Below are 72,089 nucleotides of genomic sequence, written 5' to 3' on the forward strand. Positions count from 1 at the left end.
CATCTAATACCCTACATTTTTTTCATAATTACCATCTGTACGGGGAGCGGCCAGAGTTCCCGACCTCTCTTTTCCTTGGGGATTTCTAAGAGGGATATTAATAATGGTTCAATATCGAGGATTAGAAAACATAAGATTTGGAGTTACCAACTAGGGTTAGGACCTAGGACCCATGGGTCGATAAGGAAAGGGCCAAAAAATTAGTCTAGTTTAGAGATGAAGATAAGTGTTAGGTTGTGGAGTTGGGAAGCTGTTAGGCACCCACTCCACCGGTTGAACCGGTCTTCTTTCTAAATGCTTAAGAATGAACATTCTCTCTTAATTCATCATACACCACATGCATGGATAAGTTATTGCTATGCTACTATGTACATTATCACATATGAAATAAAAGTCTAAATTTTGCCTACTGAATTGAGAGGTTATACCTGTGCTCGACACCTGTTTTGGGTCTAGAGGGGTGGGCCCCTGCTGTTGTAGGCTCAAAATTTTGCTGAGTGTCCCCCGACTCAGACAGAGGTAGATTTGACCATTTACTTTACTTCTTTGAAGGTTTCAGCCCTTCTACAACCCTTCACAACTTTTGGAGATCTTTAGGAATTTTGGTGGAGTTCTGAGATTCTACGATAATGTTGTTGGATATCTAAGAGAATCTAGAGAAGACGGGGTTGCTAGAAGATTTCTAAGACATTTCTAAAGTTAGGGGATTTTTTTGGATTTTTTGGGTATTTTAGATTTTATGGGTACACACAAATTGAGATAATGGGGCTACTGAATATTTCAGCATAACTTTGGCTAATAGAGGTTTGGATGAGAAAAGACAAAAAGTGAAGACTATAGGAATTTTCTCAAAACTTTGGGACACTTGGAAAAATAGGTAACTCATAAGGAGAGAGGTAGGTGAGAAGATAGACCCTTGTGTGTTTTGATATGGGTGAACAGTCCCCTTTTCATAGGGATTCGGACCCAAAGGGATAGATTTTTCCTAGGCCACAAAAATAGCAAAAATCGATACGGGGCCATACAAAAATTGGCGAATACATCTTCTGGAAATTTTGCGGGGCCACAAAATGTCACGGGATTAGATAGATGTCGACCCTTCCCTCTATGGGCTTCTGGCTTCAGGGTGTGATTCCAGGAGATCTTGTCGTCTGATTTTTATGCACCATATGTCATCATAATCATCTTTTTGAGTACTATACGTTGGTATAGGTGTTGAACCCCTTTTTGGCTCAAAATTGATTAGGATTCACAAGGGCTCTTACCTTATTGCACTATGAAAATTTTAGACAATCCTTTTTAGTGTTGTTCCCACACCATTGAAGAGTGCTCAAATTTGATTCTTCAATGTGTGATGTATTAATATCGGGAGTCACAAGATCGGGCATGATCAAGCTCTGTACAAATCCCAAATTGGATTAGGGTTTCAGGTCCGATTAGGGCTTTAGGTTGAATCAGGGTTTTAGGTCTGGATTTTTAAGTTGAATCCAATTTTTTTTTGAAAGGCCGAACTCTTCTCTGATTGAAAGTGTATATCTTATCCACATCCTGTAAATCTTCATTTCTCGGGCAGATGACAAAATTATGTGTCTACAGAATACCCCTCTCTGGCTAAGGCATGTGCCACAACCGAAGAGCACAGAAAAGAACTACCACATTTTTGCACCGAGTATGTATTACTGCCATCTTGCTCAAGGATGGCGGAGGTGCTATGCGAAAAATGCAGGCGTTAAAGTCAATCGAAAAAGAGAAATCTATCGGCAAATGAAAAGGATTGAAAGTTGAAATCAATAAACTCAAGGCAGTTAAACCTCATTAAATCAAGAAATTAATATGCCCCCATCTAGTGGAATTAACAGGTGGCTAAGAAAATTTTCTTACCTTAAACTGACGGTTGTTAGGGGAAGGTACCGAAAGGCTCTCAATGAAAAATTCCTATGAAAGTTAGTATACAATATTTTCTTGATATATCTGTCCAAATGTGGCCATACAGTGCTACTCATAAACTAAGAAAAGGATGTTTTGGTCAAATTGGCCACTTTGGGTAGCTAAAGACCGAATGAGGTTATTTTGGTCTTTTGGCCACCCTAGGAAACTATAAACCAAGTAAATGATATTAAAATTAAACTGGCCATCCTAGGCATCTATCGACATAAAAAAAGGTATTTGGTTAAATTGACCTATCATGATCCGATGCAATTAACTTTTTGAAATTTAGGTCATTTAGGGTATTTTGGTCATTTTGGACTTGCATCATGGGCTATATGCAATGAAATTTTTTAAATTTGGGTCATCAAAGGTATATTGGTCCCATACATCTTGGGTCGTGCACTAAAATTTTGAAATTTGAGCCAACCAAGGTATATAGATCATTTAAGACTTATACTCTATGTCGTGTAATAAATTTTTTAAATTTAGGCAAATTGGGGGTATATTTGGTCATTTTAAATATATACCTTGACTATGCAATAGATTTTTGAAATTTGGGTCAACCGGGGTATATTGGTCATTTTAGACTTATACCTTGGGCAGTGTAATAAATCTTTTAAATTTAGGCAAAGCAAGGGTATATTGATCATTTTAGATTCATACCTTGGGGCCATTTTATAATTTTTTAAAAAATTTGAGCCAAAGGTAATGGCCTGGTTTAACCAATCTTGACGATATAAGTACATATCTCGTGTATGCATGCAACATATATGCTAATTATGTCAAAATCATTATTCATTTTCATTTCTTATTATTTATATTTTTTTCCACTTTTTGTATTTTTTGCTTTAGGCATTTATTTATTTAAAATTAAATATTTACGAGGTTGCCAAATTTTGTGAGCTTCGGTGTCCAAAGGGAATGATGGCATCTCGACCAACAAGGTCCGGTTGAGGGTTTCCGTAAGTTTCTCTCCTAAGGTTTCAAGATAAAGCGGGCATAATGACATCTCGACCAACTAAACAAGAGCAGGTTGAAATGATACTAGAAAACTTGTCTCATCCGTACCACGATGTGCTGTACAAGCAACATATTGAAACATTTTCAGCTTTATTGGCAATTAGAAAGAGGGTTGAAAATCGTATTTTCAGAGAATCACAGCATGGTGATACTTCTCAAACTCATCTAGAACAAGGCACTGATTGAGAACCCTTATTAAATCAACCAAAGAAGGTCCAAGGTTCAGGCAAACATTTTAATTTGGGGGTTACTAGTAAATAGAATTCTATTTATGAAAGCAAGCCAAACTCGTAATTGCCGAATTAACATACAGGACATGTCATAAGTAATCTCCAGGACTCATGCTACTAGGCTACTGTAGGTAATTGTTGATGATAAGGGCATTGTTGGTGTATGATGTCCTGTATTCCGTCGCAGTTTAATCCAAGGAGTACTAGTGCAACACCTAGACAGCCAGGACGACGGTCCCGCTAGCCGGTTAGCGGGCCGTGGGGGTTGCAAGGGGGCAGGAGGCCCCCCTGCATAGCAGGGGGTGTAGGGGGCGCAGCCCTCCGCTCGAATTTTTTATTTGAGGGCAATTGTAGTTTAATCCGGATTAGGGTGGCAATTGTAGTTTAATCTGGATTAGGGTTTTTTTTTCGCTATATATTTATAGCGAGGGTTTCTTTCTCAGTAATGCAAGCAAGACTGAGAGGTGTGAGGATGAGCGCTGTAATCCTATTCTCCATTGATAGTGAAGCAGGATCTCATCTCACCGGGGACGTAGGCAACCTTGCCGAACCTTGTAAAATCCGTGTGCATTGTTTGTGTTTGTTTTTCCATTATCTTTTGCATCATTTTAGGGTTGCGTTTCTACAAATTGGTATCAGAGCTCTAGGTTTTCGTTTTCTAGGGTTTACTATCACGATGGCAGGGAAGGGATCGAATGTCAAGTATGACATCGAGAGGTTTAATGGGAAGAACAATTTCACCCTTTGGTGTCAAAGTATGAAGGATCTTCTGATACAGCAAGGTTTGGCGAAAACGTTGTTGGGGAAGTCGAAGAAACCTACAAAAATTACTGATGAAGATTGGGAAGAGATGGAGGAAAAGGCGGTAAGTGCTATTCGATTAAATCTTTCTGATAATGCCCTACAATATGTTGTGGGTATCGAATCTGCACTGCAGTTATGGGCGAAACTTGAAAGCATCTACATGACGAAGTCCTTAACGAACAAGTTGTTCGTGAAGAAGCAATTGTATTCTCTACAGATGGAGGAAGGTACGGATCTATTAGAGCATCTTAACATGTTCAATCAGATCGTAAGTAAACTTACAAACCTGGAGGTTAAGATCGAGGATGAAGACAAGGCGTTACTGTTGCTATCGTCGCTCCCAGAATCATATGATCACCTAGTAACGACTCTCTTGTACAAGGAAGAAGACCAGTAGTACGAAATCTCAAGGAGAAGGTCTTTTCGGAGGTGACAAGGAGATAGAAAGAGGGAGATCAAATCATAAGGGATTTGGGAAGAGTCGATCGAAATCAAAAGGGACAAAGACTAAGGTCTCTTGTTACTATTGCAAAAGGGAAGGTCATCTGAAGAGAGAGTGCTTGAAGAGGAAGGCAGACTTAAAGAAGAAAGGTGTAGATAAGGCATCTGAGGAAGCTAGCGTGGCTGACAGTTCAGATGGAGATGATGGAGATGTACTCTCTATATCATCAGGTAAGAATCAATCTTCTGATACTTGGATTTTAGATTCTGGATGTTCATATCACATGTGTCCACATAAGGATTGGTTTGATACATATCAACCATATAATGGTGGATCTGTCCTAATGGGGAATGATGCCGTATGCAAGACCATTGAGATAGGCACTATCAAAATCAAGATGTTTGATGGGATAGTAAGAACCTTAGCAGATGTGAGACATGTACCAGAATTAAGGAAAAACTTAATGTCTTTGGGGGCACTTGACTCAAATGGCTGCAAGTACATAGCAGAAGGTGGAGTTCTCAAAGCTATTAAGGGTGTAATGGTTGTCATGAAGGGACAGCTAGTAGGAAACCTATACAGACCCATAGGGAACACAGTTATAGGTGGAGCATCTATGACTACAGATGCAGTATTTGATACAGATGATACCTATCTGTGGCATATGCGGTTAGGGCATATGGGAGAAAGAGGATTGATGGAGCTTCATAAAAGGAAAATGTTGAAGGGAGTAAAATCTTGTAAACTGAACTTCTGCAAGTATTGTGTATTTGGAAAACATTGTAAGGTTAGTTTCAAAACTACAAAACATAAGAGTAAAGGGGTGCTTGATTATGTACACAGCGATGTATGGGGTCCTTCAACAAAAAAATCTAAAGGTGGGGCAGAATACTTCGTGACCTTTGTTGATGATTACTCAAGGAAAGTCTGGATCTACTTCATGAAGCATAAAAGTGAGGTGTTCACTAAATTTAAGGAATGGAAGGCTGAGGCAGAAAGGAAGATAGGAAAGAAAATTAAATACTTGAGAACAGATAATGGAGGAGAGTACACATACAAGCCGTTTCTAGAATTGTGCAAAGCTGAAGGGATTACACGTCACTTCACGGTTCCAAAGACACCACAGAAAAATGGTGTAGCTGAAAGGATGAATAGAACACTTCTAGAAAGAGCTCGGAGTATGAGGCTGAATGCAGGGTTGAGCAAGAGATTTTGGGCAGAAGTAGTGAGCATGGCATGTTTCCTCATCAATAGGTCTCCATCAAAGGCGATTGATTGTAAAATTCCTGAAGAGGTATGGATAGAAAAACCAGTAGATTATTCTATTCTAAAAATATTTGGTTTTCCAGCCTATGCACATGTTGAGAGTGAGCAACGTTCCAAGTTAGACTCAAAGTCTAAGCAGTGTATCTTTCTTGGTTTTAAGAAATGTGTAAAGGGATTCAAGTTGTGGGATCCAAGTTCACAGAAGGTTGTGGTTAGCAGAGACGTTGTGTTTGATGAGTCTCATGTAGTAAAGTCAAATTACAATTCACAAGCAGTTGGTGAAAATAAAGAAGGTTCTACTATGCAGGTGGAGTTAGGTGAGTTAGAAACAACAGGAGAGAATGAGTCATCAAGTAACTTATCAGGACAACATGAAGCAGTAGAAGTTCCTTATACTGTGGCAAAGGGTAAAGGAAAGCGTACTCACAAAACACCTATGAGATACGGGTTTGAGGATATGGTTGCCTATGCCCTCACTGTAGGTACAGGTGATCCATCTTCCTACCATGATGCTTTGAGTGATGCACAGCATGATAAATGGATGACAGCTATGATGGAGGAAATGGAATCTCTACAGAAGAACAAGACTTGGGAGATTGTGGAAAAACCCAAGGGAAGAAAAGTCATTGGGTGTAAATGGGTCTTTCGTAAGAAAGAGGCAGCATCTGAGAAGGAGCATGAAAGGTCTAAAGCCAGACTTGTAGCCAAAGGCTATGCACAGAAGGAGGGGATAGACTACAATGAAATATTCTCTCCAGTGGTGAAACACACTTCGATCAGGGTACTACTTGCTTTAGTGGCCATGTATGATTTAGAGCTTGAACAACTTGATGTGAAAACTACATTTCTTCATGGTGACTTGGAGGAACAGATTTACATGGAGCAACCTGAAAGTTTCAAGGTGCAGGGAAAGGAAGACCATGTTTGTCTGCTTAAGAGGTCGCTTTATGGCCTTAAGTAATCTCCTAGGCAGTGGTACAAGCGCTTTGATTCCCACATGATGAAGATTGGCTACACAAGAAGTGAGTATGATAGTTGTGTTTATTATAAAGTGTCAAGTGATAATTCCATTATTTTGTTGATGCTTTATGTTGATGACATGCTCATTGCTGCAAAGAACAAACATGATATAGCCTCTTTGAAGTCTTTATTGAGTGCTGAATTTGAGATGAAGGATCTTGGTGCCGCTAAGAAGATCCTTGGCATGGAAATCCTTAGAGATAGAAATGCATATAAACTTTGGGTAACTCAGAAGAGGTATATTGAAAAGGTGCTAGAACGTTTCAATATGGAAAAGGCCAAGCCGGTTAGCACTCCATTAGCTGGCCACTTCAAGTTATCTAAAAGGGAATGCCCTACAACACATGAGGAGGTGGAGCAGATGTCTCAAGTTCCTTATGCTAGCGCAGTTGGGAGTCTCATGTATGCTATGGTTTGTAGCAGGCCGGATTTGTCTCATGCAGTCAGTGTTGTTAGCAGATACATGAGTAATCCAGGGAAGGAGCATTGGAATACAATTAAGTGGATCTTCAGATATTTGAGCAAGACTAAAGATATAGGTGTTATGTTCAGTGGCAAGGGAAGTTCTACAGAATTGGCAGGTTATGTTGATTCTGACTATGCTGGTGATTTAAACAAGAGGAGGTCTACTACAAGGTATGTGTTTACATTAGCTGGTGGACCTATATCATGGAAGGCGATGCTTCAGTCTACAATTGCATTGTCCACTACAAAGGCAGAGTACATGACAGCAGTTGAGGCTGCCAAGGAAGAAGTCTGGTTGGTTGGACTGGTTCGTGAGTTGGGGTTGGAGCAAGGAGGTACAGTGTTACACTGTGACAGTCAGAGTGCCATACATATTGCAAAGAATCAGGTGTTTCATGCAAAGACAAAGCATATTGATGTGAGATTTCACAAGATCAGGGAGCTTGTGTCAGAAGGCAGTATTCACTAGAGAAAAATTCATATAGATCTCAATCCTGCAGATATGTTTACAAAGCCAGTTACTACAGAGAAGTTCGAGTCCTGTTTGGACTTGATTAATATTACTCATTGTTGAAGATGAGGGACGCACCAAACAGGTGCGGGTTTGTACCTCTAATAAGGTACAATGATGAAGACGTCTACAAGTTATCTTTACAAGAGGCTCGACAGAATTCAAGCCAAGGTGGAGATTGTTGGTGTATGATGTCCTGTATTCCGTCGCAGTTTAAGCCAAGGAGTACTGGTGCAGCACCTAGACAGCCAGGACGGCGGTCCCACTAGCCGGTTAGCGGGCCGTGGGGGTTGCAAGGGGGTAGGAGGCCCCCCTGCATAGCAGGGGGTGTAGGGGGGCACAGCCCTCCGCTCAAATTTTTTATTTGAGGGCAGTTGTAGTTTAATCCGGATTAGGGTGGCAATTGTAGTTTAATCCGAATTAGGGTTTTTTTTTCGCTATATATTTGTAGCAAGGGTTTCTTTCTCAGTAATGCAAGCAAGACTGAGAGGTGTGAGGACGAGCGCTGTAACCCTATTCTCCATTGATAGTGAAGCAGGATCTCATCTCACCGGGGACGTAGGCAACCTTGCCGAACCTCGTAAAATCCGTGTGCATTGTTTGTGTTTGTTTTTCCATTAACTTCTGCATCGTTTTAGGGTTGCGTTTCTACAGACATAACGGTGTGGTGAGCTGAAGAGCTTCTACGACATGCGACTGCATTGCACACGCCCCTCCACAAGGGCTGGGATAGACATCAAACAAAGCTTGCCTGGAAAAGCTGAACTTGGAGCAAGCAAGGATTTAGGCTCCGGCTTGTTCAAAGTAAAAGTAAGGAGGGACAATTGAAATTGGCTTAAGGGGAATTGATACACTGGTGAGATGTAATGGCATCTCCCACGTTGGCACCTTATTAACTCTGTCGGATGAAGAGGTTTGAATCTTTTTGTCATTCATTGCTGCTCCGCATTGCGTCACCCACAATCCACCACCACTCATCCGTCTACCCCTTGTCACTCCTGGCCCGCTGCATCCGCCACAGTGCTGCTGCATGGTGCTCCACCTCCTGTTGAAGCATGCTATGCCTCCACCGCTAAGTGCTGTTGCACCTTCCGCATCCTGCCGCCGCACGCTCAATTCTTCTTTGTACCTTGTTGTCCCTGTCTTATCCCTCATCTTGGTGCTCTTAATTCCTCCCTCTCTTTCTAGGCTTCAGAAGTATAAAGAAAGAAGCCCACAATCACCGATAAAAGAGAACAATTGAACAATTGTCATGTATTCAAGCCTTTCTATCCCTCTCCATCCTCCACTTGAACCACACCCATCTCAAATTTCCTTCCAATCTTCCAAGCCAGATCATTCAAAGCCGGTACTCCTTCCTCTCGGCTGCCAATGAAACAATACTCAACAGCTCTATAGAGTCGGAAAGACTTTGGGGTGGCATTACCGAAGAAGAGCAAGATGAAGAAGCCAAAGAAGGAAGAAGAAATTGGTGATGCCAATGCAGCAGCAGGACCTGATGCCAACATGATACATGTAAGGCTTTGCAGCCGCCTCTCCTGCTGCATTATTGCGAGGCCCCTCACTCCAAGAAACCCTGATGAATCAGTATTGGACAAGACACTTCGGCATCGAATTGTCCCCATCATTTGCGATGGATGTAGGAGATAGGATCCTTGCTCGTACGATCACCTGGTCGTACGAATCAACATCCAACATCTGTCTTTTTTTCTGCCATTACAAAAATAAAAAGGGGTATATTTGAAAACAAAAAAGACAGATGTTGGATGCTCACTCATACGACCAAGTGATCGTGCAAACAGCTAATGCATTTTCCTGATGTGGTGGGATTGAAAATCCTTTACCCTTATAAATAGGGGGGGGGGGGGCTATAGAAATAAACCACATGGATCCCTGAAAAAAAGCCATCCTCTCCCATTTTTCTGAATTAAATTTCACAAAATACAAACCCAGTATTTCCCAAGAATAGTGAAATGCTACGGTTCTAAAAGAGTCTAGAAAAGTGTAGAGACCCAGATTATTGTGGAAAACATACAAGATAGAGTCCTACACAACTGAGCCAATGAAGATCCCCTTGACCCATTCAGGTGTCTAGTTGAAGGTAATTTTATTCACCTCTATACGATTTTATTTTATTCATTTCATTATTTGTTTATTTTTTCTATCGACTGCAGATAAAGGGTCAGGCTATATTATTTCCATATTGAATCAGACTCTACCATGATGTTTGCCATTATTTAAAATATTACTATAATCCAAATGGGTGCGCTTGGTCCAACGATAGGGTACAAATGTTGCAACCTAAAAATTGGGTACATCAACGATAATTTACCTAAAAAAAGTAAATAAAGAACACCCCCCCCCAAAAAAATAAATAAATAAATAAATAAAAAACATATAAACAAAGGGGAACAAATTACAATACAAAGAAACCAACACAACATACGCCAGCACAGAACCCTGTTTCACTCTTGTGCAATAATGGATGAACAAGGATTCAATTATAAGTATGTTTCTCCTTTACTCTTTTACGGTGCACCATATGCACTAAATCATGGCTCAACTGTAAATAAATAGCAGATGTACAAGGCAAAAGACAAATAAAATGAAAAGGATGACGTCTTGCAAAAATAGTCTCTTCCCTATCTCACCAGAGCTACCAGTGTACTTACAACCCATTGATGCAATCAAGTCTCAAAAAGAATCTAGAATCATGGTTCCTGCCCCCAAAAGAATGCAGCTTTTATAACTTGTAATGCTGTAGTATCTCAGGCTAGTTAACTATGTTCAGGGAATCCGATGAAGAGAAGGGGGTGGGGAATGTATTTATACGTGTTCAAAAGACACGACAGTTTATTTCCCAAGACTAATAATCAAAAGTTCATCTACTTCTTAACCTGAACTGATTGAAACCCTCAATCTTGACATTACATTGCTAATTAGGCCCAACAAAACCATTATTATTTCTTTCCATTTGTGTGCAGATCTTTTCTATTTATTTTTTCTCTATTGGGAAAATGAAGTAGCAATATCCATTGCATTATTTTATCAGGGAGACTATATTTGTCGGGAGAAGAAAAAAATCTTACAAAAAATCTCACCAAAAGAAGTACGTTTTCATAACCATGATATGTTGATAACATATAAAAACTAAGCCAAGTTGAAAACCAGTAAAGATACAAGGGGATGGGGTCATGGCATCCCAGTAAATTGAAGGCATTGCCAAATCAAGCATCCTCCACATTAAGAGAGAAATAAGAAAGTAAAAAAGAAAAAGGGAGAACAGTATTTACATTTTTGCTAACAATAAAATACATGCATGTGAGGGAGAAGCAAAAGTCGTGAGAGCTGAATTTACAGAACAGTGTTGATATGAAGTGCTTTAAGCAGTGCTGTGGCCATCTGTTTCACCAAGACTTGGCCTCCAGAGTGTTCTCTGCGCTCCTCAGTGAGGTTTTGAAGCTTCTGATGCAGATCATTCTCAACAATGAGTTGCTTTGGCCGTGGGTGGTGCTCATAAACAGCCTGCAACAGTTATGGTGAGCACATTGTCAGAAATGGACCAGATAGAAGCTCGGAAGACCATATTAAAATGTCATGTCATCACAAGGTTCCAAAATCATAAACATGGTACCAGGAAATTTTTGCTGTAGAAAGGATTTTCAATATTACAAACACTACAAAAAGGAATAAAGCAAGGTATGAGTAAAATGACATTCTTACACCCATAGCTGTCAAGGTGACCCAAGGTGGTGAGAGAGGTGCCTAAGCACTTAGGCACATGCCTAGGAGACTGAAGCACATTGTGTTATTTATTTATTTCCCCTCTTTTCTAACATTATTCAATATGCTACAATATATATCTTATATCAAAACAATCAACATTAAGCCACATCAAGTCATAAAAAATAAACATTAAGCCACATCAAGTCATCAAAAAATCAACATGGAACTAGAAGACGGTAGAACTGAAGAACCAAACTATTGAAAATTTGAAACAATCAAAAGATACATTTGGTTTATACTTTTCTTGCAAATGATCGTTGTCTTGGTATACCTAGTCTCACATTTGGTTTATATTGTTCTTGGAAAAATATGATCTTATCTTTAAGTAATTAAAATGCTCTCAATTTAGAGAAATGTTCTCGCTCTCTAATAAGTTTGACTGGACAAATGTTTTATTTTTACATGAGATTTTTTTTTAGGCAGAGCACAAAACTAGCTTTCCGACAAAAACAAGGTTGCTTAAATCTGGACTATTTTATAGGAGTAATGTTCTGGTCAAACCTTATTTTATGTGTGCAAATGCTAATTAAAATCACCTTGAGTGGAAATAAATTTTTTAAATATTACTTTGTCGCTCTTTTTGGTTTTTAGTGATGTTCTATCACAACAAGATTTATGAAATTTTTATATTTGATAAAAAACCTAGTTTTTGAAAGTTGAAAATCGCCACTACAACTGAAAATTCAGTTTTTTATTTGTGAATTGGGGAGTTTACTTTTTATCCTTTTGGAAGTAGAATATTATTTTTATTAGATTCATCTAGGGGGTGTTTGCTATTAATGGATAATATCTCAAGAAAATGGAGAGAAAATTACAAAGTCATTTACTTTTTCCCTAAAGTGACAATCACCTAGACCCAAAAAAACTGCTTGGATGCAAAGCTGGCGTCTAGGCAACATCTTGACAACTATGCTTACACCTAATACCAAAACACGCTTCAATAATAAACTCAAATTAGTATAAACCAACCCTATTCACAGTTTAAATTAGTAGCATTGATCCTATTCGAAAGCAAAGAATTTCAGATCTTTTGGGGGGTCCCAGTCTGCTCTTTTCTATTCTCCATCTGTGCGTAGAGATTTTCAAACACAAGGTGAGAAAGGAGCTTGTAGTCCCCATGATGGGTAAGACAAAAGGTCATATGATGGGTTGGAAGGGAATGCTATTGTCTATGCCTAGTAGGGTTGAGCTCGTTAATCAATGAGTTCGAGTATTCCAATTCATAATTTTTCCATCTACTGATGGCTGGAGTCGCTGGTAAAAACATCAAGAAATGGATGAGGAATTTCATCTGGATGGGGGACGTGGAGAAAATTTAAGTAAAATGGGAGGACGTCTGTGGGCATATGTCTGAAGCTGGCCTGGGAATTAGAAAATTAAGGGACGTCAACAAAGCTTTGATTAGAAAACTGGTGTGACGGATAAAGCATAAGAAGATGGTAGGAGTAGTTCTTTTCATGCTAGGTTCGTTAATAAAGATGGGTCAGTAAATAAAGGTTATAAATCATCTTCGGTTTGGCCTGGCATGAAGCGGATGTGGAAGTTTGTTCCTAGTAGGGAAAGGTGGACAGTGGGTAATGGTGAAAAAAATTAATTTTGGAGGGATAGATGGCTGGGGGATTCATCCATTATTGAGATGTCTAACCTGGAAGCATCAGTTTTTACAGGTTTTGAGGCACTCCTCAGATTTCATTCATGTTTCCAGTGGAACTTTCTGTAGGTGGAGTCTCAGCTTCTGAATGCGGTTTTCACTTCAGCTTCACCGATTAGGGTTCCCTCTTATCCTATAGAAGATGTGTGCTCTTGGAGTTTAAATCCTTCAGGGGGTTTCTCAGTCAAATGACTCAAATCTGTCTGGGAGGTGATGCGTGCAATGAAGCCAAAGGTCTCTTGGTCGTCGATAGTGTGGGAAAATTTCTTCAGCCTCTCCAATCAATTTTTAGATGAAGCTACACCATCAACAGATGAAAAAGTTAGGGCCAAGGGTGTCCCCTTGCTCTCAAGGTGCAATCTCTATTCTGCAGCGGAGGATTCTCTTGGCACGATCTTCCAATCAAGTAATAACAAAGGATGTGGCACGATCTTAAAGAAATTCACAGCATCATCCACCCACAATAAGTAGCCCCCAGCAAAACAGAATCACACAGAAGGAAAATGTCATACCACGTCTATACATATCATACTACTAATATAAACCAAGTGAGACATGAAGTACATGGCATACTGGGGCAAGAAAACCACAAATAGTGCCTAGGGAAAGAAGTGGAAAAAACCATCACCTTTATTAACCTGAGTAGATTAAGACGAGCTATAGCATCTTGATGGTCAAGCCTTGCAATAAGCAATGGTGTCAAACCATTAACAGCCAATGCTGTATTTATCCGGGATGATTTACTGTATTCCAAAAATAAATTGGTTAGTCAAAACATTAAAAGAGAAACAGAAATCAGTTCATGGTTGTAGGAGTAGCCCCTTGGCCTTGGATGAGATACAACACCACCTAGGGCTCCAATGCCAAAATTTGACATGACTAGATGTCAAAAGTTGAAGAAAAATCAGGAAGAGTACAATGATAGGTCAGGCTATAATAGCAGACTGGGAGAATAATTCACTAACTTTTTGCAGCAAAACATCTCCTAATTGCCTCTTCTAGTAGTTGGTCCATTGCTTTCCACATAGCCATAACCATAGTTCTAAATCTCAGAAATTTCGACCAACATTTTGCACATTTCAAAGGTTTCGACCCAACCTGAGACGAAGCCAGGTATTTGGGAAATTTTGGAAATTTAGGACATTTCGGCCCAAATCTTGGAATTTAGAAATTTTAGCCCAAATTTCTAGCAATAGCCAAGAAAAAACTCTCAAGCACAGGTTTAGGTTCGGCCTCAATGGGAAAATTGAGCACCTAACAACGCGAAGTTCGTTCAGTTCCTCCGTGCATCTCTGTGATGGGTAAATCCCCATGAAAAAGGGGCAAGTTTCTCACATGCTGAAATATTCTCTTGACAAGCTTGACTTGCAAGCAGAGAATGACGTATATGATGTATACCTGGTTTTGACCAGGTTTCGGAAATTTCGACCTAAATTTCGTCGATCGGTTGAAACCCGAGATTTACACTGTTAGTAATATTGGTTTACAGTGTATTCAATAAGTATATTAGATATCTTCACAAATAAACAAACATCTTTCGGATAAAAATGGTATATAGACATTTCAATATTGAGCCGACAAAGCGTAGGTTCCCCAATCAACTTGCTGGCAGGCATATATTTGGATATCTTAAGAAGAACACAATCTGGAGAGAGAGAGTGAGAGAGAGAGGCATACGTGATCATTTTCAAGAAGGGTTCCAATATGTGCACAAAATATTGTTGTGGACAGCCTTGGAAGAACTTCACTAATTTGTGGACAGCTTCCTTTCTCAGTAAAGCCTGTTCTACTTTTCTGTGGTCATTGTCATGGGCCAAGCAGACTGCAAGAGAATCCAATGCTGTCACTGACCATAGCTCATTATCCAATAGACTCAGGTACACATCCAATCCACCATGGGCTCTTAATTGCTCCCTGGAATTACGGGAAGCATGGGCCATATCACACAGTAAAGGTAGAGCATATTGTTTCAATGGTGAATCTGACATGATGAAACGCATCAAGTGTGGAATAATCCCACTTTCAGCAGCTTGTTCCTGTCTCCTCTTGTTTATCTTGCAGAGATTGAACAATGCCTTAAGGACCTTCAATAATGGGATTATTAGTCAGAAAGAATCATCAATCGGTAATCAAAAGATACCTTGAACTACTACCAAAGAGCTCGATTGCAGAGGCAGATTTCCACCTTGCTTTCCTATACTCTGATTAAACTTTAACTAAATGGAACGTAAGTAGGGCTAGACATCCCATACAAATATAAAAGCAGTGAAAGGGAGAGAGCTTTAGTTTAAATGCTTTTACATAATTAGTCAATAGACTGCAGTAAACTCTCACCATGACAACGTGGACCACTTTGTAGTTTTTAAGAGACTGATTTGCAAGTCAAGCTTAAACTATAACTAAATTAAAGAACATCATAGGCTTAAAGGAATAATAAAAGAAAACAATCTATTACTGTTCAACACAGGCATACTGAGGCAGTAAACTTTCATTAAAGCTGAAACTACAATACGGGACCAACTTCCCTTATTTTCTATATTCTGTAATGGGTTTAATAGGTTGTGAAAAAAAAGAAAGACAGAAGCTATTGGTTCAAAAGTATTTCAGGCTTAAGCTGTCTCAATGTTTGGCACCTTCTTCCTAAATAAGAGAAGATTTCACTGTACAGGCCTTATGATAACCAAATGAACTTTAGTATAACTCAGAAAGCAATCATGGTCCAGACCCTAAGAAAGATCATATTCTCGTTCAGTGATAGAGCTAAAGACTTAGTCTGTTCAAAGATGTCTGCAATAACTAATTATTTCTCCAAGTCCAAATCTCAATGCTATTCATATCCCAGAGGTGATAAAATCATCTTTTAGTGTTTTTCGGTTGCTAAGTCATGCTTCAACAGAGTGCAATTAACACATTGGGTTAGAAAATTAGCTGGTGAGGGCAGTGGCTAAATTCTGCAATGCCATGGGATGAAATACTGCCTCAGCCTCAGTAAAGCGGGTTTTCTTTAGAGGAGAAAAAAAGAATACAACCAGCACACATGCATCACCCCTGCTTCATGTTTTATTACTAAAATGTTATAAAACAAAGTAGAGATCAAAGTTGGAAATCAGAATAAGTAAATAGAATTTTTTTAAAGAGGCTTCAACCGTATTTACTAGCTTATACAGGGGTTTACCCCCATCAATAATTTCAGTTTCTTTCCAAAAATTCAAATTTCAGCTCAACAACATTGAAAATGTTGCATGCGTCAATCCAGTAATAATTGGTAGTACTCACTTCATGCTGTATTTGAGAAATAAGAAGCCCTTCTTGGAGTTCAAGGTTTGGAATCAAATGTCTGATTGCATCTGCCCGCTGAAGATTCTCTAAACAGTTTGCATCGGTAGACAAATGATTTATACACTTCAATAACTACAGTGGGAAAAAGAAATAGAGCTGCAATTTATATGCTGGCATCTAAAATATTTAAATGAGCTGAAAGCAATATTATCGAGTTAGATTTTGAACTAACCTTCAAAAGAACAGGAGTCTCTATTCTATTAAACATCTGGAAAAGACGGCTGAGCAAGCTTTGGCCACACATGTAGGATTTGACAGTTGTGTCTGCTTGAGCAAACTCAAGAAGCAAGTCAGCAACCTTCTCAAGATATTCCTTAGTCACATCAGTATTCAATGTTGATACCATATGAGAAAGTAAACCAGAAGATGTTGTGCTTCCTGGTCTAGCGTTTAAAACACCTGAGCCAGAGAGTATGCCTGACGCAGTCTGAGATGCAACCCCAGATATTGAGACAGCTCCCTCATTTGGTGTTGGTGGTCCTACCTTCTTAGTTACTGTTTTATGTGAAAGTTTTGGAGTACGGTCAATATTGCAACCTTCTTTTCCACGTCCAGAAACCTCTGCTAAACCACGAATGAATACTTTTACCAATATATAAAAGGTCCCCAAACTCCTTGCCTAATAAAGGAATGGCAAACAAATACTTGATTACAAAGATAAATAAGGGCATAACCAGTGCACGAGGCTCCCGCCACTGCAGGGTCTGGGGAGGGTCATAAAGTATGCAGCCTTAACCCCCACTTCTAGGAGAGGCTGTTTCCTGACTTGAACCGGTGACCACTGGGTCGCGATGGAGCAACCTTACCATTGCGCCAAGGTCCACCCTTCCTCAATTATGAATATATTTTAGTTAAACCATGAATAACAAGAAGTTCTATAAATTACTTTAAAAAATCTACTGCAATATAGGAAGCGTAAAACAAATTACCTGCAAATTCTGCCATCAGGAAATCTAGCTCACCATTTGGTTTCCTTTCGGTAGATGCATGTAGCAGAGGCAGTATACTTTCATGCCGGCCCAACCCAGAGAAGTGGCGCACATACTCAAGCTGACCAGATAAATGTTTAGATGGAGGTTCCTTCTCTAACAGGCTAAGAAGAGGTCGAACCTGGTCTCGCTGATCAGCTGATGTGGTGGGGGCCCTATTTGATGCATTTTCCAATTGTTTTAGAGGCTTATCAATAGATATTCTATTGATAGCACTATTGATTCGCTGTTGTCTAAGAAGGTCAGCTTCTGTCCAAGATTGATCAGATTTTTGTAGGTCCAAGTGTTCAAAGTCTTTCAAAGTGGAGTCCTTGATTGGTCGATTCCCAACATTCTCTATACCTGTTGGCTCCGGAGACTGAACTGAAGCTTCCATTATAACATTGATAGACTGGGGTTTATCAGTGTCCCCAGGAAAATATCCGGCATCAGATCGGTTGATATCTGATCTTTGAGACTGGGAAGTAGAAGCAAGTAATGGCTCTAATGTTCCAGATAGGGAAGAAGGATGATCAGTGATTCCATTCCGGAACTTCAGCATATCAGGTAGATCAGCACCAGAAGGTGGCATTTCACAGTGTGCAGAAACAGGATGATTAAAATCCAATGGAACAGAACGAGGTCGTTGAGCTGAACCATTGGCAGGAATAGACCCACTGGCACTAGAAACAAAAGCTAGCCGAGCTGCCTCATTCAAGCTGTGAAGGGTGTTAATAAGCCTAAAAAGTATACCATTCTTCGCAGCTATGCGACAGAAATCATTTCTGGGTGTTGAATGCTGGAGCATGAAGACCTGCCACATGCAATCAATAGCTAGATGAACCATTTCCCTGGATACGTAGAAGAAACTAATTAATACGGTTAGATAAAACAAATAATGAGGCAAAATTTCCAAATTCAACAACTGAAGAGTAATCTTACACTCTTACAAACATTAAGAGAAAACAAAAGAAACGCACAGCAGTTTAACCATCATATCATTGAAATTATTGTTGTTGTATAATTGAAATTGTTAAATACTGACAGTAAAGCAGTCCAGAACAAGTTAATAAATTAGAGCTAGTCCATAGGGTCCTATGCATTTTTCCTTTCCAGTTTGACAAGCAGCCAGCAGTCAGTCGTTGGTGGTTAGGAAGTGATGATGAGTTTCAGCCCGGTAAGTGATAAGAACCTCCAAAGACTTTCCAGCTTAACACATGCACCAAGGATAACCCCATAGTTGTCATCATGGCAAGGTGATCGAGTTGGAAGAAATTCAAGGTGGTACCAACAAGGTGCCAGACCAGGCGGAGCCACCTGGACACCTAGGCAACGCATGCAATTCCCATACGACCCACAGAAGGGCCAAATTGAAGGCCAGTCATTTGAGCATCTAGACCTTGAATGAGAAGAACATCCAACACATGATACGAATAAGTACAAACCTGTATTTTGCATAATCAGCTTCCAGAAAGCTCACCAAAACAGGAATTCCACGGCAAGCAATGAACATCTGCAGTGTCAATGAGCTGTACAACAAAATCTAGCAAGATTAATTCTAGATGACTAATCCAATAAAAACTGATGCACTGGAATGAGGGTAGACAAGAAGGAATGTAAGAGAAGATCCAAACCTAGACTGACAAAGCTGCTGCAAGAAATACGCAGCGTGCATACGAACTTCCCGAGGACGATCAGAAGCCGCAAAACTCATCACAACGGGTATCTGCAAATTTCACAATCACTATGGCATTGGCTACTCACACTAGAAGAATGTCTCAGTTCTTGAAGCAGAAAAAATTGTCAAGTGGAAGAGAAAGAGTAGATAGATAATGGCATTTGTCCTTCTCGTAGCCCAACAGTTTCAGGGTGCCCATGATGAGGTTAAGTCAAACCATTCACTGAGTTCCACAAGAAGGACATGAGTCCCAAACTGACGTATGATCCTGCCATCCTGTCTTTCAACACAAAATTCTATAAATCAAATGGCTAAAATCATACTCCACCAATATTTTCTTAGAAACCAATCCAACTTTTAGATTATTGACATGTCACAATTACAACACTAATGGGTCTCAATGAAGGTCCAACAGGAGATACTTACCAGGCCAATAAGACAAGCATTCTCTAGATAATCAGTATTGTCTTTGATTATATGATTTATCATTTGAAGCACAGAACATATAATCTGCAATTTCACAGAACATTCATAACCTCACACTTGGGCTCGTTACTGATTTAAATTGCAAAGTTCGATACTATTGCCAATGATTGAAAATAGGAGATAGAGCCCTCAGAAAGCATACTAACACGAGTTTTAGGAATTTCAAGCAGTTCCATCAGAGGAAGCAAACCATGTTGTGTAACATAAACAATTTTTTGCTCTGGGCGCACATGAAAAAAAGCAGTAAGCTTCTGACAGGCAGACACAATCACATCGTCGGGTTCTTCTGGCTTCAGTGAACCAACTAATCTGCTAAATTCGACAGCCTAAAATTAACAATGAAAACATAAGTTAACTTTGCTAGTGTTAGTAAATGCAGTTTGCGCTATCGAACTGTAGCAGAAGCTTTGAGAATTATCACAGTGATAGAAAATAGTCCAAGTAAATATGATTTCTGTTTAGATTTTCACAATATAGCATGAAAGAGGAAGATTTATAATGGGATGTGAGAGAAAGAGTAACATAGGTCAGCCCGTGAGCCACCATATTAATATGATAAGTATTACAAAGATCATGTTAGAGAATGTATACCAAATTTAAAAAATAAAACCCAAATAAAGATATACCACAAAATTCACATGTCATGTTTTTACTACACTTGCGCATTGGCTCCAAAACATTTGCATGAAATAACATTTGTTTTTCTAAACTTTCTCATGCAAATTGAGTTGTAATAATAGTTGTCACGGCACCAAGGTGAACCAAGGCGTTAGAGGGCTACCTAAGCATTTAGGCGCCTAAGGAGACCAAGTGTTATTTTTTATTTTCCCTCTTTTCTAACGTATGCTACATATACCTTGTATCATCAACATATCAACATTAAACCACATCTAGTCATCAAAACTCAACATTAAGCCACACAAATCATTAAAAATTAACATTAAGTCGTAAAAAATCAACATTTAAAGAAATGTGCTTATTCAATAATAAATTTGACTGGTCAAATAATTTTATTTTTACATGAAACATTTTGTATTAGGTAGAGTATAAAACCAATTTTCCAACAAGTCTAAGATTTACTTAAATCTGATTTTCAATGACAAAGTTATATTCTGGCCGAACTTATTTTAAAGTGCGTGAACACTGTTAAAATTACTTAAATGGAAATAATTTTATGGATATCAAAAAAATTATTATTTTAATGGACTATTAGTTTTTAGCAATGTTTACCATAATAAGATTAATGCAATTTTCAGAATTAAGAAAAACCTTAGGATTTGAAAGTTGAAATTTGCACATACAACCAAAAATTCAGTTATATTTCTTAGACCGGGTGTTGGACTAGGAGGTTGACTTTCTATCCTTTTAGAATTTGATCTTCAAACTATTTTTATTGGATTCAAATAGGGCTATTTTCTTATTTACGAATAATATCTTATGTAATTTAAATGATATGTGACATAAATAAGTATTGTGCCTTGCAGTAAGAAGCCAGTGCAATAAGGCGACAGTCACTCAGACTCCAACTAGGCTGCCCGGACGCCTAGGCGACGCCTTGACAACTATGGTTGTAATAGCTACATTTGGTGACTTTTTAAAAATGCATCAATTAGGAGCTACATGGACCTTCTTCTCACAAGGAGGGTCGCGTGAGAGCTGCATGCAACAACAGCTTCAAGTCTTTATAGTTTATACTACAACAAAGAGGGAAAAAATGTGAACTAGCATTCCATGCATTATGTACTGTAAAAGGCAAAAATTAAGTATCATTTAGAGTTTTTCAGAAAATCTAGAGGAGATAACCTATTGTTTAAAGAAACATAATGGTGGAATCATGAATTCCAATAGGCAGCAGAGGTTATAGCTTTAGTTAAATGGCATGTGAATAGGTAAGAAAAAAGAAGAATCTAGAAGAAGTTACCGAAAGTTAAAAGGAAACAGTTATCAGTTAACATCACTAGCACATTGATGTGCTTTTGTCACAAGTGAGGGTATCATGGATGGTAAGAAGATGCAAGAAAAAAATTACAGAAATAATATAAACTCAAAAGACAAATGGTTTGCTAAATGTGTTAAAGAATTAAGAGTGATGATGAAAGAGTTCTTCTGAAGGTAAGACCATCATGGAGAGATGAAAATCATCTTCAACAAGTATTAAATGAGAACCACAAAGGGGATGCTGGCTTAGGAGGAGTGAACAGCGCTAAGAAGATGGTAAATAAGGATACTTCCAATGAACTATGATCTCTACTCATATAAGGTTTAAGATACATTGAGAAAATTGAAATAGGGACAGCATTAGAACCAGATGGCATCCCGATTGAACTGTGGAAATGTATAACATGTTTGGATTACCTTGGCTTATCATTATTGTTAAAGCAAACCTAGCATACTTAATAACCAATGTTTTTCTTGGACCAACGTTTTAAGCATCTTATCAAATCTTTATGGAACAATACGATACAGTACTAATATAATACCTAAAAAAATTGGTATAATACATGTAATAAACCTCATCCTTCATACAAAATCAAATGAATGCACTTATTTCATCGTACTTTGCTCTCATTTTTATACATAATATAATATAGTGTTTTATGTTTCAAAACTGTATTTTGCATATATCCTGAACGTTTTCATACAAATCTTTAGAGTATCTTATATCTCTCTGATACGATATGATACATCTCTTAAAATCACCTTCCGATACGATAGCCGACACCGATACTTTAAACCTTGTGTGGCACCAATTTTGAATGAAACTCAATATTTATTTAACAATTGTTTAATCTAAAGAGATCTTTCAGTTGTATAGATATGTTTTGGATATGAAAACCATTGTTGATGTGATTGGATGTTCTAACATGTGTGTAAGGCATGTGCAGAGCAGTGGCAACTAATCTTTAGTTTTGAGTGTTCTAACATGTGTGTGAGACATGTGAAGAGCAGAGCAACCAATTCAATGAGGATATTCCCTGGAGTAAAGTGTTAAAGATATTAGTTATGTTACTCTAAGGGTAGTTTAATAATTTATCACGTTATGTTTTATTTTTTCCTTTTCCTCCTTAGGGAGATGTGTGTAATTCCCTCCTTAGGGAAGTACATGTAATATCTTGTAAAAATGTTAGTGAAGTAATATATTGGTGTTAGTGAGATTTTACTCACAACACACATTCTACCATCTTCCTTCTTCATCTTCTTCCTCTCCAACCCCTTCTTCTTCACTCACTCTTTCTCTCTTTCTCCCTTGGTTAATCACAAACCTTACATTCTAACTTGATATCAGAGCATAACATCTTGGTTTGAGAGTCAGATTACAAGTTCCCTCCTATTTTCTCTCTTTGGAACCCTAGGTTACAAAGGGGTTCCAAGGAAGAGATCACTATGTGAAAAGGCTTGAAGTATTTATGAGATGAGCTTGAAAGAAGGTCAAAGCAAACTCTTGAGGAGTTTTTTAGAAGGATTGAGGCAGTTGAGGAGCTGTTAGAACCAATTTCTGGGCAACCCATGGTTACTGCCCTCTCTTTTTTGTGAACCTTCTTTCTCTCTCATCTTGCCACCACTGGGGGTGGTGCATGCCCCATTTGAATCGCCCAAGGCCTCTTTACTAGGCCCCTAAGCTCTCGGTTCTAAAGGGAGGGAGTTGTGAGCTCACAACCTCTTTTTCTACTATGTTCAAGTATCGCCTCCCCTGTTTTTTTTTCCCTGCTGACTTCCAAATGTGTTTTATGACGGATTTCGGCTGTGTTGGAGCTGTATTTGTTAGGTCGTGTCGAGTGTTATGACATATCTTGCTTCTCTTAAAGTATGCCTTGATTTGTTTTTCCTTTAGCATAGTGTTTCTTCCCTTTGTGGGATTTATCTCTTTATAGTATCTGGGAAGGAATTTTTGGGTAGAGTTTGTACTCCCCATTGTGTTTGTGATTCCTTATCCACAACATGTCTGAAGAGAGTGGACATGGAGCTCTCTTTGGTGATGTTTCAGCCAGTGCATCGAGTAGTGCTCCTCCTACTCCTATGTTTTGTGATAACCCAATACTCAGATCTCTATTGTGAAGCTAGACAACACCAACTATTTGGATTGGGCTCAACTTGTGAAGCTTTCCTTGCGGAGTAGGGGAAAGCTAGGGTATGTTATAGGTACTATCAAGGCTTCTAACCCAGATGCCCTGACATATGCAAAGTGAGAGACTGAAAACTCCACTGTTATGACATGGCCATAGTTGTCAAGGCTAAGCGTCCAAGCGGTTTGCCTGGGGCCTAGGCGACAGTTGCCTTGTGTTTTGACACTTATTTATGCTAAATATCATTTTAGTAAATATTTTTTATATTTGTTATTTCATTTACTTAAGATATTATTCATAAATAAGCAAATACCCCCTATTTGAATCCAATAAAAATAGATTAAAAATCAAATTTCCAAAAAGATAAAAAGTCAACCACCCAGTCCAAGAACAAAAACTGGATTTTGGTTATAGGGGTGATTTTCAACTTTTAAATGCTGGGGTTTTTTTTAATTATGAAAATTTTATAAATTCTATCATGTTAAAACATTGTTAAAAACCAAAAGTCCGGTAAAATAATATTTTGTTTTGATATCCATAAAATTATTTTCATTCAGGCAATTTTAACAGTATTCGTGCCCTTAAAATTAAGTTTGACCAGAGCATAACTTTGTCATTACAACTCAAATTTAAGTAATGGTTTTATGTTTTAACTAACACAAAAAATCTCATGTAAAAATAAAATCATTTGACCAATCAAACTTATTATAGAACAAGAGCATTTCTCTACATGTTGATTTTTTATAACTTAATATGACTTAATGTTAATTTTTTATAATTTAATATAGCTAAATGTTGATTTTTAATGACTTGATGTTGCTTAATCTTGATTTTTTATGATATAAAGTATATATAGCTTACTAAATAGTGTTAGAAAATAGGAAAAATAAAAAATAATACTTGGTTGCCTTGTTCTCCTTAAGGCGGGCGCCTTCTCGCTTAAACGCTTAGACAACCCTCCACTGCCATGGTTTGCCTTGGTGCCGTGACAACTATGGACATGGCTGATTTTTTCCATGAACCATGAGATTAGAAGAATGTTTATGAGGAAAGAAACTGCCAAGGATGTTTAGGACAGTGTTACTAAAACTTTTAACCGAGTAGGTGACTCAGCCATAGTTTGTCAACTACTTCAGAAAGTCATTGGCATGAAGTAAGGGGATATGACCATTTCTGAGTGCTACAACATTATCATTAGTCTCTAGGAAGAGTATGATCACTATAGGGACCTCCAACTATTCAATCTTGAGGATGAAGCTAAGGTTTACCGGACACTTAAAAAGGAACGGGTTCTTATTCTGCTTGGTGAGTTGAATCCCAAGTATGAGCCGATCCGGATACAAATATTGGGCCGGTATCCACTTCCATCCCTTGATGAAATGTGTAGCTATTTGCAGAGTGAGGAGACTAGGCGGGTGGCTATGGAACATACCCTCCTCTTAAGCGGTCAGCTCTTACTATTAGCTCCCAGAGAGATTGGCGGGTGGCGGCAGCGGCCAAGGCCCACCTGGTGGAGATGACAGATGATGTGATCATTGTGGGAAGTCTGAGCACACCAAAGAGAGATGCCGAGTTCTTCATGATCATCGTCCTAGCATGCGTGGTGGTTCTAGTGGTGCTTGTGGTGGACATAGTGGGGGAGCTAGACCCCACAATGTTCAGGTTGATTATGCTACTACATGGTCTAGTCCTAGCACATAGGCAGAGCACAGTTCCCTTACTAGCGAGGATATTGCACCATTCCGCAAGGTCCTGTCTCAACTGGGAGGCTCATCATCTTCTTCACTTATAGTGCTACATTCCTCAGCTTCCGCCTTGCAAGCTTCCTCGTCTACCCCTTCCACAACTCCATCTTGGGTCATTGATTCCAATGCTACAGATCATATGACTGGTACGTCCCGTTATTATGATACTTATTCTATTTGTTCTGGTAAAGATAAGGTCACGGTTGCCGATGGCTCCCTCTCTTCCATTTCTGATAAAGGTAGCATTCCTATTACATCTTCCATTTTCCTTGATTATGTTCTTCATGTCCCTAATATTGCCACTAATCTCTTATCTGTGAGTCACCTAACAAAATCCCTAAACTGTTGTGTCACTTTTTTTCCTTCTCATTGTCTCTTTCAGGAATTGGTGATGAAGAGGATTATTGGCAGTGGGGGTGAGGAGAAAGGACTCTACCTACTTGAACCTCAATCACCTTTTTTGGTTACAAAACAATCTTATGTGTGCCGACATACTGATAGCAGTTCTGTGGATTCTATGATGTTGTGGCACCAACGTTTAGGACATCCATCTTTTATTGTTATGAGGAAACAGTTACCTCATTTATTTACTTCTTTTCCTAGTTCCCAAGTTTTTCATTATAAACTGTGTATTTTTGTTAAACATTTTCGTTCTTCTTATCCTTATCATGGTAATAGATCTAGTATTCCTTTTCACATTGTGCACTCTGATGTTTTGGGGCCTTCTACTACTACTTCATTACTTGGTTTTTGTTACTTTGTTTCATTTGTTGATGATTTTTCCCATGCTACTTGGACTGTTCTAATGAAGCACAAGAGATGTGTACGATGCCTTTGAAAATTTTTATCATATGATACGTACACAGTTTGACACTAAAATTAAAATTGTTGGTTCTGACAAAGGGGGGGAGTATATATATGGTGGTCTTCAAGACTTTTTTACTGATCATGGCATGATCCATCAGCTAGCTTATGTTGGTACACCCCAACAAAATGGGGTAGCTAAGAGGAAAAACTGCCACTTGTTGGAGGTCAGTAGGAGCCTTCTCTTTGGCATGCATGTTCCAAAAACTTTTTGGTTTGATGCTCTCCTTACTGTTACTTTTTTGATAAACCATATGCCAACACAACTCCTTAGCTCCAAAACTCCCTTGGACACCGTGTCTCCTCAGTCTCCTTCTCTCTTCACCCCCAAAGTGTTTGGGTGTATCTGTTATATCCATGTTAATAAGTCTTCTCGGACTAAACTGGACCCCAAGGCTCTTAAATGTATCTTTCTTGGCTATTCCTCTACTACCAAGGGATATAAGTGCTATCATCTTTCTTCTAAACGAAGGCTTCTCTCTGAAGATGTGACCTTCCTTGAGTCTGCACCTTTTTTTTCCCTTCATCAGCATCCTTTTCAGGGGGAGCATAATGGAGGTGAAAAGGCTACTGATGAGATCCCTTTTCATTCCCCATTGCCTCTCTCCTTTTATGATTGACATTGGGAAACACAAAGAGGTGGATATTACTGATGTTGGTGATCATTTAAGGGGTGGTTCAGGTTCAGATAATGAAAAAATAACTATTGTATAAGCAAGGAGAAACAAGAAGACCAACAAAGAGTTTTTTTAATCTAAATCCTGAGATCCACCCTCCTCAGTTAGGTAATATCCTTCCTTCCCCATCAGAGTTAGATCTTCCTATTGCTATTAGGAAGGGAAAGAGAGCTTATACTAATCCTATAGACTAGTTTGTTTCCTATGACTCTCTCTTCCGTACAAGTGTTGCATTTACCATTGCTCTCTCATCTGCTTCTATTCCAATGAATGGTTATGAAGCTTTGTTTGACCTTAAGTGGAAGTAAGCCATGACTAAGGAAATGATGGCCCTTGAAAAAAATTGTACTTGGAAATTGGTTGACCTTCCAAGGAGGAGAACTCTAGTTGGATGTAGGTGGGTCTACACAATCAAGTACCAGTCAGATGGTAATATTGAGAGGTATAAAGCAAGGCTAGTTGCAAAAGGATACAGTCAAGTGTATGGGATTGACTATCAAGAGACATTTGCTCTTGTGGCTGAGCATAACACCATAAGGGTCCTTTTATCTCTGGCAGGGAATAAGGATTGGCCATTGTATCAATTGGATGTGAAGAATGTCTTTCTACATGGCGACTTAGAAGAGGAGGTGTATATGAAAACTCCTCCTGCCTTTAAGTTCCCTTCAGTTGCAGGAAAGGTGTGTCTTCTCAAGAAGGCTCTATATGGTCTTAACAATCTCCAAATGCCTGGTTTGAAAGGTTCAAACGAGCCATCCTGAAGAATGGTTATTCCCAAAGTCAGGCTGACCACACTCTGTTCACTAAGTGTAGTAATGGCACCATTACAGCTCTGATTGTCTATGTTGATGACATTGTGGTAACTGGAGATGACAGAGCTGAGATAACCAATTTGAAGAACTACTTAGCCCAACAGTTTGAGATTAAGGATCTACGACCTATAAAGTATTTCCTGGGGATTGAAGTGTCTAGATCCAAGAAGGGCATAAATATATGCCAAAGAAAGTTTATTCTAGACCTACTAAAAGAAACAAAATGTTAGCCTGCAAACCTGTAAGTTCTCCTATTGAGCAGAATCATAAGCTAGGGGAAGATGTTGGCCTTTCTCTTGTTGATGCAAAGAAGTATCAAAGGCTAGTTGGGAAGCTTATCTATTTATCTTCGGCACGTCTAGACATTACTTATGCAGTGGGGGTGGTGAGTCAATTTATGCATGCTCCCAATAGTGGGCACTTGGATACGGTTTACCGCATTCTCCAGTACTTGAAGTCCTCTCCAAGAAAAGGACTACTTTTTCCAAGCATGACTACATGAGGATAGAAGGCTTCACTGATGTAGATTGGGCTAGCTGAGTCTTTGATAGGAGATCTACATCAGACTATTACACATTTGTAGATGGAAACCTAGTTACTTGGCGGAGAAAGAAACAATCTATGGTGGCTCGGTCTAGTGCAAAGGCAAAATTTAGAGCCATGGCTCATAGAGTGTGTGAGCTTCTCTGGTTGAGAAGGCTGGTCCAAGAGTTGAGATTTGGTACTAAGGCATCTATGAGGCTTTATTGTGTCAACAAGGCTGCCATAAGTATAGCCCACAACCCTGTATAATATGACAGGACAAAGCACATAAAGGTGGACAGACACTTCATTAAAGAGAAGATTGACATTTACTACATATGCACACCTTTTGTGAGGACTGGAGATCAGCTGGCTAATAACTTCACAAAGGGTTTTCTTCATCATCAGTTCAGTTCTATGCTGTCCAAGTTGGGAATGCATAATATTTATTCTCCAGCTTGAGGGGGAGTGTTAGAGATATTAGTTCTGTTACTCTAAGGGTAGTTTAGTAATTTTTCAAGTTATGTTTTATTTTTTCCTTTTCCTCCTTAGGGAGGTGTGTGTAATTCCCGCCTCAGGGAGGTATGAGTAATATCTTCTAAATATGTTAGTGAAGTAATATATTGGTGTTAGTGAGACTTTACTCACAACACACATTCTACCATCTTCCTTCTTCTTCTTCTTCCTCTCCAACCCTTTCTTCTTCTTCTCTCACTCTTTCTCTCTTTCTACCTTGGTTAATCACAAACCTTACATCCTAACTTAAGAAGCAAAGCATGTTGAAGAAGATGAAGAGTTGTTGAGGTCAATCAATCGTGAGAAACTACGATCATTCGCAACAACCATGAAGTGACCAAGTGAAGCTTCCGAGTTTACATCAGCACTAGAGGTGGTGTCCTTCATGAAGATCAAGATTAGAAGAGATTAAATTCAAATATCTACTGTAATTTTGATTTATGGATCTGATAAAGATCAGGAAAAGCACTTAAGGTAGTGAGACCTAAATGAAAACCCAAGTAGCTAGTATCATCCGTGTGAAGCTGCAGTTGATAAAGCTGAATGAAAAATCTCTAAGTATAAACCTACGAATGATAGTGGCGGTCAATTGTGCGATCATCTGTCTAGACAGAAGCTTAATTAGTTTAGCTTTGTGTTTTGCAGTCAGCCGTGGTGGTGCGTGGCGGTAAGCCTTGAACAGTGGTTTGGTGATTCAAAAGTGGTTATTTGAATCATTAAAATGAAAGGGCTTAGTGTATAATCAAATTATAAGTTATCAAGGCAACTTCATTGATGTCCAAAGAGCCTAACAACTAGTTCACCTTGGAACTTAGGGAAGTCTTGGTTAATGACGAAGTTTAATTACTTCCCATTAAGTTCTTGTGCTTGAAAATCAACATGAATTAAGCTTAACTCTAACAACTAGCTAAACGGATGGTTGGGTACTTATATAAATGCTTGAGTCACAGCTACAAGGACTTAAGTTTTCCAAACTAGATGGTAACTTCTCACAAGACAAAAAGCTTTATGGAAATATCATGCTGAAGATGAAAGGCAAAGGATGCGGCTGAGCTAAAGAAGAGCAGTTATCATACTTGAAGAAATAAGTCATTTGTTGCACTTGGTGATGAGCTTGGAGCTAGCTCACAATTGTACATGGACTACGTGGAAGAAATCCTTCGTAGTGTGCATGGCTAAAAATCCTCGGTCAAACCCTGGGTGCACAACCCGAAGGACTATGGTTGTGTTGGAAGAAATCCTCGGTCATGGACCAGGTGCACAATCTGAAGGGCTGTAGTTGTGTTAGAAAAAATCTTTAGTCATGGTAGGTCTGGGTCCCAATCCAAAGGACTGGGATGGTTCGGTATAAGGGCATGATTCTTGTCTGGGAAAAGAATCAAATAGTGGAGAAAATCCATGGTTAGGTGGATATGGTAGTGGACGTAGGATTGAGGAGGATCAGAACCACAATAAATCGATTTTGTCTTTCAGTTGCTCTCTACCTCCTTTTTGTGTAAGTTACTTTACTACCTTTCAGTATTTTACTTGCTTTACTAACATTTAAATTTTTACCTTAACCGCAACTAGTAGCACTAGTTCTTTATGCATATAAGCGTTTGCTTTTGCTTGTAAGCATGACTGGTAAAGTACTATGCAAGGATATTTGAAGATATTCAATCTACGCCTAGAAGAGGTGTTGGTACTCTGATCTCCTTTGGTACTTGAGTTCGAACATGAAGGAGTTTAACCACTCAAGGTATTGTTCATAGGAATTGATGTGATCATTGAAGAAACGATCGCTCAAAGTTATGAGCTTGTTTCGAAGGAAGAGAAAAGTCTCACAGCCAATTAACCTCCCCTAGTGGACGCGCCTCACCGCAAGTGCCACTTGTGTTGATGCCCTTTCCTCCACATCTCTTCTCTTTGAGGCATGGCTACTACTGATGCTGCCAGCAGTGGTCTCTACTCCGGGATGCAAGGTGGTCGTCATCCAGTCAACCAGCTCTCTCTCCAGCCTGGACCAATCAAGCTTAATAGTCAAAGCTATCTCACGTGGTCTCATGCTTGCCTGCTAACCATCGTGGGAACTACTTCTCTAGCTTTCTCACTGGGGACACATGCAAACCCACGGATACTGTCGTTGCTAGCACCTAGTTAGCTAATGATGCCATTTTCATGTCTTTGTTCAACTAAATGAAGCCTACTATCAGTCCCATCTTTGTTTTGCTCAACTCTGCTAAGGAATTATGGGATGCAGTACATCAGACCAATTCTTCAAGAGAACTATGCTCATATTCATAAGATTCATTGTATGGTTTCCACTATCCAAAAGGAATTGTCCCTTACTGCTAATTATTACACCTTACACACACCCTATGGCAACAATTGGAATTCTATCATCCAGTCCCTATGGTTGGCCCTGTTGATGCTGGTACTTTCCAAGAGGAAAGAGAGATGGAAAGGGTTTATGAATTTTTGACGGGTCTAAACCCTATGTATGATCAGGTAAAGGTGCAGATACTAGGCTGTGACACTTTTCTGACTCTCCTACAGGCATATAACATGGTTCAGTTTGAGGATCATCATATTTCTGTTATGATGCCCTCCCAAAGTTCATGTTCGTTTCGCATTACTGGCTACTCCAGCCAATAAGGACTCCTCTAAGGGCCAAGCCCTCCTCGTGAGACTGTTTAGTGTGATTATTGCAGTCACAACAGTGGTCGTAATAGAAAACCTACAAAACAAGGCTCCCATGCCCATCTATCCAAAACTGTTGACAGCATAGTTCGAAATCTCATCAATATCTCGGAATTCTCAGCTTTTCTTTTACCGAGTCAAAACAACCTACGAAATGCAAAAAGGGTTAAGTTTCGGTCAAAATTTCGGTATCTCGCCGAAATTTCATGTAACATTTCGGCGAGATATGTTACATCCATGTGTTATTTATACCCCATCTCGTGAGGAGTGGAAATTTTGACTCCAACTCAACTGTCTCAGCGAGATTTCAACTCCTCATTGCTGTAAGTTACAAAATCAGTGCATTGCCAAGTAGTTTGCCACATCATCACATCTATTCCATTAAAGATCACTCCAAGTGGAATATCTATACATTTCTAAGCCTTGAAAAGGTAAACCACTTTCTCCAAAACCATTTTTTTTTAAATAGTAACATATATACATGTTGGTTATGGATAGATTTTGATATGTTAGACACTAGAGGCTGATCTACGACCTCACAGAATCGATTTTTTTTTTTTTTTTTTGTTCATAAATATTTTTTATTTTTCTAGTTTAAAAAATACATATTCCATCAACATTAAATTGAAAAAATGGTGGTTAATATAGATTTGATGGAACTCAATTATATATATGTTACTCACCATTGGCTAATCACGACTCTATCGGATCGAAATTTTTTCCAACAGATATATATATATATTTATTTTAATTTTTGAAAAATAAGAATAAATAGATTAATCATTTTTTAAAATTATGAAAAAATAGGGAAAATATTCTGTTTTGATTTTAAAAATAATTGAAAAATATGAGACTAATTTTAAAGTGTTTTGAAGCGCAAATGATGCTTGTTATGTTATACCATATTTGATTTTGTTATATTATGTCATTAAAATATTTTCTAAAATTGATTAAACAATAACTTTATATAATAAAAAAACATAAGTAGCTACCATATACTCGTAAGTTAATAATGATATTCTTTTTTGTATGCATCAGTACTAGGGTGATATATAATGGCTAACAGAGGAGGCGATGAGAAGGGCGGGAGAAGAGGGAGAGAAGGTGGGAGACGTGATAGGAGTCGTGATAGTGGAGAGATTGCATGGAAACACGGAGTGCCGATTAATGGCGATAAGAAGAAAACAGAGTGCAACTAATATCATAAGAAGTTTATGGGTGATGAGGCCACAAGATTTAAGCAACATTTGGTTGAAAATTGCTCAGATATGGCTATATGCACTAAAGTGCCCGATCATATTGCTAAGGCCATAGCTGAAGACAAAAAGGGAGAAAATAAGAGGAAAGTTACGAAGGAAAAGGCAAGGATGGAATTTGAGGAGGCACTACATGCTCCTATGCAACGTTATGATGATGATAGTGATGATGATAGTCATGACCCTATCTATGTGTCTAATGATATACAGCTGAAGAATAGGGTAGAAATCGGTGGCGGGCCTAAGCATTGAGCTGACAAAGTCTTCATGAGGAGGAGGATAAAAGTAGACAAACTAGAGGAGTTGGACCATCTAGAGCAGGAGGTAGTCGATCTTCACAGCCTCCTTTTCCATTTAGAAGAACACAGAGTACAAGGGCTGCCCCACCTTCACCTCCACCTCTACCTCTAGTGATAACCACCTCGTGTGAACCCCGTTCTACAATAGGATCCCCATAGATACAAAAAAAAAAAAAGGGCATTAAGCAACGTAAAATAAAGGGATGTTGACTAATATGAAGGCTTATGTTAGGGAGGTTGTATCAAAGTGGATGTTATTTCATAGCATCCTAACAAATGCCAATGAAGGCTTATGTTAGGGAGGTTGTATCTGGGATAAAGGGGCCCACTACATACGAGGCGATGAATGTGTATTTGCCACAGGAGAAGAAAGAGTTGAAAGCATATATAGATGAATTAAAGGTTTTATGGGAGAGCTACGGGGTCACCATAATGTGTGATGGTTGGATAAGGCCCACGAGAAAGTCCATTTTCAACTTTATGGTTTATTGTGATGGCAGAATAATTTTTCTGAAATTTGTTGATGCATCCAAGGAAACAAAGGATGCAGAATACATCTATAAGCTTTGAAGGAGGTTGTGCAAGAAGTTGGGATAGAGAAAATTATTCAAATTGGGATGAACAATGGAAGCAACTAGAAGAAAGCCAGTCAGAAAATGATGAATAACAACATATTCCAACTCTTTTAGATTCTTTGTGCACCACACACTGCATTGATCTGATGTTGAAGGATATAGGGAAACTCAAAATTGTGAAGACTGTGGTTGAGAGGGCAAGGCAAGTGAGTACATTTGTATATAATCATAGGTTTTCATTGAACTTATTAAGAGAGCAGTGTGAGGGGGACTTGGTCAAGACCGGTCTCACAAGATTTGCTACCAACTATATTGCACTCAAGAGTTTTGAGTCAAAGAAAGTCAGTCTTCAATCCATGTTTACATCTGAGTGGTTTGGGTGGAGTGAAGTAGGATCACCTAGTGGTAGGGTGACGCAGGCAACAATTTCATCAGATGAGTTTTGGACACAACTGGGTAAATTGGTGAAAATCTTGTCACCAATTATTGGTGTGTTGAAGATGGTGGATTCTGTTTTCAAGCCCACCTTGTCAAGCCTGTGTGTGGCTATGGAAATAATGCAAGAATATGTCTATGCTGCCAATCCACACGGAAGTAAGAAATTTGTGAACATACTAGAAGAATGTTGGGAGCGCCAACTCAAGCATCCATTTCATAAGGCTGGCAAGCAAAGCTAAAGACATTCTTTTATATGATATATAAATGCATAAATGTTAACATTGAGTCATTGACAATAATATATATATATATATTTTTTTTTTTTGTCGAATTTCAACATACTGTTTAAACCCTAGGTATCAGTATAGCCATAGACTTGCATTGAATCCAGAGCTTCTCGAAGCAGTGAAGCAGGTGGTTGCCAAGTTGTAATGAAGGCCCGGTCTACAAGCCACAGCCAATTACTGAGGTGATTTTTGTAGTACTATAGGAATCTAAATTTCAGTACAATGGTTGTTAACTATTTCCTATTTGTAAATTTGTTATAGACGAAAGAATTGAGGGATGCATTCAGCAGTTTTGGAGCCCCCACACTCGCGGGTCGTACAAGTGCTGGTATGCAATCTAAATTTTAGTATGTTAATTATACAAGTGTTAAGTGTTTTGAAACAAAAATAATCTTTTGCAGTTGTTGTAACTTATAATGCAGCTGAATGGTGGGTGTTGTATGGGGGTTCGACATCGAATTCCGGAAGATTGCTATCAAAGTCTTCGCACAGACATCATCTGCATCTGGTTGTGAGAGAAATTGGAGTATATTTTCACTCATCCACTCGAAAAGGCGAAATGGATTAGGTTCAGAATGTCTCGATGACTTGGTGTATATGCACTACAATATGAGACTGAGGATACAGCACATACGTATGGTTATAGAGAATGATAGGCGCCAGATCGAGCTTGCTAATGTTTCTCAAATTGACTCAGATGAAGAGGATCCGCTAGTAGACTGGGTGAGGGACAAAGGCGAGCCGTTGATGGATCAGCCGCAAGGTAGGCCGGAGCCATATGTAGTGCAAAAGATGGCGGTCAATGTGGATGAGTATATGGCTACAGACGGAAGGATACATTCACAGACCCCTCAACCATTCAATCCCACACTTGGTAGGGATGATTCAGATGGGGATGATTGGTCCACTCCCTTGGGTGGTCGTACCCAGACTCATGCAGTAGGTAGTGATGAGGGTGGTGATGATAGTGATGGTGATGGTGGAAATGATAATGACAGCGATGATAGTAATGGGGGTGGGGGTGGTGATAGATTTAAAGGAGTTCAAGAGCAGTATGAATAGGTCGAGCTAGAGCTAGAGCTAGAGATAGAGCCAGAGCCAGAGCCGGTGCAATTCACTAGGGAGAGCCAGTTGAGTATGCCACACAAGATGTTGATCACGGTGCACGTCAACCAAGTGGCGAGAGGAGTTCAAGCTACACTAAAGGGCCTTGTCACCAATTCAGTGGAGATAGGTAATGAGATTGTATAGATGTTGATAGCCTATCTACATCTATTGGCGGAATGAGTTTGAGCAAAGGGGATAGTCATCTTCACAGTCATATAGTGGTTGCTTTGTGGACAGCTTATTCTTCTACCTAGCCCAGTTGTACATGCTATCGGAACCATCAGTTGATAATAGCTCAATGGCAGGTTCTTCATCCTATGGTGTTGACATATAACCTCGGACAGGTTACCTTCAGTATGTAGATGACTCAATTTTTTTGGCAGCTGTGGAGGGCTTCGTTCGATTCTTCTCTCACAATATGACGTGGCATGCATTTGTAGTGCAGTCAGAGAAAAATGCATATCAACTCCATCGTACTGGGCATGAAATCCAGCCAGGCCATCGTAGTTCTTTCCAGTAGACAGTCATTATGATTAGTGTTGTATATGTTTGGGACTTGGGATATTGCCATTTGGAGAATTCAGAGTAAGACAGGAGTGGAGGACTATAATTAGGACTTGGGAGCGAGGGAGTTGCATACTATATTACTCTAGTTCTCTAAATATTAGTTAATTAATGTTGAGGTATGTTTTAATCATGGTTTGGATGCATTATTTACTTGTTTTATTATAATATTATATCTTGTTCTAGCAATAGTTCATAAAATCTCTAGAACAGTTCTTCGGTTGCTGCCAAGCAAGGGTGCAACTCTAAAACACTAACATGTTCTAATATTTTTGCAAATTGAAGTTCTAAGCATGTTTATTAAGCTTAAAAAAAGCTCCCCACAAAGTTTCAAGTCATAATATAGCCGTTTGACCACCAAAACAGGCAATTGAGTAAAAACAATACACATAACTCGCCAAAATTTCGATAAACGAAACGAGATTTCCAACCTTGGTTGACAATACCCCTGCTACTGCACCATTCTCTCCATATCAAATGGCTGCTCTCAAGCTACTAATGACATAGTTAGGCACCACTCTTGTCCCCTCTCCTCTTTCCAATCTTACTCAATCAGGCATTATCAGGTAATACTTCTCCCATACTTGATATCATATCTGTGCTCCCTTAGAGTCTCAAATACTTGATATTGTATATGTTGCTCTGTTAGAGGACGTCCCATTGCTATTAGAAAGGGAGTTCATTCTTGTACCCAACACCCTATTTCCCATTTTGTTTCTTATGCATCAGCATCTCCCTCCTATAGGGCCCTTGTTTCTTCGTTGTCTTCTATGACTATTCCACGGGGTTGGAAAAAATCCATCAATGATCAAAAGTGGAAGGATGCTATAGTTGAGGAAATGTTGGCATTAGACAAAAATGGTACCTGGGAACTTGTCTCTCCTCCTCATGGGAAGAACTTAGTTGGGTGTAATGGGTCTTTACAGTAAAGCAAAGGCCAGATGGGACTGTTGAGAGGTACAAGGCACGCTTGGTGGCCAAAGGTTTCACCCGAACCTATGGCATTGATTACCAAGAGCCTTTTGCACCAGTTGTAAGGATGAATTCTATTAGGGCACCATTGTCCGTTGATGCCAATCTGGGGTGGAATCTTTAGCAATTGGATGTCAAGAATGCATTTCTCAATGGGGGTCTTGAAGAAAAAATCTATATAAATTTTCCCCCTGGATTTGCATTTCCATCTACTACTGGTCGTGTTTGTAAGTTGAAGAAGTCATTATATGGCAAAAAAAAAAATCCCTTAGCGCATGCTTTGGCGGGATCATGAGAGCTATGAAGAGCTTCGGATACAGATGGAGTCAAGCAGATCATACCCTATTTATTAAAGGAAAAGGTAACCAGATTACTGCTCTAATTGTTTATGTCGACAGTATAGCAATTAGTGGGATTTGGGAACAATGATGACAAGATTTCCAATCCCATGGCCTTATTAGTAGCAGAGTTTAAAACTAAACACTTAGGGTCTCTTTGGTATTTCCTTGGAATCGAAGTTTCCAGATCCAATAGAGGTATCTTCATCTCCCAACGTAAGTATATTTTAAATCTCCTTAGTAAGACTGCTATGCTTGAATGTAAGCCTACAGATGTTCCCATGGAGGTCAATCATCAACTCAACAATACAGTGGGTGAATCAGTTGATAAAGAACAGTGCCAAAGACTTGTTTGCCGACTGATCTATTTATCTCACACTAAGCCTGATATTACCTATGTTGTAGGGATTGTTAGCCGCCTTCGTTCATGATCCCTGGACATCTCATCTTAATGTTATGTACCAAATTTTGAGATATTAAAAGCCCACTCCTAGGAAAGGTATTCTCTTCTCTAATAATGGGCACCTGAAGAAAGAAGCTTTTACTCATACTGATGAGAAAGGATTTGTTGATAATTGGAGATCTATGTCTGGATATTGTTCCTTTTGGGGGGACAATCTAGTTACATGGCTAAGTAAAAAGTAACATGTTGTGTCTCATTCTAGTGCAGAAGCTGAGTATCGTGCAATTGACCTGAGGATTTGTGAACTGATGCAGCTTAAGAGTCTCTTGTGTGATCTAAGAGTTGTCTTTTAAGATCCTAGGAGGTTGTACAATGATAACAAGTTGCTTTCAGTATTACCAAAAATCTTGTCCAGCATGACAGAACGAAGCATATTGAGATTAATAGGCAGTTAATCAAAGAAAAGCTCAAACAAGGGGCGATCTACATACCCTTTATAAGTTTTGAAAGTCAGTTAGCTAATGTGTTTACCAAGGTTGTTCTCTGGAAGGTGTTTCATACTTTTGTCTCCAAGTTGGGCATGTACGATATATTTGCACCAACTTGAGGGGAATTGTAGATATTACCATAGTTAGTTTTACTATTTACCTTGGTTATTTACTAGTTACCATTGTAGTACTGTAGACATGGATGCTTAGTCAGCGATACCCTACTTTCCTTATTTGGTTGTAACCTCTTCTTATAAATAAGAATGAACTCTATCATTACTAACGAGTAAAACCATTCTCAAACCTCTGGTTCTCAACTGTTTCCTGCCATTCCAATCAATTGAATGCGATGTCCGTTGTTAACTTGTAAGAACACTTGGCTTCTCACCCTGCTGGGAGGCTCCCCTCCCCTGCCCCCCATCTGTCTGCCACCCTTTCTATCTCTCTTCCCTCGTCCCCCCTCTCCCCGCCAGAAAATGCCTAGAACTCCCCCTTCAAGCACTCATTTTCCCTCCCTGCTAGTGGATTGCATCTCCATTTTATCTCCTCTACCTCGGTGGGAGACTCGTTGATTGTCAGGTGTCTCGCCGATGCACTTGACTCTGAAGCTGCTTGCTGGTCTAAGTCCCTTATCGGCCAGTTCTTGGGGAAGAGACCTCCCTTCCACTTGGTTAAGATGTCCTTGTTGAAACAATGGAGGCCCGCTAGCACAGTCGAGACATTTCTAATGGACCATGGGTTCTTCTTGTTAACTTCTCTGATGAGAGTGATAAGGCTCGCTTCCTACAAGGTTGCCCTTAGTTAATTGGGAGAAAGCCCATTTTCCTCCGCCCTTCGAACTGCCGGCTCCTGCTTAATCGAGTAGATTACTCTACTATCCCTCTCTGCACATATTGCCCGGTCTCCCCCTCCATTTTTGGTGCTCTAAAGGCTTGTGCAGAATTGGCTTAGTCCTTGGTACTCCTCTTTGCACTGACGCTAAAACTAATCTGAAGGGCAGACTGGCATACACATGGATCTATGTGGAAGTTCCTGCCACTGCCGCTTTGCATTCCTTCATCGATGTTTAGCATAGGGACAATTATCTCTTCCAGCAGCCCATCGGTTACGATTGGAGTCCGCCCTAGTGCCTCTGCTGCTGTATTTTTGGGCATGATACTTCAATCTGTCGCCCTACTCCTTCGAGATAAGCTTCTGAGGATGAGAATCTAATGCAACCTCCTGGTCCCTCCTTTCTTTGGGAATGCTCCATCATGACCGATACCAATCGTCGACCACTCCAGCCTCCTCTAACAAGAGGCAAAAGACTCCAGGTGCCAGAACCGCTTTCGATCCTCTCAACCTGACGCTTCCCAGCATCCAACGGTCACTATTGACCCTTTTCCCATCGGACAGAACCATTTCTCAATCTTGGCTTTTGAAAGGGGAGATGATGTAGACCCTATCCCCTCGACTCCTGTTGTTGTCCCCTCGATCGAGTCGCTGGTTGATCCTGCAGCTGCCCACAGCTCCTCTGTAGTCTCTTCCTCTGATGAAGAGAACTCTTCATTGGATTTGTCCACTGATGAAGACTCCTCGCCCTTTGATGACTCTGGCGAGGAACCCCTATGTTCTGCTACTTCTGGTGACATCGCTCAACCTTTGGTAGAAAGTGAATCGAATAGAAAACCCCACCTTTTGTCATTACTTCTTCGACCAGGTGTCCCTTGGAGCTGGGGCTATGTGCCAGACGACTCCCAACTATCTCTGCTTGACCAACACCCTCTTTTGGGCCCATCCTCGACTGGTGACTCAGGCCTACACCACTTACCTATTGTTATCTCAGCCCACCCCACTCCTATTCAACCCATTTCTAAGCCCAACACCTTTGCCACTCAGAACCTCTCTTCTCCATCCTTACCCGACTCCGTGACCCTGACCCGCCAGCCTCTTTTGAACCCGTCTTCTTCACCTGCTCCTCCTGGTCACCTAAAGAAAGGCTTTGTTGCTTCCAAGAGACCCAAAAGGCCCCCTTCCTCCAAACCTTTTGACGTTCCAATCCCTTTAGCTGTTTCCTCCCCCCTAGATCCTACCAAAAGCGAAGTCTCGTCCCGTTGTTGCCCCTGTCAACTCCTCTATTGCGGAGCTTACGCTGCCCCCTCTCTGATTTCCTGATGTCTCATGGCCTAGTGTGGAATCTCATAGGCCCAAACTACCCTGCAAAGCAAGCCGTTATCTGCCTTCTCCTTAAAGAAATCAAGCCTGCCTTCTGTTGTATGTTGGAAACTCACCTTAAAGAGCTCTCTGTCTCTCATATTGTCTCATCCATTACCCCTGGTTGGTCTCACTTCTCTAACCATTCCCACCATCCAAATGGGCATATCTGCCTCCTTTAGGACCCTACAAAAGTTTCAATTTCCCTTATCTCTACAACCTCTCAGCTCCTGCACTTTTCCATTTCAGACCCATCTTGTAGTTTCTCCCTCTTGTTTTCTACCATTTATGCCTCCAACTGCTTGCTGGACAGAGACACTATTTGGAACGATCTTCACAACTTAACTGCCCAGGTTGGGTCCCATCCCTAAGGCATTTGCAGAGACTTCAATGTGGTCCGCTTCTCCCATAAAAAGCAGGGTGGTGGTCGTCTAAACCCTTCCAATATGGATGCTTTTAATGACTACATTGGGGATATTGGGGTTGATGATCTTCACTGGTCTGGCATAAAATTCACCTGGAACAGCAAAAGAACTGGATCCTCCAAAATTTCTTGTAAGTTGGGCAGAATACAAGTCAATGAAGCCTGGCTCTCCTCTTTCCCCACCTCCCATGCCACTTTTGAACCTCCATCCTCTTCTGATCATAGCCCCATTTCCATCATAATCCACCCCTACACCTCCTTTAGTCCTAAGCCTTTCAAATTTTTGACATGTGGTCTTCCCACCCTGACTTCCTATCAGTTGTCCAAACCACTTGGCTCAAGCCTGTCCAAACTCATTCTTCCCCTCTTATTGCTTTGTCCAGGAAGCTTAGAAATGTCAAAGCTGATCTTAAGCTTTGGAATGCTGACACCTTTGGGAACATCTCTTCTCTTGCTGCCGATTGCAGGAATAGGCTCTCTACCATCTAGGTTCAGCTTCAGGCCGACCACTAGAACCCCTTTTTGGCTGTGGAAGAAAAATTGGAATCTACAAAGCTTTTAAACCTTTTGTCCCAGGAAGAGAGCTTCTTAAGACAAAAGTCTAGAATCACTTGGTTGGAGCTTAGTGACTCTAACTCATCATACTTTCATCGCTCCTTGAAGGCTAGAAACAATTACAACTCCATCACCAGCTTATTTTCCCTAATGGTACCCAGGTCTCCACAGTGGATGAGAGTAAAGAGATGGTTGTGAACCACTTCAAGATTTGTTCAACCCTCCTCTTCCTTCGGCTTCCCCTATTTAAGAAGGTCATTTCAACAAATTTGTCCCCACCAACATGGGACAAATGCTTTGGTCAATCCCCTTGAACGAGGAAATCACATCTGCTATCCTCTCTCACAAAGCAAACAAAGCCCCTAGCCCTGATGGATTTAGTATGGGCTTCTTCAAAGCTACCTGGGATATCATCAAAGAGGATCTGATCAAGGTAGTCAAAAGCTTCTTCTTCAATCCAAGTTAGATCAAGGGAATCAGTCACACCTTTCTTTGCCTCATCCCCAAGCATGAAGGAGCCATCACTATGAATGACTTTAGGCCAATTTCTCTCTGCAACCTAATTTACAAGTTCATTACCAAAATCCTTTCCAGCAAACTCAAAAAAGTGATTGACTCCCTTGTCAATGACAATCAATCAGCATTCATCCCGAGAAGAAGCATAGGAGACAACATTCTCTTTTGTTATGAGATTGTCAGAGGTTTTGATAGGAAGGGCCACCCCCCAACTGCTCTCATAAAGATTGATATTCGCAAGGCTTTCAACTCTCTAAGATGGGACTTTATCATTTTTATCCTCAACAAGATGGGCTTTCCTCCCACATTCACAAACTGGATTTTCCATTACATTGCCTCCCCAAGATTCTTAATTTTGATCAATGGTACCTCGACTGGATTCTTCTCTCCTTCTGCAGGAATTAGACAGGGATGCCCTCTATCGCCTCATTTATTTTTCCTTGCTATGGAAGTCCTCTCTAGAAGTTTGCAAGCTACCTCGGATCAAAATTTTATTGCCCCCATCCATAAATGCAAAGCTTTAAGGCTCACCCACGTAGCTTTTGCTGATGATTTGATGATCTTCGCCAAAGTTGATGCCCCCTCTATTGATTTTATTATGCTTTGCCTAGACCTCTTTGCATCGATGTCTGGTCTTTGCATCAATCCAAGGAAATCTCTTATATTCCTCTCTGGGATTCTAGATGCTACAAAGGTCTACTTCCTTGAGAAAACTGGGTTCGATATAGGGTTTCTTCCAAGTATTTGGGGTTGCCTCTTATTCCATCAAAGCTCACAGCTCACCATTGTTCTCCCATATTGGATCTCATAAGAAAGTGCCTTCAATTATGGAAAGGCAAGCTTCTTTCTTTGTTGGGCGCCTTGAGCTCATTAGATCCGTTCTCCAAACCTCCTACATCTACTGGTACGGTATCTATGGGTTGCCCAAATCCATCTAACAAAATTGGAATCTATCTTTGCTGCCTTCCTTTGGAAAGGATAATGTAGGAGTAGATTACAAGAAACTAATCCCCACAATTTATAAAACACAAACAAGAGAACTAGGACCAGAAAACAAGGGAATAAGACCATCAAATGAACCCCCAAGGATACAATACCAATACAGGAGCAAAACCAGCCCAAAACCCAACCCGATAAAAGAGAGAAAGACCTGCCATAGAGCTGGAGAGAGAGAGAGAGGTGTGGCCAGTCTGTAGGGCTCCAATTGAGCTACAAATTTGGTCAATTGTAGGGCCTAGGGAGGGTACAAAAACCCCCAATTATGAAGAACTTCTGACGGCTGGTTTGAGAGTTATGCGCTTTCTTGATTTTCAGACCTAGGAGAGAGAAACTGAGAAATCTTCAAGAACTCTAATAGGGCTGCTTGGGCAGCAATGAGGAGAGGATCGAGTGCTCCTTAGATTGTCAGGAACAACCCCTGGAAAGGATGTAAGTCAAAGATCAGATGTGAGAATTATGGGGTTCGATTGGACCTCAAGTTTCCTCACTTTGACCTGGTCAATTCTGGTTTTAATGGCCTGAACAGATCTGAAAACTTCTTAAGGAATTCTCACAGCAACTAAAACAAGGAACAGAAAATAAAATAGAAAAGAAGAATGGAACAAATGGGGGGTTGAGAAGGGTGAAAGAGAATAAAGGAATGGGTATTTCACCCCCTCAGGTTTTGGGTATCGCACCCCTCAAAGGTTTAGGCATCTCACCACTCAATAACAGCTTTTAGCTAAACAGTAATCACTCAATAATTCATTCATCCAAATCTGAAATTATGAACACATAGGCTCCTCTATTTAAAGAAGGCAGAATAGCAATCCTATCATAACTAGGAGCTAGTTTCCAAATAGGACTAGACACTCCTAGCAGGACTTGGACTCATAATAGGACTCGAACTAGAACTCTAATCTGGAGTAGGACTAGAACTCCAACATGGAGTAGGTAATTAACTAGTCATTCACTAATAGGGAAACTTAAACTGACTAAAACTGAAATAACAAAGGAAATAGACTCAAAACAGGACTCTAACTAAGATAATGAATTAAATCACATTTTCCTACTTTCTACCCATATTCAAGGCTCAATAAAATGGCCCATTACAAAGAAAATCCATGGGATCAAAAGCCCAACACATACATAACCCAACATAAGGCTTATTTGCAATAAAATAAGCCCATTAAGTGACTTATCTGCATCAAAGGATGCGAATCTTCTAGATTTCTTCGTCCCCTAAGCTGGGCCGCGATTTGTCTTCTCAAAAAGGGGGATTGGGTTTAAGACGGATCATGGATGTTAACTGTGTTGGCATTCTAAAGTTGATCTGAAAAGTGGTTTCTAAGAAGAAAAGTATCTAGGTGGACTGGATTTACTTAAATATACTTAAGAATGACACCTTTTGATATGTGCACTCTCCCTCGATGCTTCATGGGTTTAGCATAAGATGATCTCTCTTCGAACCTTCGCCTCTAGAGCTATATCCTCTCAGATAGGAGATGGATCCTCCACTTATTTATGGCTTGACCCCTAGCACCCTATGGGGATCCTAGCTCATGTTCTCAGTGCCCGAAGCATTTATAGTTCAGGTCTTCCAAGACTCGCTAAGGTTGTTGATATAATTCCATTCAGATCTTGGTCCCCCCCCTTTTAGCTCCTCTCCGCAAATGGAAGATATTTAGAATGCTTTGTCTGTGTTTCCCTTTTCTGGCCACTTGAGGTGCAACACACTTCTTTGGACCCATTCTGCATCAGGGATTTTCGATGCAAAGGCTGCTTGGGATTACGTCTGATCTCGAAGCTCCTTCTCCCCTTGGCACAAGCTAATCTGGTTCAAGCGTTATATTCCTAAGCAAAGCTTCACAACCTAGAGAGTATTCACAAATTGCCTCCTCACTCAGGCCTTTCTCATTCATAGAAGGATCCCTGTCTCCCTGCTTTGTTATCTTTGTGGATCAAAGCCAGAGGACATAGAGTACCTCTTCTTTGCTTGCAATGTCTCCTCTTCCATTTGGAGTTTAGTCTTCTCTAAGTGCCTCTAAGTGCTGGCCTTCTTCGAGAAGAATTCTCCCTTTCCACAGGGAATGGATCTGGATGGACATGGTTATAGGGAAATACCATCTGTGACTTCGTGGGCAAGCGCGCCTTCTGTGCAACCATCAGTCAGATATGGATGGAGAGGAATCATATAAAATGGTCCTCCAACTCTCGGTCTCTTGGAAAGATTTGGAGCTCCATATTTTTTTACGTAAAAGCTAAAAATCTCAAAAGTCTCCTCTACTGCCCCCTAGAAATGACCATATGGTAACTTCCTAGCTCTGTGACTAGGCCCCTGGTTTCTCATTGAGATCCTCGTTTTGTCTCCTTTCTTCTCCCCCCCCCCTTTTCTAGGGGCTTGTATATTCTTTCTCTTTTGGTAACGAATTAAATTATTCACCCAAAAAAACACTTGGTGCTAATATATTTGAAGTATAATGTACCATAGTACAAAGAAACATGTTATAATTATTCATTTAAAGGAAAAGATTTATAACTTCATTTATAGTAGCAAGCAAGCAGAAAGGCTAAAAAGAAACAAAACCTCAACAATTGAACCTGCCTTTTCAACCCGAAGATTGAATTTCACCGCTAACCATAATCAAAGTTTTGATCTCCACTACCCAAAAGGAGATATTCTACGAGTCGCCAGCATTGAACCTTTAGATCGTCTACCCGAAACAGATACAGAAGTGGTTTCTGGCCTTGTTACCCATAACACTAGCTGTAATAAAGCACGCTACTCGATACCATTGATAGCTATTCACAGAAATTTCAAGAAACATCTTCAACGCAAAAAACTACACACATCTAGGGGGTGAAAGTATGGCCCTGTCAGCCCGAACCCTCCCTGAGCCAGAATAGGGCCTCGGTTAAGATTTCTGACCCTGAGGGCAGGTCAAGGTTGAAAAACTCTGACCCTGAGTCAGGGTTGGGCTGGGCCCAGTTTGAGCCTTAGGCTGAGCCCAGCCCAGCCCAGCCCAGCCCTGACTTTTTTTACCTTTGATTCATGTAAATATGCAACTTATTTTTTGAATAAAGCAAAATATAGTTAAGAAACCCTAAGGAACATAGGGAAGCTCTAATTTCATAATCTCCAATCTTTTCTCTGAAACCCCTTTGGCCACCGCACACTGCAACCTTCTCCATTTCTCCTATCTCCTTCTTCCCTGGTCCTCTACCTATGGCCGCCACTCCTATCTCCTTCTTCCTGGTCCAAGTACTGCAAAGAAAGGTGCAGCAACCTTGATTATTGATTTCCTGATGGGTGGAGTTTGCCACTTCAGTTCATCTCTTCCACCATCTCCTGCAAATGTTTCTGAATAATATGCAGCAATAATCACTCAGGCATCTCTGTCAAAGGTTTGGTGTTTCTGGTTTTACAAGTCCATCGAAGATCAAAACTCAGAACCGTTGGTGTGCCATGTAGATGAACGTCTTGGCCTTGGCATTGACAAATACGCATCTGATTTCGAGATTCCCAGGGCAGAAATTTGCGGGTTACCCCCTTTCCTATTGAGGGTGGTTCTCGTTGCCGGAGCAAACATATGATCCTTTGAGCGTGGCACGGTCTCTCACCTTCCCATTTTATTTTTCCCCTTTTTTTTTTCATTAACCGGTCTGTAATATACTTCCCCACTTCTTACTTTTGTTTCTCATTGTGTTGTTTCTCTAACAGTTGAAATTTTCTTTTTGGTTGATACATAGAAAAAAAATTCAGTAAAGAAGCCACAAAGAAATAAATTATAGGTGCGTAAAACGTGTTCGACATCTAAGTTAAGAATAATTATGGATTGGTAGTTGGAATCTCTATGTTTCTGTGGCTAGCTAGCTTTGATCAGCCACTATTTTCTTAAGTTTTCTTTATTAATTTAAGCTTCATTTATGTTCAGCTTTAAAGGAATTTTTCACCAAAGAGAATGAGATTCAGGCCCTGAGTCAGGGCCGGCCAGGCATGGGTTCAGCTATGGGGACTCAGGGTTGGTTTAGGGATTCAAAACACCCGGCCCTGTTTCACCCCCATGCTCATCCCACCTAGTAAACATGCTATTATTGTTGTTAACAAATTTTAACCTTTTATTCTCCCCTGGCACTATTAAAAACATGTATGTCATGGGGAACCAGTACCACTATTCCAATGATTTCTATTTCAGACTATATTCAAATAATATCAACCCTTCCCCAATATTTTGTACTTTTTTTGCATTTAAGATCTGAAAATGTTCCCTTCCTATAATCATAATTTTCTAAGTGAAGGATGAGTCTTTTCATGCTTATGACAGGTGTATGCATTCAAATAGTCACACAATATGCATTCCTTCAGTAAGTAGGATTTCTGACATAAATGGAAAGCATGTTAGCATCACGGAACCGCTCAAAATGGAAAAGAATAGAGAACACCTGTAATGGAAAAAGGCTTTCTCCAGGCAACTTTTCATCAAACACCTGTTCAATAAAGAACGCATCATATGTCAAGAATGAACCATAATGAAAAAAATCAGATGTACCTCATAATCCATAAAACATACCAAACTGTTGTCAATACCAATCACATCCTCCCTAAGCACACCCATCATAAGGCGCAACAGGCCTCCTCCATTTGCTTGCCCCATCCCATTCTCCAACCGTTTCTGAGCCATCCTAGCTTTGAGTTTTGCTGCCAGGTCATTTGATCCAGCACCATGTGAAGTTCCTTCATTCATATGCGATGAAGAAGCAGATTTTGAGGTTCCAGAGACACAATCTTCCCGGTTTCTGTCCAATGGCTGAAACAAATCATCCAAGGAAGCATCTCCTGGTGGATCACTAAATTTACTCAGTTCATTGCTTCCAGAACAAATTGATGCCTTCACAGCCTTCAAAAAGACAGTTCCTTACATCCATTAGATTGGCTGTTAACCAAATGAAAATGCATGAATATACATAAATTATCAAAGTATCCATTACTAGTATGTAGCACTTAAATAAGTAAATAAAATGTTCATGCCTTGATAACAAACAAACAACATTCACGATGTCACTTCCAAACCATCTTGTTTTAAACTATATCCCTAGGAAAGAAGACTAATAATAGGGAAACCATAATCATAGGCACAGTGAAAACAAGAAAAATCATTATCATCCGTGACATAAATTAATGTGTTGGTGGGAAAGACAGGACGATAGCATAAAATACATCATAAAATACAGAGAGGACAGATTATCCAACAACATAAAAGCAATTCGATGGTATAACTTCCAAAGATACATTTTCTGCAGCCTCACAACACTACATTTTTATTACCAAAATTGAATTCATTCAGCTACGCATTTTGTCTTGCACATAAAGGGCATTTCGGTTGACTCAAATCTTCTTCCCAAATCAATCCAACCCACAAAATTGTTTTTTATAAAGAACAATAACAAGATATTGAAGTCATTTCCTATGAGGTTCATGGTTCATCAATGGGAGAAGGCCCTCGTTTACCATCACCCTATAATTAACATTGTTGCCATTGCCATCCACAACCATCAAGCTGCCCATCATATAAGATCCGCATCTTTTAGCCCAAGAGTTTTAAATTAACAAAGAATTTTGAAATCCATGGAGAGTATCCTAACAGCTTATTATGTTTCATAAATTTTTCCAACATGTCCATGCAAATGTACAATTCATCTCTTAAAGCAGCCTTTAAAGGAACATTGAAAGAGAAATGAGGGACAGATCTGAAAAAAATAAATAAAACAAAGTGGCAGAGAGTAATGGAACTTACCTTTCCAGGACTAATCTTTCCAAAATTATGTGAACCATTCTCAAGCACAGAACTTCCTTTCCCTTCAATTTCTCCAGTTATCACATTTTTCTTCTTTGACTCTGGATATTCCACCTCACCATTCACTACTGTTTCATACCAATTACCCACACTTGATAGCTCCACTGTACAAGTGGAATTAGTAGAAGCCTCTTCTTGAGTGGACGGAAGCCTACCAGGACTAATTCTTTTGGGCAACCTGTCATACAAGGCTAAGGTGGTATCTGGATCTGAGACAACATCAACTCTTAGCTCAACATGCTCACAAACAAAATCACCCTTTGAATTCTGATATTTAGGAGACTTTCCCATACCAATTGCACTTTCCTCTAGCAGCTCTTTCATTGAATCCTCCTGACGCTAGAAAAATCAACAAAGTCAGAAATCTAAAATGTTCCATTATAAGTAACAATATTCTTGGAGGTTTAAACAGAAATTCAGATAAATAATGGTAAATGAGATGCCTGTTCCATTGAAATACCCAGTTTCCTAAAATACAAATTATCTCTGATTACAATGTTCTCACCAGTTTAAACACAAAGGCATCCTTTTTCATTTTCTCTCCAGATGGGGTTTCACCACTCCTCTGATCTCCATATGAAACTTCAGCAGCCATTGAAACATCTTCCTCAATATTTCTGCACGAAATTGGGAACTTTAGATATTTTTGCTCTTAGAATTTTAAAATTGAGAACGGTTCCCTTTATTTTTCTTTTTCCCCTTGTTGAAAGAACTTGACCTTAAAAAATAAGAAAATGACACTCCTCAGATGACAACTAAAATTTCGAGTGTCCAAATAGTTGGACAATTACGTTCTGGTTCTTAGATTCTTGACCAAAACCTGGTATCAAACAGAAACAAATTCTAGAAAAATATGTGATTCAATTACTGAGAACATCATTATTTTGTATCAATATCTCAAATTATGGAATGGATGTATTTCATTTTCATTTACACAGTTGCCAAAAGCCAAACAGAAGCAATCCTAGACAAAGAAATTGCCCACCCCTTCTTTTGTTATTTCTTTTTCTCCCTTCTGTCTCCAATTCACAATTGTCTATAGTGAACTAATTTCTTATATCCAAACTTTTTGAGTGGCTATACTGCAGAAAGATTTCAAATCAGGATTAATCAAGTTTAAATCTTAGCATTAGTCTATCACTCCAAATGATTTGTTAAAGCAAAATGTTCACCGAATGTGATTATGAACCATAAAGAAGGAGACAAAACCATGTGTGTGCGTGCATGCATGTGCATGTGCATGTGCATGTGCGCCTGTGTGCTAGTGTGTGTGTGTGTGTGTGTGAGAGAGAGAGAGAGAGAGAGTATTCCTACACTGGAAAATGAACCATCAACAAGAACATATAACTGCTCATTGACTACCTGATGGGTACACTGGACTCCCGAAGAGAAGGCTGCAAAGTAGGTCTTGAGTTTTGTATCCAAGGATGAAGAAGTAATGTTTTCGCATCTGGTCTCTGCCTAGCATCCTGAAATATTCCTCTCAGTGTCAAAAACTAAAAAATAAACTGAACCACATGCTCAGGCTAGCATCGTGAAGCATGCTTCTCACTGTTAAAAAACAAAATGAATGGCTACAATAAGCTGCAGACACGGTCCAGTGGAAATCATAACAGAAGAGGACTCAAACATGTAGCATCAATCCTTGGTAATTCAATATACATGTAATTTTTCCATTGTAATTAACTAATCATACACTGATAAGCACTCATGAATTACCTCTCCTTTTTGGGGGGAGGGGGATAAGTAATCATTTCATGAACTTTTTCAAAAGAGACACTGTCCTCAGATTCCACAGCTCCTTAACTTTCATGATTTTACTAAGAAAGTATTGTTAAAGTTAGTAATTAGATACTAAGATGTATGCCTAAAACCACGAGTCACATGAAAGCTTATAATAGTTTTACAAATATTTTTTTCTCCAAATAAAATATCAATTTCTTGTGAAATATCTCATTCCCCTAAAAAAATTCGAGTTCTGCAGCATTTAGAAACATGCAAAACTGATGCAGATTTGCCGACCCCATTTAGTTGTGATAAGGCGGAGTTGTGTAGTCGAGTAGAACTGACGCAAATTCATGGTTGAACCGGCTTGTCCAGTCTGACTATCCAGACCACAGTTGTCAAAAGTGTCACTGGGCGACAATGCTTTCTTTTTTTTCGGACCTAGGCGTTCCACCGCTTTATTGTGTTGAATAGTGGTATTTTTTTTTTATTAATATATATGATTAAATGTCTTTTCTAACGTTTTGATTGGCTTTGTATAGAATGTTTATATATAGTGTGATGTATGGGAACATGCCTGTGCATTTAAAAAAGAACAAAAGAAAGAAAGAAGGGTCTTCACTGATTACCTCCCAACCCAATCCTTCTTCGTTCACATTCAGGTCTCCCCTTCCTCTTGTCTCTACTGGAACAACATTGAAGACACCAACCACCTCTTTTTCAATCTGGAAGAAAATCCTCAGTCGTTGCCAGCTGTCCAGAAGATCCATTCTCCCCTTCTGTAGAGAGTGGATCTGGAAAGAAATGACCTTTTCAGGTTCCTCCATTTGCGACATTGCTGGAAAACTTGCCTTCTATGACACTATCAACCATCTTTGGATGGAGCGCAATCTACGTAGATGGACATCCAAATCTCGGTCTTATGATCAAATTTGGAATGCCATCTATTTTGATATTCACTCCAAGCTCACTTCCCTCAGGCCTAACTCGGTTAGAAACACCCCAAGGAATAGGCTTATTGTTGTTGCCTGGGGTCTCTCTTCTTCGATCTTAGCCTCCACCCATCCCCATGACGATTTTTACATCTTAACCCCTCTTTTATTGTTCCTTCCTAAGATGGTAGTCTCTCTGAGCTAGCTCTTGCTTTGTCCCCCCCCCCTTTGTATTCCCCTTTTCGGGTTTACCCAGCTGGGCTGTGTGCCCCCCTCCCTTTTTCCTCCCTTGTATATTCATTCCCCTGTTTTAATGCATTTTTTATTCATCCAAAAATAAAAAAATAAAATAAAAAGGAGAAGAAGATTTCATCGCGGGACGAAGGAACCAAAGTCAAAATGCTTCTCTACTACTTCGGCGGTGCCTCTCCAATCGCCTTGGCCAACAACGTAAGTCATCTTCTTCTACTTCTTGTTTCTCTGTTTTTTTTTTTTCCATATACTTTCTCTTTTTCTTTTCTTCTTTTTTTTTCTCCCTTTGTTATAGCGCCAAAGGCACTGAGATGCAATGGTAGTGAAATCAATTGTGAACTCCATGTAATCTACCAGAATCGTGGTCCCTTTGCCTATGAAGTCTAAAAACCGACTCTTAAGCCTCACTCATATATCTTTATCTCTCATTTCCTTTGAAAGTTTACACCTCAGCCCACAGAATCAAAGAAGAGAGCAAATAGGGGAAACTCACCCTTCACAAATTTGATCCGTTATATCAATAACAATCAACATGGTCGCCGTGGACTCGGCTTACTTGGTTTTTTTCTTTTTCTTTTTTTTTTTTTTGGGTGGGGGGGGGGGGGTGTGATAGAAAGCACGCTTGTTTCCTTGGTTAGTTGGTTGTTTTACCTAAATTATTTGTCTTTAATATAATGTTGCAAATTACAAACAATGGGATAAGGAAAAGAGAAAATAGAGTATAGCTAGTGGGTGATATTTATCCAATTGTGCCCACATGTCCTTTTCAAACTGGCTGTCTTAAGAATGTCTCCATGTGACTCCTCGTCTCCTCCGCTCCACTACCCCTATGATTAGCGTGCATTTTAACAAACCAATTATATATATATTGGGTGAACTTGTTTGTCCTTATGTTAAAGAGTCATAGTTCATCAAAGGGACTTTAGGGTGGACAGTTGTGTCCTTGAACCCTGCCACATGATCTATGTCCCTTCGAGTTTGATAAGTGGGAATGGAACTGTATCCATGTTTATAATTACTCATCCATGCTTGGGTCACCTAAGAGCTGCCTAGCAGCCGCCTAATTGCTAAGCGCTTAGGAAGCCCTCCAACACCTTGAGTCACCAAGCGCTTTGACAATGTGATCAACACCAAGATGAACCGGGTCCCAACCTTGTTCTGGTTTAGTAGGATATCTAGAATATTAATTTATTATGAATTTATTTCCTTTATCTTGTTGGGTAATTTTATTAGAGTCCAATTTGTAACTGGTTACTCCCATTACAGCATGCATAGGGGGGGTTCCTTAGTTGAGTTAATTGGTTTTGTCAGTTCCTCAATTCAGTTAATTTCTGTTTCAGGCTTTAGTTTCTTATTTATATAGAAGCAACTCAATTGAGAATCTTTCAGATTTGAAGAATGGAATATTATCTTTAGAGCTTGCCTGCGTGTCCTGTGTTTGTGCACCCTCCCCTCCCCTCTCTCTTCCCTCTCTCCTCTTTGACAAAATCCTCTCTCCTTCTTCCCTTCCTAAGGTAAAATATCTTCCCTTCTCTGTTTCTTCTTTTCTTCCTATTAAAAGTCTGCCATGTTATTGTTCCTGTAACTAACAATAGTTTCAGGCTTGCAGCCCAATAGCCAAGTATCAATCTCCCTTGTCTCACTTCTGCTCACTTTCAGATTTGGGATTTAGATAACTCACCCCCAAGACCCAGACCAGGAAGCCTCTTTGATCTTGGTAACCACATCTGCAGCCGAGAAAAGTTCTTGAACTTCTACCAGGTTCAATCTCCAACACTTTCTACTAATTCCATGGATGCTGGTTTGATTGAATGTTGGTTGGAGTTTGGCGATTGGTAAGTTCATAAACGCCTCCTAAATTTTAGGGTTGATTGGACCTCATTTGAAAGAAATCTCTCAACCGCAAGTGGGAACCCGTCTCTGATGTATATGTTTCTATCGTGGGTAGATTATGGGTTGAAGATACTGTTCATCAATATTACAAGTATCCCTTAGTGCCAATTTTACTATGATACTATTTCTTTATTAAACTGTTCCAGTTTCATCCCAACGTTTATGAATTACAAATAATCTCTTGGTGCCAATTGAGTTCTATTATTCAGGGTGGGCCCTTAGCAACCCTAAACTGGGTTTGGGAATCACGTCACATCAAGAACGTTGAGACTTTCAAACAAATACTGGTTACAGGACTCCAACAGAAGCACAAATCTCCTAGGTGTGAAGATAATTTATCTACTCGCACAAAGAACAGCCCCGCCCAAAAGTCCACAGGCTCAAAGTGTTAATCTAGGAATACTGAAACCAAATCTTAAATAACAAAAGCAAAGGGATAAAAGGATTGAAAAATATCAATTTTTTTATACTTCATATCACCTTCTTAAAGCACTGACGCAGGAAATCTGTAATTTCAGGAGAAAGATGATCAGGTATTGGCGGATGCTCATCCTGCAATGTGTAAAGCTAATTCATTCAACTGAGAATTCATATAAAATATCCAATATGCTGATTATAGCACCGAAGCAGGAAACCTGTGATCTAAGGGGGAAAGATGATTTGGTATTGGCGGATGCTCATCCTGCTAAGCATAAAGCTAATTCATTCAATTGAGTCCATAACATTATGCAATATGCAGATAATAGAAAAATAATAGAAACTCTTTCCCAAATAATTTCAGAAAAATAGAAAATAGGAACAGATAGAAAAGTCCAAGAGTGACAACAAAGATCCTCTTATTTTTTGACAGGAAACATTAGGGCGGGAGAGAGAGAGAGAGAGAGAGAGAGTTCAGTATAGTGAGTACTGAGTACACAAAAAAAAATTCATGGTTCCTGGCAATCTTGGTATTAAAATCTTAAAGATAGAAACAAATCATCCAGAATAGACCAAAACAAGAAAAAAGCTGGCATTTCTAAACAGCAAAGACCTGGACAATCCGCCAAAGTGCTGGCATTGGCTGGAGGTCATAGTAAGGAGGAACACACGTGAGAAGCTCTATCACAGTGCAACCAACACTCCAAATATCTGATGCAGCTGAAACACCTGACATTTCGATCACCTGCATTGAATAAAATAGTTCAATAACGCTAGCAATATTATTTACCTACAGATCTTTTTTTCTTTTGTTGGAGAAATCCATGAACCTGCATTCCCTTGCAGTGAATTTTGATTGTTCTTTTCCTTTTAATTTTATGGGTCAAATGATATTTTCATGATTTTTTAACCTTTACACTAACCTTAGCAAATCAAGAGGGTTGCCTGGTTTTTATATCATAGACCTATGCAAAATCTCCCAGATTATTAGTCTTGCAATATAGTTGACAAAAATATATATGAACTTTCTTTTAATAGAAAATATATATATATATAATATTTAATTTGAGAAAATTTCCAACTTCAATCTAAGTAAACGTTTCTTTGATCACTCTAACCAACAACTAATCCTAGGTTATAGTACCTGAACAGGTAGCCTGTGCAGATGGAAACCTGGGCAAAGTGAGTATCACCTCAAGGCAGAAGGCCACCTGTATAAGAGGCTAGGATGAATGCAGCTGCAATGTGAACTGCTGGGATGTCTAATGCAGGACCATGGTGGATTCTTCTGACCCCAAATGGTATGGCTCAGAAAAGTGATTTTTTCCTGTTGATGCAACCCTGGGTTCCAAAACCCTAAATTTGGGTCATATGGGCCCACTTAAATGAGAAAAATTCCAAATTAAGAAGCAGTGGCAATTTCATAAATTTTGAGACAAATTAGGTCCTTAAGAGTAAGATAACAGGTGGGACCAATCAGGAATTAATTCTAAAAGAAAGAGGGAAATTCTAAAAACTAATACAAGGAGGGGCCAAAAACAGAAACAAACTTAAGGGAACAAAGCTTTTGTGGGATTTTGAGACAATCAGAAAACTGTCTTCATTTGTAATAAACATAGTTTTTAAGGCGGTAAGGCGACGGAGGCGTTTGAGGGTCTTTCGGAGCGCCTTAGTGATAAGGCGGGCATAAAGCATCGCCTTATCGACTAAAGCGTTCCTGTGTAATTTTTTTATAGAACCAATCTATTTGCCTCAAATCCTAGCTGAATCCTATTACTCATATGTTAAATAAATATTAAATGTTCATATTCATACCAAAGTAAGATATTCATCAAGAAAACAAATCAATAAAGTGAATAAACTAAGTTCATCTTCATCAATCATCAATCATCAATCATCAACAATATAAATACATAATTATGAAACAAAATTATAAATATAAAGAAAAGAAGACATAAAAAATACAAGTATTTATTATACTTACCTTTATGATGCCAAAATGAGTACCTAAGCCCTAAGGTCATCCACTATATTTCTACTCCTGTCAAAGAAGAATGATGCTCACTGCTGCCAGAGCAAAATGGTCGCCTGGATCAGTGATTCTTCCTTATTCCTTGATCCTTCTCAAAGCCCTTTCTTAAAACCCTTGACAAAATCCAAACCCTGTTTGTGAATCGGGTTTTTATTTTGTTTGTTTTGGTTATTTTTGGTGGAGTAAAGTTGATTCCATACATCTCAAGTGTTAACAAAACTATACACCTACCAATAAAAAATCTATATTTGGAATCTTCATCAAGTAATTTTAAAATGTGTTAAAAAATAAATAAATAAATAAATAAATAAATAAAAACCCATAAGGCACCACTTCACATAAGGCGGAGCACTGCCTTACCATCTCTAGACCGCATCAGCGCCTTAAAAACTATGGTAATAAATAAGTGTTGTAAATTTCAACCCTTGAAACAAAACAGAACCTGCGGTGATTTTCCATAGTTGCATGGGATAAATCTCATCAATATGGATTCCAAACGTCTTGAAATTTCAGTGGGTGAATCATTTCCCACTACCCTCTAGTATCCAGCTAATGGACTACCAAAATCATACATAACGAAAGAATATCTTCTAACTGAAGCTGAATCTGGCAGAAGGGGAAGAACAAATGAACTGCATCGCCCCAATGTAGCAAACTGGTTCACAGAGTTTCAGATCGAATGGGCTCTTATAGTGGGTGAGCCTGTGACACAACGGTTAAATTGCACTATTGCAACATATAGGTCACAGGTTCAAAACTTGGAAACAGCCTCTCCTGCAAAGCAGCAGGTAAGGCTACATACATTTGCCCCTCCCAGACCCTGCAGTTGCAGGAGCCTCGTGCACTGGGTTGCTCTTTTTCTTTCTAATGGATCTTTTTTTCAAATCCCAAATACCATTAACAGCATGAGAAAAGGACAGAAAAGCAACAATAACAGAGAAAAAATAAGGAATAAACACAATAGGTTAACAGAAGGAAGTAAGGAAAGGGCTAACAGAGGGGGTAGGAACTAGGAACCAGAAAATTGTACCTAATAAGGGAAAGCTTATTTGAGGCAAGAAACAGACGAAAGAAGGCCACAGCCTGCAATCGCACCACACCGATAACGGTAACAAAGACCCAATTTTAATTTTCATTCAATCCATCACCATCATTGGGTTATATATATATATATATATAGGAATTATGAAGAAATCTCAACTCAAAATAGAAACCGACTCTTAACTAGGAAACTTCAAAACTAACTCCTATGTATCTATCTATTCCCCAACAAAAATAAAATATAATAATATCATTCCATACCAACCCTTTTTATTTTTGGGATGGGTAAATAAATGTTTTAAAGAAAAGGGGGAGGGAGATTACAACCCTGAAAGGGGATACAAACCTTAAAAGAGTAACAAAAGCCCAAATGGGCTAAAAGACAAGAGCTAAGAAGCCCATTCAACTTAAAGGACTGCATCCAAGGCCCGAAGGGCTACAAGACTCACAAGTCCAATACATCACAAAAGCCCACATGGGCTGAAAACAAAGCAAGGAAGACCACCAAGGGAAACTAAGTCAAATCCAGTTGGGGTTTATGGAAACCCTAACGAACTTCTCTTCTTCATCTATCCAGCCGCCAAGGGAGCATCGCCAGAGAGAGGGTTGCCGCTTTGGAGGGCGCTGGCCTTACGGAGACAGCCATGACTGTGTGCCGAACTTACAGAGGGCAGCGCAAAGCGGCTGCTGGCCAAGCATAGGTGGCAGCCAAACGGCAACGTGCCATGCAGCTGGCAGCAAAATGGTAGAAGCCGAACAAGCCAGGCAGATCGGGTGGCCGGCCAAGCAGGGTTGGCGGCAAATGGCTGCAAACCATGTGGGTTGGCAGGAGACCAAGCGGCGGCAGAACAAAACAGCCACTGGCTCGAGAGTAGGCAAACGGGATCGGAGGCAAAGAGGTAGCTGGCCCAGCGGAAATCCAAACGAGTATAAGATCCAGCAGGGATTGTGACCTATGGGGCTGGCGGCCAAGAGGAAGCAGCTGGCCGAGTGGGAACCCAAACAAGCATAAGATCCAGCTGAGAAGGTAACCCACAAGGCTGGAGGCTAAGATGTGACTCCAACCGAGATGAAGCCCCAGCAGTGAACGAACAGAGAAAGGAAGGAGAGGAGCAAGAAGAAAGAAGGATAGAGTAAGGGAGCGAGGGAGAGGATGAAAGATAGAGAAGGGAGGAAGAGAGGGGAGGCGGCAACCGAAAGAGAGTTTTCTTTGGTTAGGGTTTACGAGAGGGGGATGAATTCCATACCAACCCTTATTAGACCAAAATGTTAGTTTGGATTGGGTTTGTCTCGAACTGGGTTTCCAAATCGGGGCATGCCGGACTAACTAATCCAGTCTGGTTTGATGTTTGAGAATTATTTAAATTCTTATTCGATGTGCTAGAAATTCATATGTGCTTTTAATGCTCTCCTCTGATTTACATTAATAAATTATCTAATCATCCAAATAAATATGTAGATAAAAATATTAAAAATCTGAAATTACACAATCTTTTTTAGGTACCTCAGGGGCCATCCAGTATGGTGTTCCCACAACAGCAGAATGCGTATAAATATCAGCCTCAGTTAGCTTCGTTGCGACCCCAAAATCAGCAAGTTTAACAAGACCCTGAAGGATACATCAAATAAAGAAGTTATATTCAATAAGTATCTGGAAGACAACAATACCTCCTGCCATGTTTTTTTTTTTTTTTTTTTTTTTTTTTTTTTTGGGGGAGGAGGGGGGGGGTGGTGTGGGAACCAACTAAGAAGAACCCAAGTCTGCAAAATATAATGGCCCAATATAGGCCTGTACATGGCTTGGATTCAGAGCAGACGTATGCCTGTCTCCATGTCCAGTCCATTTAGGAAAATAAGTCAACTGTACATGGTTAGAGATCCAGTGGATTGCAAACAATGACTTCACACATGAAATGGATAGATTATTTCCTAATATCTCTTACTCATATTTATGAGATGAATAAATATGACAGAACACTTGCCACGAATTGATTCACGTAGGAATGGACATAGGAAAAAAAAAAAGAACTAGACGTACCTGGTCCAGCATTCAGTTATTAATTTGATATCCGGATATAGATATGGACACCTGTTTAATTTTAGACTTTCAACAATAATGAAATGAGTATGGTGTTTTCAATATTTTCTTTACAAACCCTTTACATAGAACATTAGAATGCTGTGAGTGGATGTATGAAAAGTAACTTACAATGCAGATGATGCAGTACAAGGCCAGCATAGGAGGAGAAAGAACCAAAATGGTCAGCCCAATCAGGCCCCTATTTAGGCCCAACAACTTATGTTATAACCAGCCACATTAGGCCATGATGTAAGTTATAGTAGGGCCAATACACTGTTTATAACTTAAGCCCATAAAACATTCATGTTGCTGCCACATGTGAAGGATATTTAGTTTTTTTTTTTTTTTTTTTTTTTTTGGATGAATAAAATACCATTGCCAAAAGGAAGAAAAGAATATACAACGGGGAGAAAAGGGGGGAGAGGGCATGGCCCAACAAACTGAAGAAGCAAGCAGAGGCCAAAACAAACTAGCACTAGGCCATTACAACAAAGCACCTAAAGAGGGGGGGAATATATCAAAAAGGTTGGGACAGGTCTTTTGGGGGGGGGGTGCCCAGGTAGCAACCATAAGCCTATTCCTAGGAATATCTCTAACAGAGCGGTGACGAAGGCAACCGAGTTTGGAGCTTGTTACAATCCCAGATACCTATGATCAAACCAGAGAAAGAGAAAGAGAAGAAGAAAAGAAGAGAGAGAGGCAAGATCTAGATACTCCCAAGAGAGGGGAATAACCTGCAATCAGACCAGAATAATCCGCCGCAGGCTAGACCCTAATATTTATATATTAGAAACAAATAAACAGGTACAAAAATACCCTTAAACATCTAGTCATCCCTAATACAGAGACAGGGATCGATAGGACATAATTGCCCCTACCGCCCCTGTCATTGATTAAGCTAACGCCTCAATCTTAACACTCCCCCTCAAGCTGGAGCATATACATCACCCATGCTCAACTTGGTACCATTACAAAAACTAGGAGCAAATAGCGACTTAGTGAACATGTCTGTCAACTGATCTGAGTAAGGAACAAATGGGATCTTGACCAACTTCTTCAGAACAGCATCACGAACAAAGTGGAAGTCCACCTCGATGTGCTTGGTCCTCTCATGGAAGACCGGGTTACTAGCAATGTACACAGCAGCTTGGTTGTCACAATACATCTTCATAGGCTTGGTTACTGGAAAACCCAACTCCAGAAATAACAACCGTAACCATATCAACTCAACAGTGGTGTGAGCCATAGCTCTGCATTTTGCTTCAACACTAGACAAGGCAATGGTAGTCTGCTTCTTACTTCGCCATGTAATCAGATTACCTCCAACAAATGTGCAATACCCTGTAATGGACCTACGATCATTAGCAGAGCCGGCCCAATCAGCATTAGAGTAGCCAACTAGTTCCATATGCCAACTAAGACGATAGATCAGTTCTTTTCCAGGAGCACCCTTTAAATATCGAAAAACACGAACAACAGCGTCCCAATGAGCTTTCAGACGAGACTGCATGAACTGACTAAGGACCCTAAACAGCATAAGAAATGTCAGGTCGTGTGACAGTAAGATATATCAACTTACCAACCAAACCCCTGTACTGATGCACATCCTTGAGAGGTTCGCCATCACTAACACCAAACTTTTGGTGAGGATCCATAGGGATATCTACAGGCCTGGATGCAAGCATACCAGTATCAGATAAAAGGTCTAGCACATACTTCCTTTGAGACAAACTGATCCCCTTCTTACATCGAACCACTTCAATCCCAAGGAAATAGTGAAGCTAACCTAAGTCCTTAGTCTGAAAGTGTTGTTGTAGGTAGTTCTTCACTTCAGAGATTCCTGCCTCATCATTACCAGTAAGAATAATATCATCCACATAAACAACCCAGACAACCAGCTTATTACTTCTGCAACGGACAAAGACAAAGAGATCAGAGTAACACTGAGAAAATCCATAAGTTACTATGGTAGTACTGAACTTGTCAAACCATGGCCAAGCGAACTGTTTAAGTCCATAGATAGCCTTGTGTAAACGACACACACAGCCTCTATTCTCCCCCTGAGCAACATAACTAGGAGGTTGCTCCATATACACCTCTTCCTGTAGATCACCATATAAGAAGGCATTCTTGATGTCCAACTGAAACAATGGCCAATCAAAGTTGACAGCAAGAGAAATAAGTAGGCGAACAGAATTCAGCCTAGCAACTGGGGAGAATGTCCCAAAAGAATCAACCCCATATGTTTGAGTATACCCCTTGGCAACCAGATGGGCTTTCAACCACTCAACAGAGCCATCAGAATGATACTTAAATGGTGTAAACCCAGCAACACTTCACCAAGTCCTTACCCGGAGGTAAATCTACCAGACTCTAGGTAGCACGAATCAAGAGAGCATCCATTTGAGATCAAGGAATGGTGTTAGTAGAAAGAGACATCCATGGCCATCCAGGGTTACGCAAGGCGTCAATATGAGATCGGGGAATGGTTTTAGTAGAAAGAGACAGGGCAAGACCATGGATGGTTGATGGGAGATGAGACAAGGAAACAAAGTTATCAATAACATACACAGCCATAGATTTTTGTGTAAGTGCGTATACCTTTACGTTGAGCAATTGGTAAGTCATCAAGCATAGGAGGAAGAGGAGCTTCACCATAGGAAGGCGGCAATGGAGGGAGCAAATCATCTGGAGTATTGGTATCAACACTAGGCTGTCCAAGCATCTTCTTGTGCTGATAAACCTATAGGGGAGGCGTGTCGCTGGCACTAGGAACATCTGGAAAAGGAATAAGAGACGGGATGGTGGAGGAGTTGGAGAGTTCCACTCCATCCCAGACTGAGACACCTGAGGAGAAAAGAATGATGTGCCTTTAGAAAAAGTCACATCAGCACTGACAAATTGTCGGTGAGTAACAAGATCACAGCACTTGTACCCTTTCTGAGTACGTGAATAACCCAAAAAAATGTACTTATTGGACCGAGGAGATAATTTATCTGTCTGTGCATGCAAATTATGAACAAAACACACACACCCAAAGACACGAGGAGGAATAGGAAAACTCTGCAGATTAGGGAACATAATAGAAAAGGGAGACCTATCAGAAAGAATCGAGGAAGGCATGCGATTAATCAAGTGACATGCAGCTAAAACCCCATCACACAAAAAAGTTTTTGGAACATGCATATGTATCATAATAGCTCGAGTTACCTCAAGAAGATGCCGATTTTTGCGCTCAGCTACCCCATTTTGCTGTGGGGTATAAGCACAACTAGTTTGGTGTATCATCCCACGATTGGCACAAAAATCAGAAATATCATTTTGGGCATACACATTATCAGATCGAAAAATCTTAGTTAAAATGCCAAACTGAGTTTTTATTTCATTATAAAAATTCTGAAATACAAATAAAAAATCAGATCGTTCCTTTAGCAGATACAGCCATGTAAAACGAAAATGATCATCCAACAAAGGTCATAAAATATTGAAATCCAAACCTATTGCTGACTCTGCAAGAGCCCCAAACATTAGAATGGACTAAAGAAAATAAAGAGGAACTACGAGACACAAAGCGAGATGGGAAGGACACACAGTGATGCTTTTCCAACTCACAGGCTTTACACTCTAACTTGAGCACAGACTTAAAACTAGGAAATAAAAGTTTCAACCTAGACAAAGAGAAGTGTCCATAGTTGTCAAGGCGTCGCCAAGGCGACGACTAGGCGTCCAGGCGGTTTGCCTGGGGCCTAGGCGACAGCCGCCTTGTTGCACTGCATGTTGCCTTCTGTTTCGGCACTTATTTATGCCAAATATCATTCAAGTAAATGTTTTTAATATTTGTTATTTCATTTACTTAAGATATTATTCATAAATAAGCAAATACCCCCTATTTGAATCCAATAAAAATAGTTTAAAAATCAAATTCCAAAAGGATAAAAAGTCAACCCCCCAGTCCAAGAACAAAAACTGAATTTTGGTTATAGGGACGATTTTCAACTTTTAAATGCTAGGGTTTTTCTCAATTATGAAAATTTTATAAATTCTATCATGTTAAAACATTGCTAAAAACCAAAAGTCCGGTAAAAAAATATTTTGTTTTGATGTTCATAAAATTATTTTCATTCAGACGATTTTAACAGTATTTGCGCACTTAAAAATAAGTTTGACTGAAGCATTACTTTGTCATTGTAACTCAAATTTAAGTAATCTTAGACTTGTTAGAAAGCTGGTTTTATATTATAACTAATACAAAAAGTCTCATGTAAAAATAAAATCATTTGACCAGTCAAACTTATTATAGAATAAGAGCATTTCTCTAAATGTTGATTTTTTATAACTTAATGACTTAATGTTAATTTTTTATGATTTGATGTGGCTAAATATTGATTTTTAATGACTTGATGTGGCTTAATCTTGATTTTTTATGATACAAGGTATATATAACTTACTAAATAATGTTAGAAAATAGGAAAAATAAAAAATAACACTTGTTCGCCTAGTTCGCCTTAAGGCGGGCGCCTTCTCGCCCAAGCGCTTAGACAACCCTCCACCGCCTTGGTTCGCCTTGGCGCCGTGACAACTATGGACTAGAAATCCAATTCTCATCTAACTAAAACTGTTACAAGCATAACTGAATTGGGAAATTAACTACTTAGCTTGTACAACTTAAGTTTGAAGACATGTGCTTAATTAATAACTTAAATAACCAAATAATTAAAAGATGTGCTTAATTAAACAACTTAAAATAGCTAAATACTCCTAAAACACATGTGCTGTAAAAAGAAATTAAGATTCCCTAAGCCTAATTACTTCATGCGAGCTACGTAAATAACCAGCCCAACTGGCTGGTTCAGCTGCTTCCCTTCTTCATGATATCACTGTTCAAGATCTCGGTGAGATCTCGCCGCAATATCTCGTTTTTTCAAAAAGGTGAGATGAGATGCATGGCGAGATGTAAATTGTACAAGAACTGGACCGAGATCTTGCTAAATCTCACCAAGATCTTGTCAAATTTCGCCAGGATCTTGCCAAATCTCGCCTCTCTCTACTTTTTTGAAGAAAAAAAACCAAGGACAAGGATTTTGGTGCTTTTGCTTGACGATCTCCATTCCTACACTCATTGAAGCTTAAAGAGTAGAGAATATTACCTCCTCATCCACATTTGGAGTTATCTTTCTTATATATGATGTGTTTTAAATTCTTATGATTATGATTGTGTCATATGTTGATTGTGGCATAGAGCATACTAGCCCAAGGTCCGAAGAGTTGGAGACTACTTAAATAGGGTACGAAGTCAAAGTACAAGTTTAGGTTTGATTTTTAAAAAGCTGATGTTTTCATTGTGTTTAAAAGGGCTAAAATAGGGTAAATAGTAAATACCAACTTTCAGGGGCTACAAAGACCATATAGCCACCGAGACCAACCACCGAGTCGACTGGAAAAAAGTACATGATCTCAGCGAGATCTTTCTTTTTTGGATTAGTGAGATGGGGGGCGAGAGCGAGATCTTAAACCTTGCGTGATATCCCTTTCGCTTGTCTAAACTCTAGGTATCTCAATGAGCAAAATTGTGCACAACAAGCATTTGGAACTCAGTCATTAAAAGGATGGAGAAGAGACCTTAATGGTGAAAGTCAAGATAGTCTAATTGAGTGGGCATATCACATATTAATGCCTACTAGCTAGCATGCCATTATGTCTTTTCTGTGATGATTTTTTCAATATTGGTGGCAAGGAATATAAAAAAAAAAGTCCAAAAGGACATTTTTTTTTGGGTATTTTTGTGGGGGGGGGGGGTGGAGAATGGAAGAAAAAAAGTTCCACATAATTAAGTGGAAATAGATATGCAGGTGTAAGGATTTGTTACTTTTGTACAAAAGGCAGTGTCATCTATTGATTTCATGACTTAGACTAGGATTTAGAGCTCGAGATTGGGGAACAAAAGAATTAAAAAACAAAAGTTTCACATAATCATGTGAAAATAATTATGCAGGTTTGAAAATTTGCTCTATTCTTCTGATGTTGCAATTCAGGGCTTCTGATTGAATTCAACTCCAGCCTGCTGCCCCAGGGACCATGTGAAAGCGGGACTTGTGACAGTTTATAACAATGTTTGATTTCAAAATTTATTGGCCAATAGAGGTGGGTTCAATAGAAACGGTATCATATGTCCAAATTAGAAGAAAAGAGACTGTGATTGGCAAAAAGGAACTCTAATGGAGATCGAAATCAGAAAAAGGATTACGGATTAAATTTAAAAAATACAATGAAATGGACTGAATATCATAAGAAATACATAAGATATGCATATCATGGTTCGAGACTTCGAGGTCTTGGTTTCTGGCATGGTTTCGCCCAAGCTTGAAACCAAGATTTGGCGAGATCTCGGCAAAACCTATTATATTTTTCTAGGAAGTTTCGATGGCCATATGGCCAAGCTAGAGACTAAAACTTGTCAACCCAACCTATTTTAGGTCTTCTAAACATAGTGGAAATATTAGATTTTTAAAAATCAAACCCAAAAATGGTACTTTGACTTCGGACCCTAGGTTGGAAGTCTATGACGTAAGTGAGCTTTACCCTATTCCACACAATATCTAGAACTACTAGAACAGATAAGTTAAGTAAAAGTGTAAAACAACTTAAATAAGAAGAATGAATTGAAAGAACTTGAACATGGTTTGTTAGTAATTGTTAAAAAGAGTCACATATATGAGAGTGAACAATAGTAGTATATGACAGTACAAGTGGATGACTATAGAATGTAATATGATTTTTTGGTGAATTGTGGATTCCCTCCAATGACCTGACTTGACTACTTGCCCCCTCCCTCTGTTGTTGGGAGGCCATGGTCGGTGGCGTCCTCTGCCTGCTACTAATCCTTCCCTACCTCCCTCTCCTCCCCCTCCTCCCCCTCCCTTCCGTGCTACTGTTCCATCCATTCCTCCCTCTCCTTTCGGCAAAACCTCTACAACCCTCTTACCCAATATCTCATCTAAACCTGACCCATCCTCTCCCAGCTCCCAACCTCCCTCCCCCTCTAACCGCAAAAGATGGTCCTTCGTCCTTTACCATTCTTCATTTGACTGCCTTGCTCTTCACTTCGTTCCCCCTTCCATCCTTGGTGACAAGAAGATAGGGGCTCAGTCCTACTGGATCGTTGGACTTTGAAATCTCAAAGTGGAGATATTGCTTGGTGGGGCACTTTATTAGTAGTGGACCTCCCTACCCTATTGTCAAACACTCCCTCTGCAATCAATGGTGCACTCACGAGTCCAAGGATTAATTAAAGTATCGGTATTGGTCGCCATATCGGTCGGCCAAAATTACGATACGTATCGGAGGGTATCGTATCGTATCGGAGATACACTAAAGATACACACATAAATGGATAGAAAACATTTTTTTTAAACACTTTTGCGTAAAGAATTTGTTAAAAAAGGCTATTGATAACATGTATTATGCATAAACACTAAATTGAGGGTATCGCACTAAGAATTCAAGGTTTGTAGTTGTCCTATAAATGTAAAATCCTTGTTCCCAATCTTGATTTCTACTTTAGTTAGAGAGAAATATGGTTGACAGCAACTTTGGAACAAAAACCTCTCAAAAAATCGTGTTTTTCTGAAAAATTACCCATCTTGGCCATTATATGACCATAGTGCACTGTATTGGTACATACCGATACTCACCGATATGTACCGATCGATACATATGAATACTCACTTATACGTACCGATACTCACCGATACGTACCGATTAATACATATTGATACTCACCGATACATACCGAAACGTACATTTCACTTTGATTTTATATTTTTCATAGTCATATCGATGCATATCGTATAGTATTGATGTGTATCAGTGGTGTATTGATGCATATCGGTATGTATCGTAGGATATATATCGATACAAAGGATTTAAAAAATTTTATGTATCGTATCGGTGTGTATCGTATCGGTCGGCTAAATTTAAGATACGTATCGGTATCGGAGATACTTTAAACCATGTCACGACTCGATGGAATGATGGATAACCCCATCTTGGAAAATGGTGTTTTTTTATTCAACTTCTCAAATGAACAATGTATGCTTAGAGCCCTTGAGGGCGGTCCTTGGTAAGTAGGAAAGAAGTAAATTTTTCTCCAGCAATGGAACCAATTTATGCACCTTCACAAGCTGGATTAGCACTCCATCCCTCTCTGGATTGCTCTCCCCAACCTTCCCCTGCATTTTTAGGGTGAAAAGTGCTTGAGCATCATCGGATCTATATTCGGAACTCATCTTTTCTCGGATTCCAAAACTAAGAAGAAGCAACATCTCCCTTATGCTAGAATATGCATCAAAGTGAGAGGCCATCCCTCCCTCCTCTGTTATCATTGTGGACGAAGGTCATTCTTTTCATCAAAGGATCTACTACGACTGGATCCCCCCCACTGCCTAGCTTTCTATGTGTTTGGTCATCACTCGGAAGACTGCTTGAAGCTTAAGGCCTCTAAGTTGATGATATGATGGATTTGCGCTCGAATTCTTAGTCCTAGCCCTTCCTGCTGAGGTCGATGGTTCCATCCTCTCTGCTAACTCGGCCGACCTTTGGCCTAGGAGTCGTGGTCTGAGCCGGTCTTGGCGAACTCACTCTCGAAGAAGCTCTAGCCCTTAGGTCAACCCTATTTGGCAACACACTTCACGTCACTAGCAAGGATCTCTGTCTTTTGCACCGACTCCCTTGACATTGAAAACTCTTGCCAATCTCTATCGCTTGACACTTCTTGACCCTCCTCCTCTCTCTCCCCTTCTCTAGCCGTCCAATCTGCCTCTCTACGAACACGGCAATTCCTTTGGTCACTCCTCTCGAAGAATCTATCACTGAAAGCACCTGCCCCCTTTTACCTCTCATATGCTCTCTGTTCCTAGTCATACCACCTCATCTCCCTCTCCTCTTATCCCTTCTTTAAGTCAACCACTCCTACCGACACCCCTGGCCCAACCCACCTTACTGTGGCCCATTAAACTAGGTCTCTTCCAATCACTCCAACTCGACCTGCGTTTCCTCAATCCATGTCTCAACCCATCATCTGGCTTACCTGCCTAATTCTTCTAACCATCTATCTACCCAAGCTCCCATATTTTCCACCCGACTCCCCCATCAGTTCCTTGAAGGCTCTCCCCTGCCCATGGTTTAAAGTATCGGTATGTATCGCACCTTATCAACCCTTACAGATATGATACATGAAAATTTCAAAATCCTTTTGTATCAATGTATGATAGATATCGATATGCACTGATACATATACCGATGTGTACCTATACATACCGATACTTTCCAATATGTACTGATACTCTATGGAAAGTAAAAAATTGAGGTGAAATGTACCGATACATACCGATATGTACTGATACGGTGCATTACGGTCATATAATAGCCAAGATGGGATTTTTTTCAGAAAAACACGATTTTTTGGGAGGGTTTTTGTTCCAAAGTTGCTTCAAACCATTTTTCTCTCTAACTAAAGTGCAAATCAAGGTTAGGAACAAGGAATACACCCATGAACAACTACAAACCTTGGATTCTCAGTGCGGTACTCTCAATTTTGTGTTTATGTATGTTAAGATATGTACCACGATATGGGGAGTGTCCCTATTGTGGATGAGTTTTACTTCCTTGCTTAAGTTTATTTCCTTCCTCAGTTTGGATATATCTCTACTTACTAATTAGGATAGACTTCCTATTTTATCTTGCTTGTGGCACAAGGACTTAGTTTCCTAGTTTGATTGTACAACTTTGGGTGTTAATAAATATTGATGGTAGGGGGGACTAGGAAATACAATCGGCTGCTCCCCTCTTGCAGTCTCTCTTCTCTTCTTCTCTCTCAATCTCTTTCTCTCTTCTTTTACTCTCTCAAGTTACTGGTTATAGATCTTGGGTTTGTTACATAGTATCAGAGTTTTAACCAGTAGCAGTTTTGAGAGTCGTTCCAAGGTCTTTTGCATCTGATGAAACCCTAGTTCTTATAAAAAAAGAACTAGGGTTTCCATGAAGATTATTTGTATAAATAACCTATCTACTGCTAATGCTACTGCTACTGATCCCCATGGTTGCTGATTTCTGCTATCGTTTCTGTTCCAAGCCTCCATCTGCTGCTGCGATTTTATTATTAGTTGCTGGAATATTGATATCGATTTGCTGCTCTTATGCCTTCTCTCTTGCAGGCTGTTGTGCTGATCCCAAATCTGAGTTGTACGCTGCTGAATATATTTGCTGCTGGGATTTTCCACTTCTTCCAATCGATTTCTACTTGATGTGGTTTCGATTGCTGCTTGCCTACCTTCCGTAATTGATTTTCTGCAGTAATTGCTGCTATCGATTTGGTTCTTCATCTCCCACCAGGTTTTGCTTGCAGAATTTATATTTCTCTATTAGATTGTCTTTGGGGCCTGCGATTGTGTGCTTTCAAGAGTCCTTGCGTGAGGATCTTAACCCCTAAATTTCAGTTGGATTGATTGATATTTGGGTGAGATTTCTCACCTGGAGTAAGGCAGGATTTTCGCTGGTCGTGGTTTTTGTGAGGTTGAAGATAACCTAATATGTTAATTTCTGAAATCTCTGGTCATTATGTTGTTGATCCTGGTTTCTCCTCTCTCGATTCAGGCTCAGGCGAAGTCCTCTATCACTGGTTTCATTTGTGTGACTGTGACTACCAAAGTCTCTTTCCTTCTTCATTGCGTACAAGTTGAGTCGGTGAAGTTTGAGAGATATTTGTCTCATTTTTTTCTTTTATTTATTGCTACACTCCATATTACCCCTCACTATCTCATTATTTACCACTTACCCTTACTTTATGGCCACCCAAGCTGTGAATCAGTGAAGTTTCTTTTTCTTTATTTATTGCTGCCCCCCACTAACATTCCACAACTGGTTGCCATAAAGACACCCATCTCCTCATATTACCTTTTTTTAATGCTTCACTCCTATTGCCATAATTAATGCCCCTCTTATTTACATCCTGCCAGTGAATTATTGTGCCTTCCAAGTTTGCCTTTATTCAATAAATATTAATCCCCTTTGTGTCCCACTTTCTTTGCTCTCACCTTCTTTGCTTCCAAGTTTACCCCTTCTTTGATTTTGGTTTTGCCTATAATTGAAATTCAATTATTTACCGGCATTCCATTCCTGCTTTTTCTTTACCAACAGCCCCTTGCAAATTCTGGTTTATTACCAATTACAAAATTACCACTACTTCAATGGAATTGGGTTCTATTTCTCTTGGCTGGGACCATAGTTGGGTTCAAAACCGAGATTGCGGGGATTAATTACAGATTTGCCATTTTTGGGCACATAGCACCCAATTTAGGGTCTTGGACCCCTAGATTGCATCAGTTTGGGTTATAATGTTTTGGAAAATTGGTACTTGCATGGAGATAATTTGCTGTATTGCAAGGGAGATTGGAAATTATTTTTTGCTCCTCATTATGAGATTATATGTACTGCTCATCCTTTGAGATGCTAAGTATTGGATATTGTATGTCCACGTGTAATGCTACACATGAGAGGGAGATTGGAATTATTATAATCAATTGGGGTTTTTATATTATCTGCTTTATTCTGGTACTTGTTACCTTGGCACTTGATGCTGCTATTTGCTTACCTTGGCACCTGATGCTGCTACTAGCTTACCCTAGCACCTAATGTTGCTACTTGCTTACCTCGGCACTTAATGCTGTTACTTGCTTATCTCGGCACCCTAATATTGCTACTTGTACTTTGGCACCCTATTGATGTACTTGCTTACCCCGACATCTGATGTTGCTACTTGCTTACCCCGAAACCTGATGCTACTACTTGGTCCCCGACAACCTGATGTCGATATATGCTTACCCCCGCAATCTGTTTGTTGCTACTTCCTTGGGAAGTGCCTTTAATACTACTGACTTTATGATGTGGATGATTGGTGTTCTCTATGTGCTCTCTAGCGTCTACCATTGCTACTCAAGACCTGTGTTATGTTTAATTTTCTGTTCTTGTTGGTCCAAGCTGAAAGTTTTCTTTTGATATATATGTATACTCCAGCTTGAGAGGGAGTGTTAAGATATGTACCACAATATGGGGAGTGTCCCTATTGTGGATGAGTTTTACTTCCTTGCTTTAGTTTATTTCCTTCTCTAGTTAGGATAGATCTCTACTTACTAATTAGGATAGACTTCCTATTTTATCTTGCTTGTGGCACAAGGACTTAGTTTCCTAGTTTGATTGTACTACTTTGGGTGTTAATAAATATTGATGATAGGGGGGACTGGGAAATACAATCGGCTCCTCCCCTCTTGTAGTCTCTCTTCTCTTCTTCTATCTCAATCTCTTTCTCTCTTCTCTTACTCTCTCAAGTTACTGGTTATAGATCTTGGGTTTGTTATAATGCATAATACATATTATATATAGCATTTTTTTTTTCGTATACAAAAGTGTTTCCTATCCATTCATGTGTGTATCTTTAGCATTTCTTCGATACGTATCTTAATTTTGGCTGGCCTATATAGTGACCGATATCAATACTTTAATCCTTGCCCCTGCCTCTCGTCGGTCTTCCTCTGCCCCTCCCTTACTTTCAACCACAATCGCTCTTCTAACCCTTTCTTTCAGGCCCTTCCTCCGCCCAATCCTATCCCCCTGCTCTCGGCCAGGTTGTCTTACTCCTCTTCCTTTCAGCCTTCCTCTGTCCTGCACCCGTCGGCTGCTCCTTTACCTGCGATGAATCATCACTTGGCTTCCTCCCTTCGTACTCTGACCTATGCATCTCCTACTCTTTTGCTTTCCCCTGTCGTGGGCTCCCTCTGGCAGGGCCATGCCACGTCTTCTCCAGCGTCTTCATCTGTTGTGAGCCTCATCCAGCAGGGCCATGCCATGAGTTGTATAACCTCTTCTCCCCAACTATGCATTACCAGCAGGGCCATGCCATGTCTTCCCCAACTTCCCCTGCAGTATCTCCCTACCGGCAGGGC

The 72,089-nt window shown here is 39.7% G+C and overlaps 2 protein-coding genes across 7 annotated transcripts in view; one reads left to right on the forward strand and one right to left on the reverse strand.

Moving 5' to 3' along the window:
- Positions 1 to 10,784: 10,784 nt before the first annotated feature.
- On the reverse strand, positions 10,785 to 59,597 carry LOC122076790 (MAP3K epsilon protein kinase 1-like). 5 transcript variants are annotated; one of them, XM_042642343.1, is made up of 20 exons: positions 59,053 to 59,597; positions 58,519 to 58,623; positions 54,555 to 54,686; positions 54,005 to 54,076; positions 50,085 to 50,191; positions 49,228 to 49,339; positions 49,016 to 49,061; positions 48,663 to 48,931; positions 47,439 to 47,765; positions 47,311 to 47,355; positions 19,742 to 19,921; positions 19,536 to 19,619; positions 19,066 to 19,157; positions 18,877 to 18,960; positions 17,393 to 18,282; positions 16,636 to 17,027; positions 16,401 to 16,535; positions 14,802 to 15,208; positions 13,753 to 13,867; positions 10,785 to 11,212 (listed from the first exon to the last, which is right to left on the reverse strand). In XM_042642343.1, exons 1-20 carry the CDS (start codon positions 59,062 to 59,064, stop codon positions 11,042 to 11,044), a joined length of 3,777 nt encoding a protein of 1,258 aa, XP_042498277.1. In that variant the 5' UTR covers positions 59,065 to 59,597; the 3' UTR covers positions 10,785 to 11,041. The 5 variants fall into 5 exon arrangements, with proteins under 5 accessions (XP_042498277.1, XP_042498275.1, XP_042498273.1 ...); XM_042642341.1 differs by having other exon boundaries at positions 48,663 to 49,055; XM_042642339.1 differs by having other exon boundaries at positions 48,663 to 49,061; positions 59,053 to 59,596.
- A 9,108-nt stretch (positions 59,598 to 68,705) lies between these two features.
- Positions 68,706 to 72,089, forward strand: part of LOC122076106 (protein STRUBBELIG-RECEPTOR FAMILY 5-like) — a 16,369-nt gene continuing 12,985 nt past the window's right edge. Inside the window, exon 1 of one of the 2 annotated variants that reach the window (XM_042641399.1) lies at positions 68,706 to 69,483. The gene's annotated coding sequence lies outside the window, so the exon portion shown is untranslated. The remainder of the gene's footprint in view (positions 69,484 to 72,089) is intronic. The other variant, XM_042641398.1, reaches the window with a different exon arrangement.

The sequence above is a fragment of the Macadamia integrifolia genome, chromosome 4, assembly GCF_013358625.1.
Source record: "Macadamia integrifolia cultivar HAES 741 chromosome 4, SCU_Mint_v3, whole genome shotgun sequence".
Classification (NCBI taxonomy): domain Eukaryota; kingdom Viridiplantae; phylum Streptophyta; class Magnoliopsida; order Proteales; family Proteaceae; genus Macadamia; species Macadamia integrifolia.

Bases quoted from the DNA above. Each gene is read 5' to 3' on its own strand.
- LOC122076790 (XM_042642339.1), bottom strand. The intron at 49,340-50,084 runs GTAGTCAATGAG...AATTTCGTGCAG, and splicing joins GAGTCCAGTGTACCCATCAG to AAATATTGAGGAAGATGTTT. The intron at 49,062-49,227 runs GTGAGAACATTG...TGATTTTTCTAG, and splicing joins ATGCCTTTGTGTTTAAACTG to CGTCAGGAGGATTCAATGAA.